The 72,089-nt window shown below is 45.6% G+C and overlaps 1 protein-coding gene across 3 annotated transcripts; it reads right to left on the bottom strand.

Moving 5' to 3' along the window:
- Positions 22,641-45,078, bottom strand: CSF2RB (colony stimulating factor 2 receptor beta common subunit). Of its 3 annotated transcripts, none has more exons than XM_005680669.3 (14): positions 44,978-45,078; positions 35,871-36,122; positions 34,812-34,935; positions 32,095-32,285; positions 31,305-31,456; positions 31,054-31,222; positions 30,382-30,517; positions 30,067-30,221; positions 28,321-28,460; positions 27,210-27,372; positions 25,843-25,933; positions 25,579-25,636; positions 24,650-24,756; positions 22,641-24,035 (listed from the first exon to the last, which is right to left on the bottom strand). In XM_005680669.3, exons 2-14 carry the CDS (start codon positions 35,944-35,946, stop codon positions 22,925-22,927), a joined length of 2,673 nt encoding a protein of 890 aa, XP_005680726.2. In that variant the 5' UTR covers positions 35,947-36,122; positions 44,978-45,078; the 3' UTR covers positions 22,641-22,924. The 3 variants fall into 3 exon arrangements, with proteins under 3 accessions (XP_005680726.2, XP_005680727.2, XP_005680728.2); XM_005680670.3 differs by lacking the exon at positions 44,978-45,078 and adding an exon at positions 43,270-43,401; XM_005680671.3 differs by lacking the exons at positions 32,095-32,285; positions 35,871-36,122; positions 44,978-45,078 and having other exon boundaries at positions 34,812-34,925.

The raw sequence follows: 72,089 nt of genomic DNA, 5'->3' as shown, positions 1-72,089 counted from the left end.
ACCTGGGAAGTGCATGCCACCCAGGGCCTGCTTTAGACAGTCCCCCTGCAGAGCAACCTGGAGCCTGAGCAGTGTAGACTGGGAAAGCACACATGCCATGAGTGGGGGCAAACCCAGTGTGGCCGAGACACTGCGAGCACTCCCCACACACACCAGTGATATTTGTTTGCAGTGTTCCTCCCTCCCCACAGCACCACTGAACAAGTGAGCCTAAATAAGTGACCACCTTCGCCCCCTTGTGTCAGGATAGAAATTAGACACTAAAGAGACTTGCAAACAGAAGAAGCCAAAATAGAAGGAACTGCTTTTGAAGTGACAGGTGCAACAGATTAAAACCATGTAGTTGGCACCAACTACATTGGAAGGGGCCTATAGGCCTTGAGAAGTATAAGCTGGAACAAGGAACTATCTGAAACTGAACTGACCACACACTGCCCGCAACAGCTCTAGAGAAATTCCTATGTATGTTTTTACTATTATCATTTAAAAAATTTTTTAAATTTTAAGTCCTTTATTACTCCTTTAATTTTCGTTTTTATAACCTGCTATTACCTTGCCAAAAAAGACCCTATTTTAAAAGCAAACTTCATATATTTTAAAATAATTTTTGTGATTCTGTTTTGTTTTTTTAATATTGTATTTTTGAGAATCTAACCTCTACTCTGGATTTTTAATCTTTGCTTTTTGGTATTTATTATAAATTTTGTACCTTTGAGAATCCAATCTTCAGTACCCATTTTTACTTAGAAGTGTGATTGCTGGCTTGATTGCCCTCTCACTCTTTTGACTCTCCTTTTTCTCCCCTAGGTCACCTCTCTCTCCTCCCTCCCTCCTCTCTTCTCTACCCAACTCTGTGAATCTCTTTGGGTATTCCAGGCTGTGGAGAACACTTAGGGAACTGATTACTGGCTAGATTGGTCTCTCTCCTTTTGATCCCCCTTCTTCTCTTCCTGGTCACCTCTATCTCCCTCCTCCCTCTTCTCTTCTCTATGTAACTCCATGAACCTCTCTGGGTGTTCCAGGCTGTGGAGAGCACATAGGGATTTGATTACTGGCTAGATTTCTCTCTCCTCTTTTGAGTCCCACTCTCCTCCTCCTGGTCACCTCTATCTCCCTCCTCCTTCTTCTCTTCTCCATGTAACTCTGTGAACCTCTCTGGGTTCCCTCGCTGTGAGAATATTTCCTCCATTAACCTAAATGTTTTATCACTGGTGCTGTATGGATGGAGAAGTCTTGAGTCTACTGTAAGAATAAGACTGAAAACCTGAGGCAGGAGGCTTAAATCCAAAACCTGAGAACACCAGAAAACTCCTGACCCCAGGGAACATTAATTGATAGGAGCTCATCCAAAAGCCTCCATACCTACACTGAAACCAAGCTCCACCCAAGAGCCAACAAGTTCCAGAGCTAGACATACCATGCAAATTCTCCAGCAACGCAGGAACATAGCCCTGAGCTTTAATATTCAGGTTTCCCAAAGTTACACCAAACCTATAGACACCTAAAAACTCACTACTGGACACTTCATTGCACTCCAGAGAGGAGAAATTCAGCTCCATCCACCAGAACACCGATGTAAGCTTCCCTAACCAGGAAACCCTGACAAGCCACTCATCCAACCTCACCCACAGGGAGGAACCTCCACAATAAAGAGGAAACACAAACTGCCAGAATATAGAAAGGCCACCCCAAACATAGCAATATGAACAAGATGAAAAGACAGAGAAATACTTAGCAAGCAAAGGAACATGATAAATGACCACCAAACCAAACAAAAGAGGAGGAGATAGGGAGTCTACTTGAAAAATAATTCAGAATAATGATAGTAAAAATGATCCAAAATCTTGAAAAAAAAAAAAAAACGGAATTACAGTGCTCGCTTCAGCAGCACATATACTAAAATTGGAACGATACAGAAAAGATTAGCATGGCCCCTGTGCAAGGATGATATGCAAATTCATGACGCATTCCATATTTTTAATAAATGCTGGAGAGGGTGTGGAGAAAACGGAACCCTCTTACACTGTTGGTGGGAATGCAAACTAGTACAGCCACTATGGAGAACAGTGTGGGGATTCCTTAAAAAACTGGAAATTGAACTGCCTTATGACCCAGCAATCCCACTGCTGGGCATACACACTGAGGAAACCAGAACTGAAAGAGACAAGTGTACCCCAATGTTCACTGCAGCACTGTTTATAATAGCCAGGACATGGAAGCAACCTAGATGTCCATCAGCAGACAAATGGATAAGAAAGCTGTGGTACATATACACAATGGAGTATTACTCAGCCATTAAAAAGAATACATTTGAATCCGTTCTAATGAGGTGGATGAAACTTGTAAACTCGGTTATTCAGAGTGAAGTAAGCCAGAAAGAAAAACACCAATACAGTATACTAACACATATATATGGAATTTAGAAAGATGGTAATTATAACCCTGTATGTGAGATAGCAAAAGACACACAGATGTATAGAACAGACTTTTGGACTCTGTGGGAGAGGGAGAGGGTGGGATGATTTGGGAGAATGGCATTGAAACATGTATACTATCATGTAAGAAACGAATCGCCAGTCTAGGTTCGATACAGGATACAGGATGCTTGGGGCTGGTGCACTGGGATGACCCAGAGAGATGATATGGGGAGAGTGGTGGGAGGGGCATTCAGGATTGGGAACTCATGTACACCCGTGGTGGATTCATGTCAATGTATGGCAAAACCAATACAGCATTGTAAAGTAAAATAAAAAAATAAATAAAATTAAAAAACAACAACAACAATGGAGTTACAGATAAATAGCCTGGAGATAAGGATTGAGAAGATGCAAGAAATGTTTAACAAGGACTTAGAAGAAATAAAAAAGAGTCAATCAATAATGAATAATGCAATAACTGAGATCAAAAACACTCTGGAGGGAACCAGAATAACTGAGGAAGAAGATAGGATAAGTGAGGTGGAAGAGAGAATGGTGGAAATAAATGAAGCAGAGAGGAAAAAAGAATTAAAAGAAATGAGGGTAACCTCAGAGACCTCTGGGACAATGTCAAACACCCCAACATTCAAATCATAGGAGTCCCAGAAGAAGAAGACAGAAAGCCATGAGAAAATACTTGAGATAATAGTTGAAAACTTCCCTAAAAATGGGGAAGACAACAGTCACCCAAGTCCAAGAAACCCAGAGAGTCCCAAACAGGATAAACCCAAGGTGAGACACCACAAGACACATATCAATCAAATTAACAAAGATCTAACACAAAGAACAAATATTAAAAACAGCAAGGGAAAAACAACAAATAACACACAAGGGGATTCCAGCTGATAACAGAGTTTCAATAGAAACTCTTCAGGCCAGAAGGGAATTGCAGGACATACTTAAAGTGATGAAAGAGAAAAACCTACAGATTACTGTACCCAGCAAGGATCTCATTCAAATATGAAGGAGAAATCAAAAGCTTTCCAGACACACAAAAGCTCAGAGAATTCAGCACCACCAAACCAGCTCTTCAACAAATGCTAAAGGATCTTCTCTAGACAGGAAACACAGAAAAAGTGTGTAAACTCGGACCCAGAACAACAAAGTACATGGCAATGGGATCATGCTTATCAATAATTACCTCAAATATAAATGGGTTGAATGCCCCAACCAAAAGACAAAGACTGGCTGAATGGATACAAAAACAAGACCCTTAAGTACAGACTGAAAGTGAAGGGATGGAAAAAGATATTTCATGCAGATGGAGACCAAAAGAAAGCAGTAGTAGCAATACTCATATCTGATAAAATAGACTTTGAAATAAAGGCTGTGTAAAGAGACAAAGAAAGACACTACATAATGATTAAAGGGTCAATACAAGAAGATATAACAACTATAAATAAATATGCACCCAACATCAGAGCACTGCAATATGTAAGGCAAATGCTAACAAGTATGAAAGGGGAAATTAACAGTAACACAATAATAGTGGGAGAATTTAATACCCCACTCATACCTATGGATAGACCAACTAAACAAAATTAGCAAGGAAACACAAACTTTAAATGATACAATAGGCCAGTTAGACCTAATTGATATCTATAGGACATTTCACCCCAAAACAGTGAATTTCAAATTTTTCTCAAGCACACACAGAACCTTCTCCAGGATAGATCACATCCTGGGCCATAAATCTAGCCTTGGTAAATTAAAAAACATTGAAATCATTCCAAATGTCTTTTCTGATCACAATGCAGTAAGATTAGATATCAACTACAGGAAAAAAAAACTATTAAAAATATCAACATATGGAGGCTAAACAACACGCTTCTGAATAACCAACAAACCACAGAAGAAATTTAAAAAAAATAAAAATATGCATAGAAATGAATGAAAATGAAAACAAAACAAGCCAAAACCTATAGGACTCAGTAAAAGCAGTGCTAAGAGGAAGGTTCATAGCAGTACAGGCTTACCTCAAGAAACAAGAGAAAAGTCAAATAAATAACCTAACTCTACACCTAAAGCAACTAGAAAGGGAAGAAATTAAGAACCCTGGGGTTAGCAGAAGGAAACAAATCATAAAAATTAGGGCAGAAATAAATGCAAAAGAAACAAAAGAGACCATAGCAAAAATCAACAAAGCCCAAAGCTGGTTCTTTGGGAAGATAAATAAAATAGACAAACCATTAGCCAGACTCATCAATAAACAAAGGGAGAAGAATTAAATCAACAAAATTAGAAATGAAAATGGAGAAATCACAACAGACAACACAAGAATACAAAGGATCAGAAGAGACTACTATCAGCAATTATATGCCAATAAAATGGACAACGTGGAAGAAATAGACAAATTCTTAGAAAAGTATAACTTTCCAAAACTGAACCAGGAAGAAATAGAAAATCTTAACAGACCCATCACAAGCATGGAAATCGAAACTGTAATCAGAAATCTTCCAGAAAACAAAAGCCCAGGACCAGATGGATTCACAGCTGAATTCTACCAAAAATTTAGAAAAGAGCTAACACCTATCCTACTTAAACTCTTCCAGAAAATTGCAGAGGAAGGTAAACTTCCAAACTCATTCTATGAGGCCACCATCACCCTAATACCAAAACCAGACAAAGATGTCACAAAAAAAAGAAAACTACAGGGCAATATCACTGATGAACATAGATGCAAAAATCCTTAACAAAATTCTAGCAAACACAATCTAATAACATATTAAAAAGATCATACATCATGACCAAGTGGGCTTTATCCCAGGGATGCAAGGATTCTTCAATATTCGCAAATCAATCAATGTGATACACCATGTTAACAAATTGAAAGATAAAAACCATATGATTATTATCTCAATAGATGCAGAGAAAGCCTTTGACAAAATTCAACATCCATTTATGATAAAAACCCTCCAGAAAGCAGGAATAGAAGGGACATACCTCAATATAATAAAAGCCATATATGACAAATCCACAGCAAACATTATCCTCAATGGTGAAAAATTGAAAGCGTTTCCCCTAAAGTCAGGAACAAGACAAGGGTGCCCGCTTTCACCACTACTATTTAACATAGTTTTGGAAGTTTTAGCCACAGCAATCAGAGAAGAAAAAGAAATAGAAGAAATCCAGATTGGAAAAGAAGTAAAACTCTCACTGTTTGCAGATGATATGATCCTCTACACAGAAGACCCTAAAGACTCCACCAGAAAATGACTAGACCTAATCAATGAATATGGAGAAGGCAATGGCAACCCACTCCAGTACTCTTGCCAGGACAATCCATGGGTGGAGGAGCCTGGTAGGCTGCAGTCCATGGGGTCACTGAGAGTTGGATGTGACTGAGTGACTTCACTTTCACTTTTCACGTTCATGCATTGGAGAAGGAAATGGCAACCCACTCCAGTGTTCTTGCCTGGAGAATCCCAGGGACGGGGGAGCCTGGTGGGCTGCCGTCTCTGGGGTCGCACAGAGTCGGCCGTAACTGAAGCAACCTAGCAGCAGCAGCAATCAATGAATATAATAAAGTTGCAGGATATAAAATTAACAGACAGAAATCCCTTGCATTCCTATACACTAACAATGAGAAAACAGAAAGAGAAGTTAAGGAAACAATTCCATTCACCATTGCAACAAAAAGAATAAAATACTTAGAAATAAATCTACCTAAAGGAACAAAAGACCTATATATAAAAACTATAAAACACTGATGAAAGAAATCAAAAAGGACACAAACAGATGGAGAAATATACCATGTTTATGGATCAGAAGAATCAATATAATGAAAATGAGTATGCTATCCAAAGCAATCTATAGATTCAATGCAATCCCTATCAAGTTACCAATGAATGACATTTTTCAGAGAACTAGAACAAATAATTTCACAATTTGTATGGAAATACAAAAATCCTTGGATAGCCAAAGCAATCTTGAGAAAGAAAAATGGAACTGGAGGAATCAACCTGCCTGACTTCAGGCTCTACTACAAAGCTACAGTCATTAAGACAGTACGGTACTGGCACAAAGACAGAAATATAGATCAATGGAACAAAATAGAATGCCCAGAGATAAATCCACGCACCTATGGACACCTTATCTTTGACAAAGAAGGAAAGAATATACAATGGAGAAAAGACAATCTCTTTAACAAGTGGTGCTGGGAAAACTGGTCAACCACGTGTAAAAGAATGAAACTAGAACACTTTCTAACACCATACACAAAAATAAACTCAAAATGGATTAAAGATCTAGATGTAAGGCCAGAAACGATAAAACTCCTAGAGGAAAATGTAGACAAAAGACTCTCTGACATAGATCACAGCAGGATCCTCTATGACCCACCTCCCAGAGTAATGGAAATAAAAGCAAAAATAAACAAATGGGACCTAATTAAGCTTAAAAGCTTTTTTGCAACAAAGGAAATTATAAGCAAGGTGAAAAGACAGCCTTCAGAATGGGAGAAAATAATAGCAAATGAAGCAACTGACAAAGAATTAATCTCAAAAATGTACAAGCAACCCCTGCAGCTCAATTCCAGAAAAATAAACGACCCAGTCAAATAATGGGCCAAAGAACTAAACAGACATTTCTCCAAAGAAGACATACAGATGGCTAACAAACACATGAAAAGATGCTCAACATGACTCATTGTCAGAGAAATGCAAATCAAAACCACAATGAGGTACCATCTCGCGACGGTCAGAATGGCTGCTATCAAAAAGTCTACAAACTATAAATGCTGGAGAAGGTGTGGAGAAAAGGGAACCCTCTTACACTGTTGGTGGGAATGCAAACTAGTACAGCCACTATGGAGAACAGTGTGGCGATTCCTTAAAAAACTGGAAATAGAACTACCATATAACCCAGCAATCCCACTGCTAGGCATACACACTGAGGAAACCAGAATTGAAAGAGACAAGTGTACCCCAATATTCATCGTAGCACTGTTTATAATAGCCAGGACATGGAAGCAACCTAGATGTCCATCAGCAGACGAGTGGATAAGAAAGCTGTGGTACATATACACAATGGAATATTACTCGGCCATTAAAAAGAATGCATTTGAATCAGTTCTAATGAGGTGGATGAAACTGGAGCCTATTATACAGAGTGAAGTAAGTCAGAAAGAAAAACACCAATACAGTATATTAATGCATATATATGGAATTTAGAAAGATGGTAATGATAACCCTGTATGTGAGACAGCAAAAGAGACACAGATGTAAAGAACAGCCTTTTGGACTCTGTGGGAGAATGCAAGGGTGGGATGATTTTAGAGAATAGCATTGAAAATGTATATTATCATATGTGAAACAGATCGCCAGTCCAGGTTCGATGCATGAAACAGGGTACTCAGGGCTGGTGCACTGGGATGACCCTGAGGGATGGGATGGGGAGGGAGGTGGGAGGGGGGTTCAGGATGGGGAACACATAGACACCCATGGCTGATTCATGTCAATGTATGGCAAAAACCACTACAATATTGTAAAGTAATTAGCCTCCAATTAAAAAAAAAAAAAGACTATTGCTAGGGGAGAGAGACTAGAACTCAATGTAAACTCAATTTTCCTGAAACAAAAAGGGCAGGAGGTTTTTTAAGAGTTTGCCAAAGAGGGAGCTCATTGGCCTCTCTGAGTTTGCTAATTGGCTTTACCCAAAGAAACAAGCTTTCTCCTATCAAAAGTCAGAAAGTAGTTTTACAATTTGGAGTAAGGTGCTCAGTGCAGTCAAGCACCTACCTCTGCACAGTAACTGGGAGAGAGAGACCCAACTTCTTTGAGGATGACACTTCAAAGGGATAGCAGCCACGTCCTTGAGTAAGGCAGTTCTGGGTTGTAAGACTGGAGAGAGCCTTTTAAAAAATGATGTCTACATATCTCAACAGGACAGAGAGAGTTAAGATTTCTAAGGAAAATGCTTCACGAAAAAGGAGGTCAGAGCCTAGGGTCAAGAAGCTGGTCTAAAGTTTAGTTAATAATTTTTTTAACTGATCTGATTTAAAAATAAAAATTTAGTACTGCTTCTCTTATTTTTTCTTTTTTTTAAGACTCACAAATATCAGTACAATGCAATACTTGGAAGCCATGTATGCAGAGAGAGATAGATAGGAAAGCAGAGAAGAGCACTGAGCAGTAATAGAGGAGGAAGTGTGTTATCACTCATTAATGAGGGGGGCCAGGAGGAAATCTTCAGTAGAAAGGGGTCCCCCTTCCAAGCATGGGACCAGAAGCATGTCCGGAGCTGGCCAGGGGCAGAACAGGACAGGTACAATTCTCTAGTCTTTTAGGACAGAGACTCCAGCATGAGAAAGAAGGCAGGAATTCAGGTGTCAGAGGCTAGCCTCCTAGCTCTCAGGAATAAGATTGGACCCAAGGATGAGATCAAATGGCCAACATCCACTGGATCATCAAAAAAACAAGAGAGTTCCAGACAAACATCTACTTTTGCTTTATTGACTATGCCAAAGCCTTTGACTGTGTGGATCACAACAAACTGTGGAAAATTCTTCAAGAGATGGGAATACCAGATCAATTGACTTGCCTTCTGAGAAATCTGTAAGCAGGTCAAGAAGCAACATTTAGAACTGGATATGGAAAACAGTTCAGTTCAGTTCAGTTGCTCAGTTGTGTCTGATTATTTGCGACCCCATGAACCACAGCATGCCAGGCCTACCCGTCCATCACCAACTCCCAGAGTTCACCCAATCCCATGTTCATTGAGTCGGTGATGCCATCCAACCATCTCATCTTCTGTTGTCCCTTTCTCCTCCTGCCCTCAATCTTTCCCAGCATCAGGGTATTTTGAAATGAGTCAGCTCTTTGCATCAGGTGGCCAAAGTATTGGAGTTTCGGCTTCAACATCAGGCCTTCCAATGAACAACTAGGACTGATCTCCTTTAGGGTAGACTGGTTGGTTCTCCTTGCAGTCCAAGGGACTCTCAAGAGTCTTCTCAAACAACACAGTTCAAAAGCATCAATTCTTCCATGCTCAGCTTTCTTTATAGTCCAACTCTCACATCCATACATGACTACTGGAAAAACCATAGCCTTGACTATAACCCACCTTTGTGGACAAAGTAATGTCTCTGCTTTTTAATATGCTGTCTAAGACTAGACGGACCTTTGTTGGCAAAGTAACGTCTCTGGTTTTGAATATGCTGTCTAGGCTGGTCATAAGTTTCCTTCCAAGGAGTAAGTGTCTTTTAATTTCATGGCTGTAGTCACCACCTGCAGTGATTTTGGACCCCCCCCCCCGGCAAAAAAAAAAAAAGTCTGACACTGTTTCCACTGTTTCCTCATCTATTTCCCATGAAGTGATGGGACCGGATGCCATGATCTTCGTTTTCTGAATGCTGAGCTTTAAGCCAACTTTTTCACTCTCCTCTTTCACTTTCATTAAGAGGCTTTTTAGTTCCTCTTCACTCTCTGCCATTAGGTGGTTTCATCTGCATATAGAAGATTATTGATATTTCTCCTGGCAATCTTGATTCCAGCTTGTTCTTCCAGCCCAGCGTTTCTCATTAGGTACTCCACATATAAGTTAAATAAGCAGGGTGACAATATACAGCCTTGACAGACTCCTTTTCCTATTTGGAACCAGTCTGTTGTTCCATGTTCAGTTCTAACTGTTGCTTTCTGACCTGCATGTATAGGTTCTGCATTCTGCATTCCAGAATGTCTGGCTGTAGGTGAGTGTGAGTGATCACACCATCATGATTATCTGGTCATTCATGATCTTCAGATCTATTTTGTACAGTTCTTCTGTGTATTCTTGCCACGTCTTCTTAATATCTTCTGCTTCTGTTAGGTCCATACCATTTCTGTCCTTTATTGAGCCCATCTTTGCATGAAATGTTCCCTTGGTATCTCTAATTTTCTTGAAGAGGTCTCTAATCTTTTCCATTCTATTGTTTTCCTCTATTTCTTTGCACTGACTGCTGAGGAAGCCTTTCTTATCTCTCCTTGCTATTCTTTGGAATTCTGGAACAACAGACTGGTTCCAAATAGGAAAAGGAGTATGTCAAGTCTGTATACTGTCACCCTGCTTATTTAACTTCTATGCAGAGTACATCATGCGAAATGCCATGCTGGATGAAGCACAAGCTGGAACCAAGATTGCCGGGAGAAATATAAATAACCTCAGATATGCAGATGACACCACCCTCATGGCAGAAAGTGAAGAAGAGCTAAAGAGCCTCTTGATGAGAGTGAAAGAGGAGAGTGAAAAAGTTGGTTTAAAACTCAACTTTCAGAAAATCAAGATTATGTCATCCAGTCCCATCACTTCATGGCAATAGATGGGGAAATAATGGAAAGAGTGACAGACTTTATTTTCTTGGGCTCCAAAATCACTGCAGATGGTGACTGCAGCCATGAAATTAAAAGACGCTTACTCCTTGGCAGAAAAGCTATAACCAACCTAAACAGCATATTAAAAAGCAGAGACATTACTTTACCAACAAAGATTTGCCTAGTCAAAGCTATGGGTTTTCCAGTAGTCATGTATGGATGTGAGAGCTGGATTATAAAGAAAGCTGAACGTGGAAGGATTGACGCTTTTGAATTGTGTTGTTGGAGGAGACTCTTGAGAGTCCCTTGGACTGCAAAGAGATCCAGTCAGTCAATCCTACAGAAAATTAGTCTTGAATATTCATTGAAGGGACTGATGTTGAAGCTGAAACTCCAATACTTTGGCCACCCAAAGCAAAGAACCAACTCTTTGGAAAAGACCCTGATGTGAGGAAAAATTTAAAGTGGGAGCAGAAGGGGACGACAGAGGATGAGATGATTGGATGGCATCACCGACATGATGGACATCAGTTTGAGCAAGCTCCGGGAGTTGGTGATGGACAGGGAAGCCTGTCCATGGGGTCGCAAAGAGTTGGACATTAGTGAGTGACTGAACTGAACTGAATAAGGAAAAGAACAGAGTTGCATGGGGTCAAAAACTGCTCTGGCCCTGTGCATCCCTGCTGCCTAGAGCCAAGGCTGGTCTTAGGATGGAGCATGGATCGCTGCCTCCAGCTATGCAGTGGGAGGAAGGAAGGAATGGGAGGGTGGGCACAAGCTGCTTAGTCAAGGAGAGAGGAGGACCCACCACTGGGCACAGAGAGACCTGGATGGACAAATCCTGCAAGTGTAGCCCAAGGCTCAGAGCTGCCGCTAATGCAGGGCCAGTGGGCAGAGGTGGTGCTGATGGAGGAAGCAGGAGGCAAAAGGCAGGAGAGGTGGGTGTGGAGGGCTGGGTTCAGAGTGGCCTGCCTGAGCTGGGGCCCTCCCCAGCCACGGGGAGCCTGTGACCCAAGCCCTGGTCTGGATAGCTGGCTTATCCTCTGTCCAGTCATCTATCACCATTGGCAAGGACCTGTCAAGGTTTCAGGGTGAGTCCAGGTTTGCATCCCAAGTTCCTAGCTTCATATGCACAGATCTTAGGGACCAGAATAAAAGCCAGCCTTCCTCTTAGTCCAGACCTTTCCATGGTTTCCTCTCCACCATAGAATTTGATTCTTTTGAAATAATAGCCTTGCATGAGTCCAAGGAAGTGTTCAGCATGTGCCTCGAGAAATTTGGATGGAGGTTGCTTAGACACAAGGCTAAGTCAACCAGAAAGGGCCCAGGGAGATAAAGAGTTTTGGGGGCTTGGGGGTGACATGGACCTCTAGGGCAGAGTCCATCACTTTAGAATTTCTCTCTCTCTTTTTTAACATGTATTTATTTTTAATTGGAGGATAATTGCTTTATAATATTGTGTTGGTTTCTGCCATACAGCAACATGAATCAGCCATAGGTATACATATGTCCCCTTGTTCTTGAACCTCCCTTCCTCCCCATCCCAGCCCCTTAGGATGTCACAGAGCACCAAGTTGTGCTCTCTTGTCATACAGAAACTCCCCACTGGTGATCCATTTTACATATGGTGATATGTGTGTTTCAATGCTACTCTTTCAATTTGTCCATCCCTCTGCTTCCCCTGCTATGTTCACAAGTCTGTTCTCTGTGTCTGCATCCCTACTACTGCCCTGCAAACACACACACACACACACACACACACACACACACACACACACACACACACATATATATATTTTAACTTTTTGGCCACACCATGCAGCATGCGGGATCTTAGTTCCCTGACCAGGGATTGAACCCACGCCCCCTGCATTGAAAGTGCAGAGTCTTAACCACTAGACCACTATGGAAGTCCTCTCTTTATTGTTTTATCATCCAAGATATGTCACCAAACATTTAATCATAGTTTTATCTTTTAAAATTTGTATCTACTCCATCTACTTCTCTTTTTTTTCTTGCAATATGTTTGCTTATACACTTTTCATGCTGAAATTGAATCAGTCACTTGAAGTATAAACATATATTTATTATTTCAAAAGTAAAAGGCTGCACTAATTAATAGTGGCGAAAGCTGTGAATTTTCTGAAGAAAAAAATAATAAGTGTTTTAAATCATTGACTAGGAGACTAGATTGATGGTTAATACAAGTATTAAGAGAGTGCATTTGCTTGATAATTTCTGGAAGAATATTATAGATGGTTTGAGCTTCTAAAATTGAAATAACAATAAAAGGCAGGAATGGAGATTTAATTATGTCTCATCACTGTAGAAATTTTAGAGTAGCAATATTCCTCACATGGAACAGAATCCTTTTAAGAATTCTAGCTCATTTTTTAGTGGTTTAATTCCACTTAGGTGATATATCCTTCAAGAAGAGCTCCAGTGTGAGAATTTTCACATCTTTTTCTTGGTATTTTTTAACTTTTTATTGAAGCATATATGGTTGATTTACAATGTTGTACCAGTCTCTACTGTACAGCAAAGTGACTCATACACATATATACATTCTTTTTTATATCTTTTCCATTATCACAGGAAAGTGACTATAGCTCCCAACTGTTCATATCTCGTGTGAATAAATTAGAAGCAAAACGTCAGCTCAGCCATGTCAAAATTTCACCAAGACAAATAAGTTCAAAACTGAGTTTCAGATTCATGATAAATTATCTTTGAGGCAGACACCCTGAAGATGATGGCGCAAAGAAGAAAAGCAGCCAGACCTACAGATCAACAAGGCACCCAACCACATTGTTTCCTCTTATTCAAATCTCAAAACAGCAGACGTCACAAGAATGACTTAGCAAGGCCATTCCTCATAGTATTGAGTCCTCAGAGGCTAAAGTCTAAACAAAATGCTTTAGAAATGACTGCTCTAGACTGCCAACCATTTTCTATAGCCAAAGATAAAGGTCTTAGGATCTTTCTGAACCATTAGTCCTGGGTACAGAATTCTTTCTAGAAATGCATTGCCCAAAACTTTTACTGACAGATCTTCAGCTGTGCCTCAAAAGATTAGGAATTTTTCCAACAGTTGGATATTATCTAAACAAGTGTTCATTAGGCATTACAAGAGTGTAGGAGAGGAAACCCAGGAATGATCTGGTGCTGAGTGCTGGGAAACTTATTACCCAGAAAAATGTCAGCATTTAAAGTGTGGAGACTCACATTTATAATAATTAATTTGTAGAACCTAAAGATGCCTGTGACCCATCATCAGAGCCTGACATGACTCTGACCACCTCGGACCTCCCCCATGGAGCAGCCCCCCAGCCCGACAGGGGATCTCCCTGACCCAGGGCTCGAATCCAGGTCTCCTGCATTGCAGGTAGATTCTTTACCAAGCTACGAGGGAAGCCTTCTCTAGACACATGGAGGATTCTGGGGAAGAAGTCCAGGATTTAATGCAGATGCAGAGCCTCAGCTGAGTCAAGAGAAGAGCCAGACCTTTCCAGGCCTGCCTGTCACTCCTCAGTCATGCTGGATCCTGCCTTGGCTTCACCCTTTGAAGATCTGAGCTATATGTTGTCCATCACGCTCAGCCTGGCAAAGGCATCTCAGCCAAGTTTATTTAGTCTAAGCCCTCACTTCCAGAAATTGTTCTCAATTAAGATTAATTATAAGCAGGCAATCGAGACTCTTCTTTGATCCCCTCTATTACTGATTTTTATTTTCATTGTGACAGAAAATGTAATCACAATATAGAAAATTCTCCTCTCTGAAATTTCTTTAAACTTTTCCTTGTGGCCAAGTTGATCTGTCTATCTATCTATTCCTTAGGAATAAAAGAAAAAGAAGCAAGAGAAGGTAATCTTTATTTGTATATATATACATATGTGTATTATACAGCTATGAATAAACTTATTCACCTATATAATCTCACTTGTTAATTATTGTCATATGTAAGTTATTTCCAGAGGCAGGAGAGGGTAGTAGCTCTGATTCTGTAGTTAAATTGCCTGAGTTCAACCCCCTGTTCAGCCATTTACTACCTTTAGGCAAATCCCCACCCTCTCTGTGCCTCTGCTTCCTCATCTGTAAAATGGGATGATAATCATGTCCATCTCACAAGGTCGCAAGGAAGATTAAGAGAGTGAAGTGCCTGGTATAAAATCTAATGCTCTTTGTCAGCTTTTAAATTGTTTCCCTCACTCATTCACCCATTTTTGTTGAGAATCCACTGTGTGCCCTGTACCAGGCTACTTTCTTGAATCCTTGTAAATATTTGCTAACTGAGAGTTTTATCCGATTCTCCTAAATTTATAAGAATTTGCTTTATGGATTGTCCTATGCCATTCAGGTTTTTTTTTCAGCTCTTTAATTTTTTATTTTGTATTGGGGTATGGCTGATTAACAAATAATATGATAGTTTCAGGTGAACAGTAAAGGGACTCAGCCATACATACACACGTATCCATTTTCCCCCAAACTCCCCTCCCATCCAGGTTGCCATATCACCTTGAGCAGACCATGTGCTATACAGTAGGTCCCTGTTGGTTATCCATTTTAAATATAACATGTCCATCCCAAACTCCACCCCTTCCCCTCACCCAGCAATCATAAGTTCATTCTCTAAGTCTGTGGGTCTCTTTCTGTTTTGTAAATTTATTTGTATAATTTCCTTTTAGATTCCTCAAATATGGGATGTCATATGGTATTTCTTCTTCTCTGTCTGACTGACTTCACTCAGTATGACAGTCTCTGGGTCCATCCATGTTGCTGCAAATGGCATTATGTCATTCTTTTTAATGGATGAGTAATAGTCCTTCATATATATGTACCACATTCTTCTTTATCCATTCCTCTGCAGATGGACATTTGGGTTGCTTCCATGTCTTCTGTGCTGTTCAGTTGTTTAAAGTTGATGATCACTGTGTCTTCAAAGTTGTTGTTTATTTTTGCTGTAAGTGTCCTTCTTTGTTCTATTTAATATACTTGGTCCTAAATATTGTTCAATCTGATATTAACACTGCCATCTGCGTTTGTTGTTGTTATTAGCATTTGCCTTTTCCATCCTTTTATTTTTAAATTTCAAACCCTTTGTGTGGTGTATATGTTTTGAAAACAGACCATAACTGCATTAAAACATATGTAATCTAATCTGAGAATCCTGGCCTTATGGTTCTGTTTGCTTTCATGGTAATAAATAAATATTTAACTTTTTTTTCTTTTCTTTTTCACTTGCCTTGCTTTTGACACAATTATAATGTTTTTTAAATATTGGTTTTATTTTACACAAGTAGCACATAAACATTAAAAGATCAGTTTAAAAGGCTGCAGAATAAAAATATTCTGATTCCCTGCCCTCACTAGAGGAAACCCCAGTCTTGGGTGGCTGTGTGCGCTCATTGTCTCCCCTTGCATTTATAGACTTAAGCCTAGATTGACTACTTCCCTCCAGACTCCCCACCTTAAAAATGTGATTCTACTCAACAGATTGTTCTAGACCTTGCTGTTTCTAATTAATGTATCTTGGAAATCTTTCCTTAATAGCCTTTCTTTTTATGGCCATATAGTATTCCCCAGGGTGGAGTACACATATCCACACCTCTCCCTACCCCAGACTTAGGGAACACACTGCTGCTTCCATGTGGTTTCTGTTTCTGAAAGATGAATAATGTTGCAATAAACATTTATATACCTATCTTTTTGGTCATGTTTCTCAAATATTTTTAGAAACAAAATGTCTAAAAAACTACTTTCCACCAAAATAGTGTAAGAGTACTTGCTCAAGAGAATGAAAAAACAAGCCACAGACTGGGAGAAATTATTTGAAAAAGACATATTTGATAGTGGATCATTATCCAAATTGTCCACATAACTCTTATAACAATAATAAGAAAGTGAATAACAATAAGAAGAAAATGAATAACCCAAGGACTGCAAGGAGGTACAGCCAGTCCATTCCAAAGAAGATCAGTCCTGAATATTCATTGAAAGGACTGATATGAAGCTGAAACTCCAATACTTTGGCTACCTGATGCATAGAACTGACTCATTGGAAAAGACCCTGATGCTGGGAAAGATTGAAGGCAGGAGGAGAAGGGGACAACAGAGGATGAGATAGTTGAATGGCATCACTGACTTGATGGACTTGAGTTTGGGCAAGCTCTGGGAGTTGGTAATGGACAAAGAAGCCTGGCATGCTGCAGTCCATGGGGTCACAGAGTCAGACATGACTGAGCGACTGACCTGAATTGAATTGAAAAATGAGTAAAAGAGGTGAACAGATTCCTCCCACCAGGAAGTGTACAGATGGCAAATAAATATACAAAAAGATGTTCCACATCAAATGTAATTAGGGAATTACAAATGAAAACAATGAGATTCCACTACACACTGATTAGAATGGCGAAAATCCGTAACACCAACATCGCCACATGCTGGCAAGGATGTGGAACAACAGGAATTCTTATTTATTGCTAGTGGGCAAGTAGCATGGGACAGTCATTCTGGAAGATAGGTTGACAGTTTCTTATAGAACTAAATGTACTCTTACCATATGATCCAGCAGTCATGCTCCTTGGTATCTGCCTAGAGAAACTGAAAACTTATGTTCACCAAAAACCTGCACATGGATGTTTATAACAGCTTTACTCCTAATTGCCAAAGCTTGGAAGCAACCAAGATGTTCTTCAGTAGGTGAACGGATGATAAACTGATACATCCAAATGTAACAGCCAAAGGAAATATTGTTTAGTGCTAAAAGAAACTGAGCTACTAAGCCATGAGATGACTTGGAGGAAACTTAAATGTATATTGCAAAGTGAAAGAAAGCCAATCTGAAGGGGATGACAGAGGATGAGATGGTTGGATGGCATCACCAACTCGATGGACACGAGTTTGAGCAAGCTCCAGGATTGGTGATGGACAGGGAAGCCTAACGTACTGCAGTCCATGGGGTCACAAAGAGTCAGACACGACTGAGCAACTGAACTGAATTCAACTGAAGTGAAGAGGCTACATACTGTGGTTCCAACTATATGACATGCTGGAGAAGGCGAAAATAAGAATGCAGTAAAAAGATCAGTTGCTGCTTAGAGTCAGGAGGTAGGGAGAGATGAATAGGCGGAGCACGGAGAGTTTTTTGAGCAGTGCAAGTACTCTGTATGATACCATAATGGGGACACATGTCATTCCACCTTTTTCCAAACCCATAGAATGTTCAACACCAAGGTGTGTGTTAGTTACTCAATCATGTCCAACTCTTTTCGACCCCATGGACTGTAGATGAACTTTGGATGGGTGCAATTGATTATATATATCAATTATAACAAACGTACTCTGGTGAACCAGAGATGTGGCTAGTGGGGACCACTGTGCATATGTGGGATAGGGGATATATCAGAAATCTCTGTACTTCCTGCTTGATTTTGCTGTGAACCTAACATTTCTTTAAAAAAATTGTTGTGGTTTAGTTGCTAAGTTGTGTCTGACTCTTTGCCACCTCATGGACTGTAGCTTGCCAGGCTCCTCTGTCCATGGGTTTTCCCAGGCAAGAATACTGGAGTGGGTTGCCATTTCCTTCTCCAGGGGATCTTTCTGACCCAGGGATCGAACCCATGTCTCCTGCATTGGCTGGCAGATTCCTTACCACTGGGCCACCAGGGATACCCTCTCTAAAAAGTAAAGTCTATTAAGAAAATATGAGCGAACACCACAAGGGCCCGAGGGTCTGGTCATTTCTGTCCATTGTGGGGCTCTTTCAGCAGGCCCTTTTTGCTCTGGAGCTCCCTGTAGGCTGGTGGATGTTTATCCAGGTCTGGCAACCCTAACGGCTCCTGTTCAGCTCTGCTTCTCCCTCCCCGCTGTGCTGTCACACCCCAGTAGGTCCTTTGCGTGTCTCCTTCCATCTCAGGGACAGCTTCCTGGAGATCTCGGTCATGAGAACTCCTCGGTGGTCCCTTGCTCATGTGTACAGCTCTGGGCTGGCTTCTCAGGGGCAGACAGGTAAGGAATACATGGTCCTACCTTCAAGGTATCTCACAACATCAGTGAGTGAGAACCCACACCCTTAATATTTAGCTCCCAAAGAGATAAAAGTGTTACTCTGATAGTTCAGTTGGTAAAGAATCTGCTTGCAATGCAGGAGACCCTGGGTTGATTCTTGGGTTGGTAAGATCCACTGGAGAAGGGATAGGTTACTCATTCTGATATTCTTGGGCTTCCTTTGTGGTTCTGCTGGTAAAGAATCTGCCTGCAATGCGGGAAGATCTGGGTTCGATCCCTGGGTTGGGAAGATCCCCTGGAGAAGGGAAAGGCTACCCACTCCAGTATTCTGGTATGGAGATTTCCATGGACTGTATATTCCATAGGGTCGCAAGAATCAGACACGACTGAGAGACTTTCACTTGCTTACACTTAAAGAAGTAAAAACATGTTTTTCTGCTTGGCTCTGGCTCAGTATCCCCTGCCCCTACCCCACCACAAAACCTGCTCATTTTGTAAATTTTTTCTGTCTTGCCAAGCAACATGGATCATTTTGCATTCACAGGTGGACATTCTGGTGAGAGACCTTGCTTTTGAGGGCAGATTCTAAATTCCAGGGCTTCCCTGGTGGCTCGGACAGTAAAGAACCCACTTTCAATGCAGGAGACCCAGGTTTAGTCCTTGGGTTGGGAAGATTCCCTGGAGAAGGAATTGGCAATATTCACTCCAATATTCTTGCCTGGAGAATTCCATGGACAGAGGAGCCTGGTAGGCTCATGGGATCTCTATGATGGGACCTCAGAAAGTCAGACACAACTGAATGACTGGCCTTTTTTTTCTAAGCTACAGGGCCAAGGTTTGAATCCTGCCTCTGCCACCCACTGGTTGGTTGACCTGGAGTGAGTTATATAACCTCTCTGTGCTTTTGTTTCCCCACACACAAAAAAGAATATGATAAAGGTAGTATTTGTCTGAAGGGGTTGCGATCCCCTAAATCAATGGAGCAGGGCCTGACAGGCATAAGCTCTGAATAGTGCTCATCTAGGGCTTCCCTCAGAGAAGGCAATGGCACCCCACTCCAGTACTCTTGCCTGGAAAATCCCATGGATGGAGGAGCCTGGTGGGCTGCCGTCTCTGGGGTCGCACAGAGTCGGACACGACTGAAGCGACTTAGCCGCAACAGGGCTTCCCTGGTGGCTCAGTGGTAAAGAATCTGCCTGCCAGCTCAGGAGACAAGGGTTCAGTCCTTGGTCTGGGAAGGTCTCACCTGCCTTGGGGCAACTTGGCCTGTGCTCTAGAACTTGGAGTTGCATCTACTGAGCCCATGGGCAGCAACTGAAACCCACACTCTCTAGAGCTAGTGCTCCGAAACAAGAGAGGCCACCGTAACGGGAAGCCCACGCACTGCAACTAGAGAGAAGGCCAAGCAGCAGTGAAGATTCAGCACAGCTGAAAATAAAAATAGATAAATAAAAAAATTTTAAAATCCACATCAACAGCAAAATAATTCTCATCTATTTTTATGAGGAATTCAGTCTCTTTCCTCTGTCTCCACTCTTATTAGAGACTAAACACAGGATGCCCAGTTAGATTTGAATTTTGGATTACAATGAATCCCTTTATTAGCTTGCGTATGTCCTTTATATTTCTTTCCCCCAGCCCATCTTTCCCTTCCCTCACTCTCTCCTGGCTTGTCCTGGGAGTGCCACTTGCTTCTCATTCTGTTACAACCAGCATCTTAGGTCTGATCAAAACTGCCCCTAACTCACTGTGGTAGACAGAAGGCCCTTCTGTTGAACAGAATCCATCCTCCTTAGGGTGTGCTTTCAAACGGCACCCCTGCCCATCCACCTAAACACTTATATACACGTTAATGTTTTGTAATAAAAATATTTTATCACAATTTTTTTCCAGACATTTTGGAATTCACATCTTGGACTTCTCTCTAATGCACATAGGTCCACTTCATTCATTTTGCACACTGGATTCCACCTTAGAATGCACTCAAATGTTGTGATTAGTTTCACTATGGGTGAAGATTTCAACTGTTTATCATTTTCTTCAGCTACAAACAATGCCATAATCAACAGGGATTTTTGTGGATGAAAGAAACAAGAACATTTGCTCTGCCATTTACTAAAACATATAATAAAGCTAGAACAGTCAGGGCAGTGGGGTCCATGGAGAAGACCATGTAATAAAAAGGGAAGTCTAGAAACTGACCAAGTGTATACACAGATTTTCTATATCAGATACATGGATGAAGAATGGGTGATTCCACCAAGGATTCCAGAACATATGGGCTACTTGTCTAAGCTGGCTCTCCATCTTAAATGCATACATTCCAAACGAATTCCATGCATACAATTTTCAAACACAAAAAGAACCAGAAAAAATATGACTTTGGACAAATGCAGCTTTCAATGGGGAAGGCCTTTGCCAAATCTGACACCAAAAGGGAAGCCATGAAGGAGTTCACCCATAGATTCATTCGACCACCCAGACGAGCCTGCATTGAATACACTCAAAAGCGTGATGAACAGAATTAAAAGGCAAACCACAAACTGGAAAAATAAATTTGCACCATCTGTGAAAGGCCAGCCAGAGCTAAATACTTCGTAAAGTTTACTTAGAAAAAAGTGGACATCTGACACAATGAGATCTTAATGAGTTTAGCTCGGGGCGGGGGGAAATTACAAATGTCCAAGAAATAGGAAAATATGTGCAAACATGACAGTTTCGAAATAATGCAAATTGAAACAATTTAATGCTATCTTTTGCATATTAGAAAGGCAAAGATTTAAAAGAACCATGATCCTCAATGTAGGCCAATCACAGACCAAAAGCCTCTCGTAGGTGGCTGGTGGGGTGGGAGTGGTAAGATCTTTCTGGAGGGAGGGCAGCAGGGAGGTCTGGGCTATAAGCTCAAGTGTCCATGCCCTTGGGTCGTTTTCCTTTTTCCCTTGTTGAGCAATTCTTTCTGAATTTTCTACCCGGTTTTTGAACTCTGCTCCCCTCTCAAACTTTCCCCGGCCCCACTAGCCTAAGTATAGGAAGGAGATCACTTCAGCCAGCAACCTGCACTGCCCACTGCTCAGATGCAGGGACTAGGGGGTCCCCCGAAGCTCCCCAGTCACCTCGAAGAGACTAGCAGTGTTTCCCATGAGTTCAGGACAGTGCCTCCCATGCCAAGTCCACGGGAAGTGACAATTCTTGGAGTGACAGTTGAGGCTGGTGCTTTGCTACCACCCCTGGGGTGACAGATGCTTGCTGTGTCCAGGGCTGCTCTTCCAAGTCTGAAACCCCCAAGCCTCCACACTGCCTCCAGCCTCCTGCCTCCAGGCTGGAATCTTGTGCACATTCATGCCTGCCAGGGACAGACAGAAATCCTCCACGAAACCAGACGTGTCAACATCAGAAAAGGCTCTGATGGAGACAGGATGAACTTCAGAATGGGCTTAGCCCAGACCTCAAACTAATTCTAGTGATAAATCAGTGGAAAGAGGAAGAAGACAATAGCAAAAGCAGGGAAACTTAGTAAAAAGGAAAAGGAGACATATGAAATGAGTGTGTGTATATATGCTGCTGCTGCTGCTGCTAAGTTGCTTCAGTCGTGTCTGATTCTGTGCGACCCCACAGACGGCAGCCCACCAGGCTCTTCCGTCCCTGGGATTCTCCAGGCAAGAATACTGGAGTGGGTTGCCATTCCCTTCTCCAATGCATGCGGGCACGCTAAGTCGCTTCAGTCGTGTCCGACTCTGTATGACCCTATGGACAGCAGTCCACCAGGCTCCTCTGTCCACAGGATTCTCTAGGCAAGAGTACTGGAGTGGGTTGCCATTTCCCTCTCTGGTGTGTATATATATAAAGTTCCAATAATTCAGAACTTAAAATAAATTAATTTCAAAGAACTGTGTGTGTGTGTGTGTGTGTGTGTGTGTGTGTGTGTGGCAGAGAGGAAGGGAGGGAGAGAAGCTTGACCTTCCTGAAGGTCAAGGAGGGAGGTAGATGGTTAACTTATTTTTCTGGTCTGCATCTATTACAACATGGAAGCTTCTCCATGGCTTTGCAGAAAGGACCAGGGAAGGGAGCAGGGGTGGCAGGAGCGCCAGGCAGGGCAGGAGGAAAGGCAGGCCCTTTCCTCTGTTCCCCTCCCTCCAGGTCTACAGAGACTCAGCACACCTGCCCAGGCCTGCTGATGTCCCAAGGGGGCAGTGACAAGTAGTCCTGCTGTTTCAGGGCTTTGAAGAGCTGAATGGCTGGCACCTGGGGAAAGGCCTGAGCTGGAGGCTTCTTAGCCTGGACCACCTGGTTGAGGTCCCTGATCTCAGGACACGGTCCTGGGGAAGTGGGCTTACTCTGGGGGGAGAGAGGGCCAGGAAGGAAGCAGTAGTCACCCACCTGCTGCAGGACAAGGAGACCCTCAGGGGTAGGGGAGGTGGGGGGCACATCTGCCCGGTGCAGGCCTGGGTTCAGGACAGGGCTGCTGACTCTAGGAGGGGCAGGGCTGGCTAGAGGGGACTGGGGAAACTGGCCTGTGGCTGGAGGGAGCTCCACATAGCCCTCGAACTCTGGTTTCCGGGGGGCTGAGGCTACAGGGGGCCCATTAGCCAGTCCAGGGTGGAAAGTGGGGTTCTGGTCTGAGGGGAGGTTCGGAGGGGCAGCCTGGGAGGGAGATGGGGCCCCAGTGGGTGGGGTGAATATCAGATCTGGAGTGGGGACATAACCAGAGGCTATGGTGCCATCCTCAGGCCAGCCAGTGGGCAGAACTGTGGGGGCCCTATCCTTCTGGTCTTGACCATCCTCCATCAGCCCAGGCTCTGGAGGGGCAAGGCCCACCCCTGACTCCAGGGAATGGCTCCTCTGGGCCCCTGGGCTGGACTTTGTATCCCCATCCCCAGCCTTGCCCTGCCCCTTCACCTGGGCCAGCGGGACCAGCTGCACCTGCCCCCCTGCGGGCAGACACAGGTACTCCAGGGACCCCGAGGACTGTGGATTCCTGCTCATGCCTGTCTGTGGGGGCACCTTCTGGCCCATGAGGTCAGACAGGGAGCGGCTGTGGGGCGGCCCCAGATAGGGACCGTTGAAGTCAAAGCCAGAAGCCTGGCTCTCAGGCCTGCTTGAGGGGGCAGCCAGCTCTGTCGAGGGGCTGGGGGGCTGCTCCGTGGGAAGGTCCGAGGCGGTCAGAGTCATGTCAGGCTCTGATGATGAGTCACAGGCATCTTTAGGGTCCTCTGTGGTGAGAGGTGACACCTCGCTGTGCCTGCAGTCTACAGGGAACACCCTGTGGGAAGAACAGGGGTGAGATGCTGGGACCTCCTTGGACAGACGTCTCAGCTCATGGCAGAGGGGGTAGTGGGACGAGAGGCCTGGCCACACCCACAGAAAACTCAGAGCAGGGCAGTGTTGGGGAGCAGGCCCAGAGCAGGAAATCAGATGCTCCTCAGCCTCCCCATGGGTCTGGCCCTCCAGCTTCCGTGCTCTCATTCAAGGTTAAGGACCCCTCCCACCCTCCGCTCCTTGCTATCACCCAGCTTCAGGCCCCAGGTCAGAGTCCAGCCTGGGTTCAGTCATCTCTCACGTGAGGGTTAGTGGCAAGCTGGTGGCTCTGATGCTGAGGCCATGAAGGTTCACAGACCCTCTGCCACCCAGTGGAGCCAAGGCAGTGTGGTCTCCCTGGGCAGCAGGGTGAAGGGGGGTCATCTGCTCTAGTCTCCTGCCTCCAGTCAAGTCTGAGGTCTGACCCTCGCTAACCTGGGATGCCTCCTGCTTTAGCGCCACCAGCCTCCATGGATGTCTTCAAACTGAGGCCCAGACCCAGGCCACCTCCTCCAAACCTCTGGTGTGCAAGAGGGGGCCACCCTCCCACCACCCAGGGATCCCCTGCCCGACACTCACCCCTCCAGGAGCTGAGGGCAGCTGCTGCCCCACGGCCCCTTCTGTGGGCAGCTTCCACCACCCAGGGTGGCCACGCTGTCTGGCAGCCGGAGTCCAGCACTCCCGTTCTGGGAAGAGAAAGGGCATTTGTATCTTTGGGAGTCAAGGTGCTCCAGAAGGTGCAGATGGAAGGAAGGCCTTGAGGATGGTAGAGATTCAGGAGCCCCCAGAAGAGGCAGATTCTCAGTACCAGCAGGACGGCCTCCTGACACTAGGGAGACGAGGCCAGAGAGGGGCTGGGACCTCGCCGGGGTCCTGGGTCTTCTGAGGACACTATCTGGACTGTCCCTGCTCCGTGCTCACCCCAGCCCCCTCTGCACTGCCGTGAGACCCTCCCAAGGCAGCTCTGGCCCCGTGTACTTGACCAAAGGGTTCCTGTTCCCCAGGGTCCTCTCAGCCTCCTGCGATGTGCCCCAGACTCACCGCCCTCCTCATTCAATTCCCTTCTCAAAGGAGCCTCATCTCCACTCACCACATGCCTTCTGCCTGCCGTGGCCTCTCCCACCTGCCACCACCCTGCACCCCTTAGCGCTCAGCTCTGCCGTTCTGTCCTCGGAAAACCACTCTGCCTCCCACCATCCACCTGCCCTCGATGTGACTACGCCTCTCCTGGAGCCTCCCAGGGACCAGCCCCCCATGCCAACCCTCCCTCCTATCCTGGGTGAGTCCCCACCGGCAGGGCACCCTGAGCGTCAGGGGAGACCAGGGGGTCTCAGCGCTGGGCTTGCGGGCTGGCCTGGCTCTTAGAGCTTCCCAGCCCCTTCTCTAGCCACCTGCACCCCCAGCCCCACTCAAAGCCCACAGGAAGGAGAGCAGGACGCAGGCATGGGGACATGGGCACAGGAGCACGTGAGCCCCACACCTCCGCTGCCCTCACGGCCAGCTCCTACCTGGAACAGGTGGCTCTTGCTGGGGTTGGGGATTTTCTCCTCCCATTTCCGGTTCAGCCTGGAAAGACAGCAAAGAGGTGACTGCTGCCCAAGACCTCAGGGCAGCTGCCTGTGCTCACATACGGAGGTGGAATTGAAGCCCAGGGAGAGCTCAGATTTGTCCAAGACCCCATTGGGAGCGGGTGACAAAGCAGTGACAGAGAGTGACCCTGGCATCCTCTGGGGCCCTGGATAACACTCTCCCTCCTCTTGGAGTACCCTTACCTGTACCCGTAGACGCCACAGAAGTGCAGAACTGGAAGCAGGATTAAGGTGCTGATGATAAGGATGAGGGCTAGGACCCACATGGGCAGCACTTCAGGAAGCCAGGAAGGAAAAAGGATCATTAGCATCCAGGGAGGGAAAGGGCTGGAGACTCAGAAGACGGGGTGTAGCTGCTTCCTTGGGGTGGAGAGAAGAGGAGGCCAGAAACTGACTAAGAAGAAGGGGGCCTTTGTCTGAGCCACCCACAATGTTGGCTTGGTGGGAGGACACAGAGGGTTAGATCCTGGCCAGTAGCAGGAGTTGCTATGGGAGGGCAGCAACTGTAGCCAAAGGCAATCACAAGGGACTTCCCGAAGGAGGTGGCATATGAGGTGGTCGTCAAGAACACGGACAACAGGAGGCAGAGATGGAGCAAGGGGTAATGGTGGAGGAACCAGAAGATGCAAAGGCCCATCAAAGACTCTCTCAGCTGTCCACTTGGGCTTAAGCCCCTTACTGGCTGGGCCCCTCCAGAACTCCGCTGATCTCTTTCCCTTAGGTCCTGTGGCCCAGTTCTCCTTTCTCCTTGGTTGAGGTCCTGTCTCTGGGGCTCTTTCCCTGACAGTTGGCTGGGACTGGGGACCTTGTTGCAAACACTTTGTCCTCTTTCTGCAGCCACCTCCTGGACCCTGTCCTATACTTGTCTCCTGGTGGCCACCATGGTGATAGATGAATGAAATTAACAAAAGTAGGAGATTGAGAAATCAGACCAAAGCTTTCCAATCTCAGGCCCCAGTCTGTAGTTCCTCAGGCTGGAGTGGTCCCTGGGTAGTAGCTTCCACAAAGGCTAATGAAAGCATGCCTCTGTGTGTGTGTGTGTGTGTGTGTGTGTGTGTGTGTGTGTGTGTGTGCTCTCAGTCATGTCTGACTCTGTGTGAACCCATTGACTATAGCCTGTCAGGCTCCTCTGTCCATGGAATTTCCTAGGCAAGAATACTGGAGCAAATTGTTATTTCCTATTCCAAGAGATCTTCCTGACCTAGGGATCAAACCCGTATCTCTTGTGCCTCCTGCATTGGCAGCAGAGGTGAATTCTTTACCCTTGCTCCACCTGGGAAGCCAGTAGAAGCCTGGGCCATATTAACAGAAGGCTAAGGTTCAGTCTCAGGGAGACCTGTTGGTGAAACATGCTCTCTCCTCTGTCCTCTGGAGACCTTGCCTGCAGTCTGCATTGCACACCAGGAGGTGTAATTTTCTAATCCCTAATGATGCCTGGGAGGGAAGGATGCTATTCTGGGGTGGGGTTACGTCTCTGTGTTCATATCCTCCCTGTCCTCTGCCCAGCGGGGCTGTGCCAGGAGGGGTGAGGCGGGGCGTGGCAGACCTACCCCAGTCGGTGTCCCAGGACCTTGCCTCACTCCACTCGCTCCAGATCCCATCGTAGTTCCCTGGGTCGGGTTTTACTCTCACTCTGGCCTGGTACCGGCTGGCGGGCTCCAGAGGTGGCAGCGACATGGTGTGGGCATTCTGGAAGTCCTCTGTCTTGGTGTCCTGCAGGGGCAGGTGTGTGAGCAGGAGTCTTGAGGTCTGGGGTGCGTGGGCACAGCTACGAAACCCTCCCGCCTCAGCACCCCAGCCTTCCTGCTACCCATCAGTTCCCAGCTTGCAGTCACATCCGCAGATCTGAGCAGCATCACTCTCACCACGGAGGACTGCACTCCAGAGGGACAGGACCAGGGAGCACCTCTTGTACTGAACTCCTGGCACACATGACAACATCGGGGTGCAGAAACCCTGAGGAGCCATCATGCCCCGCTCACCCTCCCAGCTCACCTTGGGGCAGCCTGGACCCCAGATATGGTCTCCCTTGGAGTGTGGTGCAGGGTGATCGAAACCTGGACCATCAAACAGATGTTCAGGAGCCCAAGGACCACTCCCAGCTCCACCACTAACCCACTTCCTCCTGGCTTCAGTTTCCCCATTTCTAGCCGAAAATTCTGGGGCTGGCTCTGAGGTTTCTGGTCTGCCCTCTGTGGTGTCCCAGGTTCTGTCCACAGGCCCCAGCGGCTGCCTGAGGGCCGGGGCAAGATACTGAGCCCTGGGCTGAGGCCCTGCCGGCCTCCCCAGGAGCTGCTCTGCTCTTAGCAACTGCACATTTGCATTCTGGATGAGATTCTTATGAAGAAGTGTCACCTTATTGTGACTTTTGAAAACCCATCCTCCAGCTGCCTCTCAGCTCTCCCCCTCCTGATGTCTATGCCCCCTTTGCAACTCAGGGTCATGTGTACATTTTGGCCAAGTTCACATCATCTCTGTGAGTCTCAGTTCCTTCACCAAAGGAAGAGACAATGAGACTCTTGGAGTGACCGCCAAGTCCCAGTGGCTCTCTGAGGCTGGTCATGTGCTGGGAGCCAGGTATCCGGCAGGTGACATTTTCCCAAGTGTTGTCTCACTGCCCTTTCCTCCCCTCCAGGCCCCTCCTGGGACACAGGCTCTCACCTCCCATGAGGCTCCTTCTTTCTTGTACTGGACCTGGAAGATGCAAGCTATGTGTGAGTAGCTCATTTTTTCTTCTTTCCAGTGCAGGATGTAGCCATCTCTGCCCTTGGTCACGTTGAGGGTTGGGGGAGCCATCTGGACTGGAGGGAGGAAAACTTTTAAGGCCTATTGTTTCTAATATTCCTCCAGTGGAACATTTCTTGTGTTCCGTGCTCATCACAGGTGCTCTCTCCATTAACCCAGGACCCCAGATCCCGCCCATCTTAGGGTCTTTGCACCCTGGTTTCACCATGTCATCTATTTTGACCTGAAATGCCCTTCTCTTGGGAGATGTTAATATACACTTGTTTTGTGGTGAGGTGACCAAAAGAATGGGTTACCCCTAGTATTTAAATAGAAATAAATGTACTGTTAATTTATTCTAACCTAGAGTATTGACACTGTTCTAAGCATTATTATACATGCTAAATTTATATGAATAATTTCACTCAGTTATAACAACTGGATGTAGTAAGTACTCTGAATCTGTCCACTTTTCAGACAATTGAGCCCCACAATGATTAGGTAACTTTCCAAGGACAGGCAGCTATCAAGTGGTAGAGACAAAGATTGCATGGAAGATCCCAAACAATAAGTAGTGGATTTAAACCCAGGTAACTAAGACAAATCAGCTGCTGTCCCTGACACACACTAGAGATTGGGAAGAAGAACTTGATTATTGAGAAGCAATGCAGGAGTTTCCTCTGCATGAGGTCCTCTCTGTGTAACAGGAACTGGGGAGCTTAGCCTGCAAGGAACCACAGTCCATTTGCATACTCCCTGGTATGGCAGCCCACTCCAGTACTCTTGCCTGGAAAATCCCAGGGACGGAGGAGCCTGGAAGGCTGCAGTCCATGGGGTCGCTGAGGGTTGGACATGACTGAGCGACTTCACTTTCACTTTTCACTTTCATGCATTGGAGAAGGAAATGGCAAGCCATTCCAGTGTTCTTGCCTAGAGAATCCTAGGGACGGGGGAGCCTGGCGGGCTGCCGTCTATGGGGTCGCACAGAGTTGGACATGACTGAAGTGACTTAGCAGCATCAGCACCCAACATAAGAAGTAAATCACAGATGAATTATTATTAACTCTGAAAATATCAATCTGGGGAGGACTTTGGAAACTTAAAAAAGAAAAATCCAATCTGGGAAAGAAAAGGAAAAATCGGTGGGAAGACCAGGAGGTCATGGGCAGAAGTAGGAACTTTTGAGCAACTGAGAAGTTGGAGGGGAAAATAAAGTGAAAGTGTTAGTAGCTCAGTCATGTCTGACTCTTTGTGACCCCATGGACTATAGCCCACCAGGCTTCTCTGTCCATGGAATTCTCCTGGCAAGAACACTGGAGTTAGTAGCCATTCCATTCTCCGGAGGATCTTCCCAACACAGGGACTGAACCGGGGTTTCCTGCTTTGCAGGCAGATTCTTAACCATCTGAGCCACCAGGGCAGATAGAGCTAAAAGACTGAGATCAAAGGTGTTTTAATACTGATATTCTTGAGGAATATCAGTTGCATCTTCCTTCATGTTATTTGTCATTGTTGCATTATTGCTTCTTGAGAACTTCCAGGATAGACTGGAATCATTTTTGTTCCATTTGGCTCCCTGGGGTATTTCATTGAAACTGACAAACACACATGAAGTCCGGACCATGAGGAACGGAACAGTGCTGTTGGGAGATGCTCCACACAGAAGGCTAGGGGCAAACTCACTGTTGTCTGAGCTCTTTATAAGTTTCTCTTCCATCTTTGGTCGAACAGAGACGAGGTACTGGCTGTAGTTCCTGGGGTCAGGCACAGGAATCTGGCATCGGTGCCGGATATAGGGACTGCCAGTCTCCTTCTGCACAGGAGAACATTCTTCCTCCCTGAGGATCACGGCAGAGGTCAGGGCAGGGGGAGGCAGGGCTATGTGAGGGGTGAGACCTCAGGGGGAGCTGTGGCTTCTGCTGGGCTCCAGGGGCAGGAGGAGGCCTGGAGAGGGTGAGGCTTAGAGGCGGGGAGGGGACAGAGGCAGGGAACACTCACCGTGCATCAGGGCCGGTCTTGTAGAAGAGGGTGAAGGAGACAGAGCGGGTTACCTCGGACCTCACTTCCCAGGTGCAAGTAAGCAGGGCGGCCCCGTCAAAGAAGCACTGCAGGTTCTGAGGCTGGGCCTTATCCCCTGGGAGGGAGAACAAACCCTCCTTCAGTCCTCATTCATTCATTCCTAGCCTTCAGTGGGCTTACCATGAGACTCGTCACAGAGAGATTGTGGGGCTAAAAACATCAGGGGTTAAACTCAGCCTGACATGCCAGCCGTGTGACCTCAGGTCAGAGGGTGAATTCTGTGAAACTTCACACCCCTTGTGCAAAATGGGGAGGACCTCTCAGCCTCGGGGTTTGGGGATTTATTAAATAACACCGTTGTGTTGGTGTGTCCACATGTCGTGCAGCCCTCATGAAAACACAGCTGCCCATATGCCATTGTGATTAAATTGTAATTATTCCTCCACAGAACGTGGACAGCAAACTGGGGCCTGGGGGTGAGTCAGATGCAGCCGCTGCCTCTGCAGAGTCACAGTAGGGATGGGGTGGGTCCAAGGAAGCCACGCTGAACACAGAGCACCCAAGGATCCTCTTGTGTGGACAGTGGACGCCTGTCCTGGAGCTGTAATGAGCTCCCCTCTCCACAAGGGAGCATTGTCCCAACTCTGTCACCTGGCTGGGAGTTCCAGGAAACCTCCTGGCTCCACTGGCTGGGTCGTCCTGAGAGCCCCGAGCCTGGGGCCAGCCTGGTGCACACTCGGGCCACGTAGGTGCTGCTGGGCAGGAGGTACTTTAGCTCCAAGATGGCCTGGGGGGACGTGGAGTGGATGGTGTGGGCATCCTGGAGGGGAGAGGGGCTGTTTGAGCAGGGCCGGCTGGGCCGGGTACCTGTGGGTTTGGGGCACAGTTGGTGGGCTCCCTACCTCCCAGGAGTCCTGAAGCCGCTTGTAGGCCACCTCAAACTCCAGGCTGGATAGCCAGTGGCTCTGGAAACCCTCATGGGCTATCCTCCAGGACAGCAGGAGACTCTCCCTGGTAGTCGTGACGCTGAGGTCCTTGGGTGTGGGGGGCTGCACTGGAGGGACAGGAAGGAAAGGGTCCCTAAGGGGCTGGATGACTGTGTGGGAGGTGAAGGTCCTCTGTGGCCCATGTGTGGATAGGCCTGGGTCCCAGGCCAGGCACTGCTCCCACTGGCTGAGTGACCTTGGACAGACCCCTCTTCTCCATGGACCTCAGACTGCCTTCCGCTAAATCGTGGGGATTCAGCGTGAACATGAATGAAGCTGTGCAGATTCCTAGGCCTCAGAACATAGACTCCATAAAAGGTGCTCAAATTAAACTCCAGAGGGAGCTAGCTTCCTTCTGTCCCCACGGTCCACGAGGTGGCCTGTGTGGCCACCAGCAGAGGGCACTGTGACTCCTGTAACTCCCTCTTCAGGCCACACTTAACTAGTTCCTCTGCCCAGGGTCATCCTGCACCTCTCAGTACCCAGCAGATGTGTATCCTTCTCTGGAAACTTCTTGGGTCCTCTCCCCAAGGCAGAATCCCTTGTTCCTTTTCCTGGCCCACCACATCCTTTGTATGGTCCTGACAACCCTGGAGGATTAGATGTTTCCACATCTGCCTCCCCAAGTAGGCCAGGCACTTGTGGGCACTCCAGGGTTCTCTGTCCTCACAGGGGACTACGCTTGGCCAGGGACCCCAGGCCTTACCATGCTGACTCAGATTAACGGTGAGCTCAGTGACCAGAGGCTGGTCCGGTTGGAATGAGAAGTAGTCATAGTCGGCAAGGACAAAGTTTCGGTAAGGAATAACACATTTTCTGGGTACACAGCCAGGACAAGGGCTGTTTAACCAGGGCTTGTCGTCACTAAGATTGCAGGACACTCGCTGTGGATGGTCCCTGCCAGGAGAGGATAAGGTTAGCCGAGAGAGAAGAATCACTCGCTCACAAATATTAACGGGTGGTTCCTACGTGTAAGGCTTTGTTTAGTACCAGGGAGCCTGGCAGGAAACAAAACACATGCAAATCCCTGTCTACAGTGCAGACATCCTAATAGAGGCAGACATACACAAAGCAATGAAGGAATGATGTCACATGTCAAATGGAGAGAAGCGTACATAGACAAGTCAGGAAGGAAAGAGGTGTGAGCAGGCCAGAAGGGCTGGCCTGGGGATACAATTTGAAGTAAAAGAGGTAGGGAAGACCTCTTGGAGAAGGTGACATCTGAGCAGAAACTTGAAGATCAGGGAGGGAACCATGCCAAATCTGGGGAAAGAGGATTTCAAGGAAAAGGAACAGCAAGTGCAAAGGTCCTGGGGTAGGCATAGGTTTGGGATGTTGTGTGACTAGGCAATTAACAGTGCATGCAGAGTAGAGATGTGAGGGTGGGAGGTCCAGGAGCCTAGCAGAGTGAGGTTACAGAAGGTCAGTGCTTAAAAGGAATGTAAGGAATTTTGAATTCACTGGAAGTGAGGAAAATTGAGAGTTATGAGCAAAGGAGTGCTGTTTTGACACACATTTTGAAAGGATTCCTGTGGCTGCTGAGCTGTGGATAGATTGACTTGGGTTGCAGGGGGTGGGGGGCGGCAATACTGGAAGCAGAGGGACAAGTTAGGAGGCTTCTGGACTATCTCAGTGATAAGAAGTGGTCTGAATCAGGTGTTAGCCAGATTCACTTTCTATTTGAAGATGAAGTAGATCACATTTGCTGATGGATTGAACGCTGCGGTGAAGAAGGAAAGGAGGGAAAGGAGACTGGAATGCAAAAAATAAAAGACTGCCCCCATTTGTCTGGCTTGAGCCCCTGGAAGCTCCACTTTGGTGAGCTGAGATGGGAATCTAGCAAAGGGGCTGTCTTTGGGAGGCAGAGCAGGAACTTGTTTAGGACACTTGAAGTTAAAGACTATAAGGGACAATGAGGACAGGCAAGTGCACCTGTGGTTCTGGAACTTCGGGAAAGGTCCAGGCTGGAGAGAGCATGTCTGGGTCAGAACCATAGTCTGGGGCTGGATCTCTGCCGCTGGATCCAGATGCAAGAAAATGGAGGTCCAAGAGCCCTGGGACCTCATCCCCTTCAGAGTAGGGAACAGACTAGGAGACAGAAAAGGGCAGGCCAGGGGGATGTGGGGAAGGGCCCGGGTGCTGGCCAGGGTCAGGGAGGGAGGTGCCATGGTGCCTCGTGCTTGGGCCCAGCCGGTCCTTGTCAGGTGCTGCCTGCGGGTGTGTGGGGAAAAGGCCAGGACTAACCACTGATTTTCACCAAGTGGGCATCATGACTCCAGCAGGAGCAGTTTAAATGGCCTGCTGGGGGCAGCAGAGTCCTGGGAGAGTGGGCTCTGGAGGAAGCACCTGAGAGGCACTGGAAACAGGGCTCCAGACCACTCTTTACAGGAGGTTCCCTCAGAGGGAAGCAGAGAGTGGACAGCCGGGCTAGGAGACTGGGCTCGCGAGGCCCTGAGCTGCAGTCTGGTTGGCATCTGTAAGTGGATCCGGGACAGTGTCCCTCCACAGCATGGGGACAGTGGAGACTGGGATGGCAGTGATGTCCTTGAGCAGCAAGACCAAGTGGGACCCCGGCTCTGGCCTCAGACAGGCCTGGGACAGGCCATCACTGCAGGGAATATCCAGGGAGGTGGAAGGCCATGGTGGGGGGAGGTGCTGGGAAGCTTCTCTTCTGGTGTCCCAGTGCAGGAGGAGGCAGGCCACAGCTGAGGATGGGGATGGGGGCAGTGGACAAGGAGGATGGAGGCTCTGGGGAGAGCAGGGAGAGAGTGTAGGGGCAATGATGCTGTGGAGCGAAAGCGCTTCTTCCAAGGGGAGGTCGTCAGGGGTCTCCCGAGACCCTGTGATGCCTGCTGTTTAATTACTTCCATTATGGTGAGTTAGACTATCACTGGATCCCAGAATGGTGGGAGTACCTTCCCAAATGGGCTATGCCCTGGAGACTAGGTGAGGCGAGAGAAGCCCCCACTCCAGAGGCAGCAGGGCCTGGGGGAGACATGGTGCTTAGCCTTGCAGGCTGGACACAGGACACTGGTCCTGCTAAGGCCTTGAACCCACTGTGTGGCCAGGGGGAGAGACCTCACCTCTGCAGCCTCAGTTTCTCCATCTGTGAATTGGGCATCATGTCCCTGTCCTGCCAACCTCATAAGGAGGACGAACCAAAATTGACTTCTGCCGATTGATTTTGTTCAATTGTGACAAAATAAGAGATTATCACCGTCATCAACAATATTAACATCGGAGGTTCTTCCCCCAAACTGGACATCAGACACAAGCCCCTGGGCCCAGCAGGCTGCCTGATGGGTTGGGAGCTCCTGGGCAGGAGTTTCCCATCCCTACCTTCTGTCCAGCCCCAAACCTCTGGCACTGCCCACACAGCAGCACCCCTCACTGCCCTCCAACCCTGGGCCCTGCCTCACTCACTCCTTGGGCCTGCGGTAGAGGGTCACGTTGACCAGTTGCTGGGCATCCTGGGTGTCTGCCCACCTGCAGATGATGCGGCTGGTGTAGTCATTGTGGCAGCGCAGGGTCTCCAGAGGGATAGTCCCTGCCAGGGAGGAAAGCAGAAAGAGGGTCACACCTTCTCCCTTGTCACCACCTCCTGGGTGCACAGCACTGCAGAAAAATCTCCCAGAATCCTGTAGAGGCTCCTAGAGCCCAGGCAAAGGTCCCCAGGGACCGTGGCAGGGGCAGAGGCAGCTGTCTCTGCAAGTGTGCAGATGTAAGGGAGCCAGCTGTGGACCCTCCTGTCGGGAAAAACACAATATTCTAGTTGATTCAGAGCATGTGTCCTGAGCCCCTGCCTTGCCCTGCTCCTGGAGGAACAGAGTCCCTCCCACTATAGGTGGGCACATGCATCAGACATAGGCCTTGCCCCTGGGGCCCCCGGGTGGGCGCAGCCTGGGAGCAGAGGCACAAACCCACCCCTAAGGGCCCTACTCTGGGACCTCCCCACCCTGCTCTTGGATCAGGCCCCACTAGGCCTGATGCTTGGAAAGTGGAGTGTGGTTCCCAGGGTTATCAGGGGAGCTGAGTTCTCTGGGAGCCCTTGGAGAGGGTGGTCAGTGGCTTGAGGAGCCCGGGGTGAGGGGGGCATCTCAGCAGGGCCTTGAGGCAAGAGGAGAGACACCCCCCCACACCCTGGCTGAGGGTCCCCAGGAGCAAAGGTACAGAGGTGGGAACTGGTCAAGACCTCCAGGTGCTGAGTGTCTGGGGGGAACGCAAGGTCAGACAAAGGACTGGAATGGCCAGCCAGGAGGTTAGAGGTCTGGAATGCCACACTGGGAAATGTGGACAGAGAAGCCTCACAACCAGAGAGGGTCTTTACAGGAGGCCAGAGAAGAAGGAGCGGGAGTGTAGGGGGAGGGAAGGGAGGCCTGCAGGGAAAATCAGGGGAGAGAAGAGATGGTGGGGAGGACGGAAGGCTGGGGCTCTGGGTTCTGTGGCCCGGCAGTGAGAAGGGGTGGGGGTGATCCGGCTCACCTTCAGCCCCTGTTGTGCTGAGTCCCCAGCAGAGCGCCAGCAGAGTCAGGGAGAGCAGCCCCCGGGTCAGTGTCATCTCGTGATTCAGCTCTGGAGAACAGGTGGCCCGCTCAGGTGGGTCCAGGTCTGGGCAAAGTGTGGGCTCCTCACTGTCCTGGAGTCTTGTGTTCCTCCCCTGCTGGAGGCTGGGCTAGACCCATGTCATCAGCTCTTGGGAATCCTCCTCTCTCCAGGATCCTGCCTCCTCCAGGCCTGCGGAAGGAATCATCAGCCCATGAGACTTGGCACACGTAGTAGGGCGGACCCAGGAGCGGCCTTGCTGCCTGGCTGCAGCCCCACTGCTGCCTCAGCCTGGCCCTTGGGACAGTCCCTGCTCCTCAACTCAGTGCCAGGGATGTGACCGTGAAGGAGATGCACTTAGTGGCCTCTGCAGATGTGGGTTCCCACTGGGCCACACTGCCCTGGTGATGAGAAAATTCAAGAGGGAAGCCTGGTATTTGATTTTTCCCCCCACCAGGTACTGACCTGGGGGAGTCACTGGGTTTTGGGGTGTGATCCTTCTGTGGGAGTGAGCATGGGCACACACCCTCACCACACACGCACACGCTCACGCGTGCATGCACACACACACACACACACACACAAGCCTGGTGCTCTCCCCACCTTGTTCCATTTACCTCATTCCTCCCACACTACCCCCTGAAATGCCGGTTCCCTTTTTTTTCTGCAGAAGGTTGGGGATTTCCTCATTTCATTTCATCCAGCCCCCGGGAAGTACCAGGAAAGTAGAACAGAGAGGACCATGACTCCTTTTCTGTCTGTAAAGTTGTCGAAAACTTCACTCAAGCTGCACAGACACATATACCAGAAGCTCTGCTGCTGGGAAAAGTGCGGCTCTAGGCTCAGCCAAACTGACTTTCAACACAGGCCCTGTCCCTCCTGTGCTGGCGGCCTGGGCTGACTTTTCAGTGCCCTCTGAACCTCGCTCTCTAAACCTGTAAAATGGGCCCAACCTGACGTATCTCACATGAGATCGTGAGAGAGAACCAAACTTGATGATCTTTGTGGGGTGGTTAGTCCAAGAAATGCCTGGGAAGGAAGAGTGGGTTTGTCTGGGGCTGGGGGAGAGTATTTTAGCTCCTGCAGGGGAGCAGCGCCTGGGCAGGCAAAGGAGAGTCTGCCTGAGCTGGTGCAGCTTGCTCTGCATACCTGGAACTCAGCTAAAAACTCAGAGTTTCTCTTTGGGTCTTACCACAAATGCAAATTCTTCACATGTAAAGAGGTTAATTCTTCTGAAAATCAGTTATAAGTTTAACACAGCTCTAATCAAAACTTAACAAGATTTTCTTTCTTTTTGGCAGGAATTCACAAGGGAAAAAATATGTGTGAGGACAGTTAATAAGACTTTAGAAGTCTCATAGAAAAATGGATCTTCCTCAGTGGCTCAGCAGTTAAAGAATCTGTCTGCAGTGCAGGAGACACAGGAGACACCGGTTTGATCCCTGGGTTGGGAAGATCCCCTGGAGGAGGAAACGAAAACCCACTCCAGTATTCTTGCCTGGAAAATTCCATGGACAGAGGCACCTGGCGGGAAGTCCAGAGGATTGCAAAGAGCCAGACATGACTGAGTGAGTAAGCACCAATAGAAAATAAACTTTTGGTTACCAAATGGAAAGCGGGGAGGGGTAAATTGGGAGTAGGGGGTTAATAGATGATCAGTCCCATCACTTCATGGGAAATAGATGGGGAAGCAGTAGAAACAGTGTCAGACTTTATTTTGGGGGGCTCCAAAATCACTGCAGATGGTGACTGCAGCCATGAAATTAAAGGACGTTTGCTCCTTGGAAGAAAAGTTATGACCAACCTAAATAGTATATTCAAAAGCAGAGACATTACTTTGCCGACTAAAGTCTGTCTGGTCAAGGCTATGGTTTTTCCTGTGGTCATGTATGGATGTGAGAGTTGGACTGTGAAGAAGGCTGAGCACCAAAGAATTGATGCTTTTGAACTATGGTGTTGGAGAAGACTCTTGAGGGTCCCTTGGACTGCAGGGAGATCCAACCAGTCCATTCTGAAGGAGATCAACCCTGGGATTTCTTTGGAAGGAATGATGCTAAAGCTGAGGCTCCAGTACTTTGGTCACCTCATGCGAAGAGTTGACTCATTGGAAAAGACTCTGATACTGGGAGGGATTGGGGGCAGGAGGAGAAGGGGACGACAGAGGATGAGATGGCTGGATGGCATCACGGACTCGATGGACGTGAGTCTGAGTGAACTCCAGGAGTTGGTGATGGACAGGGAGGCCTGGCGTGCTGCGATTCATGGGGTTGCAAAGAGTCAGACACAACTGAGTGACTGAACTGAACTGAACTGAACTGAGATGTATGCTACATATAAAATACATAAACACCATAAACTGTACAGTACAGGGAACTATATTCAGTAATAAACTATTATAAATAAATTATGTTTATAATAAACTATAATGGGAAAGAATCAAAAGTAAAACAAATACAGATATATATATGTATAACCAAATCACTTTGATTTACACTTGACACCTATTAAATATTATAAATCAACTATAGTCAATAAAATAATGAGTTTCCACTCAATAGCAAAATTTATTATAAAGATCTGATAAGTAAAGTAATAGATTTTCACACATGCACACACATGCATGTACACACACAACAAATCAGTGGACATACTGATTAGATGAACTGTATTTCACCAGAGAATGTACTATGTGATGAAAAGGAACCACAAATCAGTATTAAGTGATGGAATAATAAAAAGTGTTGAAACAATTGAATAACAACATAAAACATATCAGCCTAAATCCCTACCTTACACCATTTCCCATGTATCAAATCAATGAAAAATTTAAATATAGGCAGTTAAATCCTATGAAACTTGCAAACTGTACAAGTGGATATCGTTGAACTATTTCAGCTTCAAAGCACCAGAAGAAATCAAAGACAAAGGCTGACAAATAAAAGTGCCTAAAAGTGAACACTTCAGTGTTTTATTATTAAAAATAACTGAACCACAAAGCAAAGGACAAAGTGAAAAATAAATGTTTGTGCCAAAATATGGAGAACAAGTGACTACCTTTATGCTATAAATAGTTCAAAAAAATTGATGGCGTCCAAGGACACAAGCATAAAAGACCTACATGCAGAGAATTCGTATTAGTGGCTAACAATTACAAAACACTTACCATCATCTGGCCACTGTTCAAAAGGCTGTACAGATATTAACACATCAATGTGTAGGTTAAAATCTCTACTTTGTAGATGAGGGAACTGGTATAGGTCCATGGTGATACAGCAGAAAGGAAAAGGCTGAGACTGTAGCACAGGAGACTGGCTTTAGAATTTGTGTTCTTAACCAGTTGTAATAGTGAGTAGCATAGTGTTGTATTTCCCAATTATTGGAGTCCTACATCTCTATCCTGACATATACTGACCCAACAGACACTTCTGTAGATATGCACAGATGTCTGTGCAAAAACAAAACAGAACATTAAAACATCTTAAGTAGCATGCTCAGAGAGATTTGAGAAATCATGGCCACTTAAGAACAGATTGCTATGCAAAGGACAAATAAACAGAGTTCTTAGCATTTGAAGGTAATTGAAATTTTATTGAAGTTTTGTTGAAGAAATCCATAAAACAAAGAAACAAACACACACCGTAATTCAATAATGGGCCAAATCAGAATTAACACTATGAACTGTCATGTTACAAATGTAGATATTGAAGACAGCAAATAGGCTAGGAAAAGAAAAGTCTTAGAGAAAAATTGAAGCCTTGGAAAGAAATTCAAGAGTTCCAACATCTAGAAGCAGAAGACAGAGAACGGAGGGCAGGTACGGCAGACGGTGTCGGTTACCTAGCTGTCCCCTTTCCCCTTGGTAACAAAAGGTTAGGTTTTACGTAGGTTTCTTGCTGCCAGAATAAAAGATTTTATTTCTTACACTCTCCTATTGCTAGGTGTGGTCATGTGACTAAATGTTGTCCAAGAAGAGTCATTGGGTGTGTCTTTCAAAAAAAGTTGCTTAAAGGAAGTGGCTCAGGTAGGAGGAATCTATTTTCGCCCTTCTGCTTTTTTTCCTTTCTCCAGTTTGCAGCGCTGGCTGGATTTCCAGCAGTCATTTTGAATTAGAAGGTTCTTTTGAGTGTAGAAATCATACATCACAGAAAAAGAGGAACCTCGATACCTCTTCTCACAGTGGACCAACCATATAGTCTGAGTCTGCCTACCTCTGGACATCTTTCATGTGAGGGGAAAAATAAACTTATATAGTATTATGCTACTGTTATTTGGGGGTTTTCCATGTGCAACCAAAGAGATACAATTGCAAATAGAAGAAAAATTCACAGGGCTTTAAATCAGGCAATAATCTACTAAGTTAAAAGCAAAACTCATTTTTAATAGCACCATACTCAGTCACATACTAATAAACTTTTGGTCATCAAAGAGTAAAAGGTAATTCTAGAAGCTTCCAGAAGTAAACAAATAAGTTATTTTCAGTGAAAAAAGATTGGGTTTGCAAAGTCCTCTAACAAGTAACACAGGACGCTAAATAGATAGTAATGTCTTGAAAATACTGAGAACAAAATATGTTTGAACCTAGAAATATAAAAAGTCTAGCTTACTTTGAAGTTCAACGGGGAAAAAATCATAATATTTTGGAAATGTAAGGACAAAAAGGGCTTCCCTGGTGGCTCAGATGGTAAAGCGTCTGCTTGCAATGCAAGAGACCTGGGTTCAATTCCTGGGTTGGGAAGATCCCCTGGAGAAGGAAATGGCAATCCACTCCAGCACTCTTGCCTGGAAAATCCCATGGATGGAGGAGCCTGATAGGCTACAGTCCAAAAGCTTTCCAGATCTTTTTAAAGAGAGTTACTCAAGCATATATTTCACACACAAAATAAAAGTTCCAAAAAAGAGAGATAGCACCTGATACTAGAATCAATTTTGAAAAAAGAAACCAATAGGACTTACTGTTACGTAAAGAAATATTGTTACTGACTTCCCTGGTGGCTCAGACAGCAAAGCGGCTGTCTACAATGAGGGAGACCTGGGTTCAATCCCTGGGTCAGGAAGATCCTCTGGAGAGGAAATGGCAACCCACGCCAGTACTCTTGCCTGGAAAATCACATGGGTGGAGGACTGCGGTAGGCTACAGTCCATGGAGTAGCAAAGAGTCCCGCACGATGGAGCAACTCCACTTTTCAAAGTAAAAACAAATAAATACACAGTAACAACATTGAAGTACAACTGAGATCATTTTAACACAAGTGTTGGCTATGAGGTTAGAGGTAAAAAGCAGAGATGAACCCAAAGCTTGCTGAGGATCTTACCTTGTTTTGGAGGAGTATATGTATTCTGAGTAAGCACAAATGCTGATGGAAAATATAAGTTAAATATAAATATATGTGTTTAAAATGTAAGGGTTAAAGACCACTATGAGTGAGGATTAAGCATGGAAACCAGAAGATTATAGGAAGGAGGAAAGGAGAACGAGGAGAGGGAGGAAGAGGAGAGAAAAGCCAAATGCCTTCTCGCTCAAAATAAAATAAACATGCTCACCAAAATTCTCAAACTCATGCAGAAATTTAATGATAAAAATACAATTGGAAAAGGTAAAAAAGGCACAAATTCACTCCAGACAAAAACAATTTCATAAGACAACCTGATGAAGACTTTAGAAAGAAGAATGCATCAACTCTATTTGTGATTAATAGAAATAGATCAACAGACAGATTAAAAGGAGAAAAAGATAAGCTTATCTCGACAGATGCCCTTAAATATTTGATAATACAAAAGCCATTCGTGATCAGACAAAGAAATAAACCTTGGTAAATGAGGAATTGAAAAGAACGTTGGCATTTCTGGGTATGTACTAGAAAACTTCAGTAACATTAAAGTCAACAGAAATGTCAGTACCTTCTGCTTTAAAGGAGAAGGCTGCCTGCTGTTGTTATGACATGACCCCTATTTGGGGATCAGCCTTCCCCCAAGTAATCTGTAAATTCAAGACAATCCAAAGTAAGACTTCAGAAAGATTTTCAACTGGCTTAACAAATTGATTCTAGATTTTAACAAATCCAACATGAGGGACTTGCTCTATTGGTTAGAAAAACGATGAGTATAATAGTAGACAGATGGAACAGAAAATGTTAAGGAAAAGAATTACTTAGGAATTGGAAGTAATAATAGAATTTCAAATCACAGAGAACACATGGTTTGCACACTCAAAATTAATGATATTGAGACAACCAGCTAATCATTTTTTTAAAAAGTTAGATGATTACTTATTACCCACACCTCCAAATTCTAAATGGATTAAAGATTTAAATGTCAAAGCTAAAAATGATAAAAGCTCTAAAATATTTCTTTAATCTCAGGGATTGAATAAGACACCAAATCCAGAAAGCCCGAAATACGAAATAATGACAGATTTGACTTAAAAGCAATGAATACATTTTTATACAATGCAAGGTATCTTTAAACACACCAAAGAGAAAATAGACTAGTAATCCGAAAGACATATTTTCAACATATGTCAATAAATGGTTCATACACGTAATAAATGGAACGCTCCTAAAATGCTCCAAATGTATTAATACTCAATACATAAAAGACAACCAACCAATTGAGAAATGTAAAGGACATTTCCATGCACATTACAAACTGAATCCCAATGGCCTTTCAACATGCGGAAGATGCACAACTTGACCTATCACCAGGGAAAGGAAAAATCCAAGTGAGAACCAGATAATTTTCATCCATTACACTGGACACAATTAAAAGATGGACTGTTTTCTTAAGGAGAAACCAGACTTTTTATGCACTGCCATGGGATGTGTGTTAGTTCAGCTACTTTGAGGATGGTTTGACAATATCTATTATTATTTCAAATGTGCAGTCTCTTGCCCAGCAATTCTGCTTCTAGGAATCTGGGCTGTAGGAAGACTTTCTCAGGTGTGGAAAACTGGAAGCCACCCAAGTGTCTAGCAAGTGTCTAGGTGCACCACGATCGATTGGGTAAATCGTGGTGCACCTGTGAAATGGAGCAGGACCCCCTGGTCCTTGCCCACCCTCCACCCCACCACGTCCTCTGCCTGCCTTTTTCTGTGGAAAACTTTAGTCAAAGAATAAGTTTAATCAGAAAAGTGAGACATACAGAAGCAAGGGAAAATGGTCGAAAGAGACCAAATAATAATAATGTAATAATAATAATGCAATCATTAAGCAGAGTCAAGGATCTTTAGTGCTTTCTCAAGGGCTATAGATAGTATTCTGAGCCATATCCTGTGAGCTGTCTTGCAGATACTAAAACACCAAGATGGAGAAGTTAACTGCATGACCACCAGACTGTACTCACGACATCAGCTGCCACGATTCCGAGAACTGGCCTCAAAGAAATGGGAACAAATGGGCCCTGAAACTGAAGGTCAACTGTATCTAAAACAATAACGATAACACTGGTCAGATCACCGGTGACCAATTTGAAGATGACTGTCAGAGCTGATTGTGCTGTTTCTCTATGTAGCCCCATCCCCACCTTCTGTTTATAAAAGCTCTTGCCTCACTGGTTGCCAGTGTGGGGAGCTGGCCTTTGGACAGACATCCACAACGCCCTGCCACCACAGTTGCCAGCATCTGAAATAAAGCAAACTTTCCTTTCCACCAACCTGGCCTGCTTATTGGCTTTTGAACGGCAAGCAGCCAGACCCCATCACGCTGTTTCAGTAACACCTAAACTGGTAAATGTCGTGTCTCTCTTAGGGCTAATTAATGAGTCACATCTCTCCACCTTATTACAGAATGTTGTCCAGAATGTAATACTAAGTGGAAAACTGAGCCATAGGGCAACATGTATGCAATAATCACTTTAATGTACTCCCAATTTTAAATTTTTAGCAAAGCATAGATCCATGGATTCACTTGTTTAATATTAAATGCATTCGTTAAAGAACTCAAGAAGTATCCTGTGATGTTAGTGGATATAACACAACATAAATAAAACTAATGAATGAATAAAAGGGTGACCCAAAATTAGCAGGACAGATTTTACTTGTTATTAAACCGTTGGAAAGCAAGGAAGATGATAAGCAGAGAAAATTAGAATCCGTTTATACAAAAATGTAACAGCAAGGTGTCTAAAGGCTAAACGTTGCACATTTGCAACTTGTTGCTGTGGGCTGCCTGGCAAGCCCCCTCAGGCTCTTATCTCAGTGGAGACCCAGAGAAACACCTGCCTTCCCATCCAGAGGGCAAGTGCACACCTGGACGAAAACACCCCCAGATGCCCACCACCTAGCCAACTCACTTCAGTAGCAGGCATCCACAGCTGGGCCCAAACCCAACTAATCAACAGTGGTCAGGGCAGAGTACGACCATAAAGAAAACATTCTTGGAGGGCAGAAGACATGTCTCTAAGTAAGTAAGGAACCTGCTCCCTTCTTATCTTCTGACATGAGCTCCTCACCCCACACCAATCTAGGTCTGAGCACATCAAGGTTCCTGGCTTCATCATCTGCCTGCAGTATCTCTGCATCCCCGTGGACATTCACACATGTGTCTGCACGCACACAAATGTGTGTGCACGTGCGTGCATGCACAGACTTTTTCTAAACCAGGATGTCAGAGACTATCGGCACTCCCCTGTTCCAGACATGAGACAGAAGCCCAGGACAGGATATTATCACTGCCACCAACTTTAGTGACACCTTAGTGACAAAGTGAAGACAACAGTACACAGCTGTGTGACTCCCAGGCCTGAGCTCTCTACAGTCCCAGGCATCTTCCCCGCTGACAGGACAGGCGGATCCACCAGTGAGGACTGGACCCCCAAAGCCCTTCCCCCAACACCTAGGCTGGTTGGTCCCTGCTGTCTGTCTCCTCATCCACTGGCTGCCCAGGAGTCTGGGTTCAGATTTTTCCAAAAGGCCAAGCCCTAACCTCCCAAGTCCCTGGGGCACACTTGCCCACTCAACACCCCCAGGCTCTCACTGTCCTTCCCATCCCAGACAGCCACACGCCCCTGCTCCCGACCCCGCCCTTCAGCCTGCCCTGAAGCCCACACGTACCTCTTTGTGCTGGGACAGACGGCCCTTCTGTGGTGTCTCCCGGAGGCAGTCAGTGAGCCTCTCAGGCTTCCTATTTATGCTGACGTTGTTAGGAAACAGAGAAGCAGAAAGAGGAAGCGGCAGGCCCTGGCCTCTTTCTGTACAAGCGCCTCTTCACAAGATTGCCTGGCTTCCCAGAACTGTGGACACCAAGACGTGAAGCTTTATTCTGAGCCTTTCTGGCTTTGCCAGTGTTGCTCCTTCTTCTAGAAGTACTCCAATCTTTTCTATGCGGTCTCCCTAGAAACTTCCACATGTGCTCTCTCTGCTCAGTGCAAAGTTCCTTCATGCAGCCTTCCCAGACACCCCTTGGGGGATGCGGGGGGAGGGGCTGCAACACCCAAAGCAGGTGAGAACTCAGAGCCACAGGGACCTGGCCTCCCATCGCCACCTGCTCAGGGTGAGATCTTCTGCAGATTACCTGCATGTAACTTCACCAGGGCTCAGGACCCACCTCTTGACTTACAAGCATCTGTAAATATCAAAGGGCCATTGAAATGTCACAGGGCAAGACCTTAGCTCAAAGCCTGGTACAAGAGACCCCCAAGTGTTAGCTGGTACAATTTTGCTCCCCCTGGGGCCGCTTTGCCTTGTACCCCCCCTCCTCCACGGTTCCACAAGTCTTGGGGCTCACAGCTGTCTTTCCCCAGCACTGTCCTGTGAGCTCCTTTTCTCTCCTCAGTACCCAGCATGCCCCCCGGCACAGATGGGGCCCTTAACAGCTGTGTGTGGGACAGAAGAATGAATGAATGAACAAGTGAATGGAGAGCGGCCCCTGAGCACAGCAGGGCCAAGAGGAAGGCATCCTCTTGGGCTCAGAGTTTCAGGTGGCACCCAAATCCTCAGTAATCAATATGATAGTTTTATTTATCTTTAAAAATATATTTATATTATATATATAATTTTTTTAAGCATTTATTTTGTTTTTGGCTGCACTGAGTCTTCACTGCTGTGCAAGGGCTTTCTCTAGTTGGGGCGAGTGGGGCTACTCTTCCTTGCAGTGTGCAGGCTTCTCATCGTGGTGGCTTCTCTTGATGCGGAGCACGGGCTCTGGGGTGCACGGGCTTCAGGAGCTGTGGCGCTCAGGCTTAGTTGCTCTGTGGCACATGGAATCTTCCCCCACCAGGGACTGAACCCATGTCCCCTTCATTGGCAGGTGGATTCTTAACCACTGGACCACCAGGGAAGTCCTCAAGATGATATTTTAATACAATATTATAAAAACGTTTTTAAAATACATGATAAACAAATACAACATTTTAAATAAAGACATGTGCTGATGGTCCACCCTGAGCCATACTGGAGTCCGGCAAGAGACAGTACCTTTTCTCCTGAGCAGAGACAGAGTGACGGGAAAGGGGAGAAATTAGGGGAAATGGTGCAGGGCAGGGGCTGGGGCAGAAGGGCGAGGAAGGCTGGAACCTGTGGCCACTGGATTCCTGGCCTGATGTCTCTTTGCTTCTCTCCTACCAGGAGAGGCCCTGCCCAAATGCCTGGAATGTCCTGTGGGACAGAGAAGGCATGCACTGTGCTCCTCTGCTGTGGTCTAGGGGGTGGGGACCCCACCCCAAAGGGCCCACCCCAGGCCTGATCACTAGGCGGAGGAAACAGGCCCTTCCAGAAAGTCAAGGTGTGGTAGTCTCACTGGACTGAGCTCTGCGGACTGAGAGCAACAGGCGCTGAGCTCTCCAGCTCTCCAGGGAGCCTGAGTAACTCCATCTTGTCTCCTCGGGGAAGGTCTGACCCTCTATCCCCTCGTTTCCCACCTAGAGAGGGCAAGAGACACACTGCTGAGGAGTCCGGCTCCTGGTTAAAAATCCGTGTGTGCTTCTCAGCCTTGACCCCAGATTAGCTGTCCTTGTCTGCCCCCCACCCCTACTCCAGATTGTGCACGCACGGTGCAGGGCCAGCTCCGGCAGAGTAGAGGTCAAGGACTCAGGCTCTCCCCGGTTGGTCATGCTCTTTCGCATCCTTGCATTCCTAGGCCTCTTAGCTGAGGCCTTGGGTGGAGGTCTCCTTATGGGAGGAAGGGAGCCACCTGGAGGACACTTCCCTACTCAGAACCCTGTGCTTCTCAACTCCAAGCCCTCCACCTGGCTCTCACCCAACTCAAAGTTTCATAAAAAGGCTGGAGCCTTGTGTTCTGGTTTCCTCAACAATGAGAGGATTCATCTGGCCCTATGGAGGTAGGACAAGGGTCTGTGTTTCTCCTGTTTTACCATCTTGCTTCTACCATCTTATAGCATCTTACACCATCGCAGTAAGTGATAAAAGTTTAACCCTTTCAGTTGTCAGCTAGCTGTTGTCATCAGCTCTCTGGTACCTGGCAGCCCAGCTCCCTCTCCCAGCTCAGCAGAGTTCCCAACAAGAGTTACACCCCTCTTTCTCAGTGGGCAAAGATGACCCTCAGGCTCGAGGCTCCACGTGGGGGACTCAGTGACAGGATGTGTTTCCAGCAGTGAGGTGACCTGAACATGGAGCATCAGAGATTAACAGTCTTTGACGTCTGAAAATAAAGCCCCCAATAATGTAAAAACAAGCAACAACAACAAGAAGTTTCGCAAAAAATAAACGGAGAGAAACTGAAATTGTGTTCTTGAGGCGTGACTATGACGTGGGTGTGAACTTCCACCGGGCGGGATGGGGTACGTGGTTACTCAACACGGTTCTGGCTGGAGGGTGGAGGAGCGCCACCTGGTTCATGGCAGGCTGCCTTTTCCCAGCTCTGTGATTCTTTTCTCGATTGCTGTGAATGTCGTGGAGCCCAACTCCTCTCTGCCTGGGACCAAACAAGTTTTGCTTGTGGAAGTAAAAAAAATTCTCCATAAAATTCTCCATGGTACTTGTATTTAGAACATTTTAAAGGTGCATACTCAAGACAGGAAAAAAGACACAGATGTGTATAACGGACTTTTGGACTCAGAGGGAGAGGGAGAGGGTGGGATGATTTGGAAGAATGGCATTCTAACATGTATACTATCATGTAAGAATTGAATCGCCAGTCTATGTCTGACGCAGGGTGCAGCATGCTTGGGGCTGGTGCATGGGGATGACCCAGAGAGATGCTGTGGGGAGGGAGGTGGGAGGGGGGTTCATGTTTGGGAACGCATGTAAGAATTAAAGATTTTAAAATTTAAAAAAAATAAAAAATAAAAAAAAATAAAGGTGCATACTCTAAATTACACAAATCCCAGAGTCTGACACGACTGAAATGACTTAGCTGCAGCAGCAAATATATAGTGTAGGGACTATTAAGAAATCTATATGCTCTTATAATCACCTCTAGATGAAATATAGAAGATTCCCAAACCCCAGAAGTCTATTCTGTGCCTCCATCCATCACTCTCTCTCAAAGATGACCATTACCTTGATTTCCCTGACTGTAAATTTGTGTGTTTTTTAATTGGAATGAAATAAACAAATTTTCTGTTTTTACCCTGTTGTACAGTTCAGTGGCATTCAGTTCAGTACACTCACATGGCTGGGCAACCATCACCACCATCCATTTCCAGAGATTCTTCATCATCCAACACTGAAAGTCTGTCCCCATTAACCAATAATTCCCTGTACTCACCTCCTCCTACTCCCTGGCAACCACCATTCCACTTTCAATCTCTTTGAAATTGACCATTTTCAGTATCTCATGTAAGCGGGATTATACAGGATATAGCTTTTTGTGACTGGCTTATTGCACTTGCCATAATGTCTTCATCCTTACTGTAGCACATGTCAGAATCCCTTGTTTTTAAGGCTGAATGTCTTCCATTGTGTAAACAGACTGCTTTTGTTTTTCCAGTCAACTATAATGGACATCTGGGTTGTTTCTACCTTTTGTATATTGTGAATAATGTTGTTATGAACACAGATACACATAATATCTGTTCGAACCCCTGCTTTCACTCCTTTTGAGAATATTCCCAGAAGTGGAATTGATGAGTCTATGGTACTTCTGTCTAAGTGACTGAGAGGCTGCCATTCTGAATTGTGCCTGCTTTTGAACTTTACTTGTATGAAATCACATTATGCTTAGTAGCATTTTATGTGCTTCAGTTAAACAAAGTGATAGGCTGCCGCGGCCAGCACAAGCAAGAGTCGCACCTGCACAGGGAGAGAACGGAGCGTCCCCGCTAAGAAAAATAAGAGAGAGACAAAAGATGGGGTTGAGAGGATCAGACCAAAATGGCTGATGCCTTCCTTTATTGTGCTGCAGTATATATAGGATAAAGTACGTGACTTCTGACATTCACAAAATTGTTCTTAATCTCCAGATACAATCACAAGACCCTTACCATTGTGTACAGATCACAAATAGATAATCTATCTTCTAACAATAAGCTAATCTATCTTCTATGAAATGTTGCAAGAACTAGACGTCCCGGAGCCTTAAGGGTAGTAAATTCTTCAGGGGGGCGGGACAGGGAGCTTAGGGACGTGCCTAAGGCTCTGCATAACGCCAAGCAGCTCCCAAGACTTAACCCTTCACGGGCAGTCCCCCGCAATAGGCAGACTTTCTGACATCAGAATTGTCCATAACCTTCTCTGCTTATTCATGCTAACTTGGTGGCCATGGGTGACCCTTGACTTTCAAATTCTGGTCTAAAGACCATCTGTGACTTCTAAGGTGCTGTGAAAAACATAGATTTCAGACTTCCGGATTAAATGAGAGTGAAGCAAAAATCTCAGATTGTATTTCCCAGATACTAACCAAAATGAACAAAAATTCCTGAAGAAAATTGAAAAGAAATGTACCAAAGCAACCAATCAAGGACATAGAAGTGACTTTCTGCTCTTGATTTTATGACACAGAAGCAAAGAAATCATTGAAGAGGTGGGCAGCCCAGCACAGGCAGCTCCTCTGGCCTTCAGTCAGAAGCCAAACTGAGAAAGAGAGTGAGTCAGCAAATCCAGACAGAAAGGCCCTTCAAAGTGGAGAGGAGCTGGTCAAGGAGCCAAGTAGACACCCTACAAAAATCTGACAAAAGACCCTCAAGACTCCTGCATACCACCTGCATGGGATGAAAATAATAATAATAATCAGGCCGTCATCTGCTGCTCCACTGCGGCATTCCACTCAGCGTGACCATGAGTCAACCCCCAAAGACAGCAGAAGATCTCCTAGGTCAGTTGGTGTGATGATCTAAATACACCAAGGGTCTCTTTCACTCTGAAATCCCTAGATTGTGCATCCACTTGTCTTTTAAATGCATTGCTCAGCTTCCCAGGGGAGAAGGAATTCTTTAAGGCACTCCCTTTTTTCAAACAAGAATTAAAAACAAACAGCAAAAATAAGCAAAAATAGTGAGCTGAAACCTCGAGTATTAAGCAAGCAGGAAATGTGGTGTCAAATTTGAGATCAGTGCAAATGCTGATTAACTGCTCTGACCATCTGGACTTTGGGCTCCCAAAGACAGGGACAGTAAATTCAAGGTTTTCACCTCGAACTTAGAGCCCTGAAGGAGACCGCAATCAAGTCTAGGGGAGGATAGTCCCTGACTCCCTGTGGAAACACATGCGTATCTCTCTGGAGAAAAGCATTATCTGTTCCTCACTTATAAGCTCACAAACGACAGTCACCACACTTACAAGGAAAGAAGCTGCAGAAAGTAACCAAAAACAACAAACAATAGATATAGACCCCTGAGAGATAAAGATATAGAGCAATCAGATATTGGACATAAGATATAGGCATAAAAAAGACAGATAAAATCTGTCATCACTCTCCTAGTCTCCCTCTCTCTCCCTTTTCTTTTCTCTTTTTCCTTCATTGTCCTATAATAACAAGTCTAAATATACACAGAATGGTAGGTGGTGGTAGCCAGGAAGAACATTTCGGAGATTAACAGCGGAACATTCACTGCATCACTGATGCCCTTGATGGCACACAGATGCTGTTGGATAGAAAAGCAAAGACGCGAGGACGCTGAATTAAATGATCTGGGAGCACCAGCCTGCAAATACAAAAAAATCTTTGGCACACCTCAACCAATGCATTTTTTTTTGCTTGTAAGTTTCTTCTCATGTGATCCTTTTGCTGTTGTTCAGTCACTAAGTCATGTCTGACTCTTTGTGACACCATGGATTGTAGCACACCAGGCTTCTCTGTCCTTCACTATCTCCCTGAGTTTGCGCAGACTCATGTCCCCTTGAGTCAGTGATGCCATCCAACCATCTCATCCTCTGTCACCCCCTTCTCCTTTTGCTTTCCCAGTATCAGGGTCTTTTCCAATGAGTCAGTTCTTCACATCAGATGGCCAAAGTACGAGAGCTTCAGTTTCAACATCAGTCCTTCCAATGAATATTCAGGACTGATTTCCTTTAGGATTGACTGATTTGATTGCTTTACAGTCCAAGGGACTCTCAGGCGTCTTCTCCAGCACCACAGTTCAAAAGTGTCATTTCTTCAGTGCTCGGCCTTCTTAAAGGTCCAACTCTCACATCCATACATGACTACTGGAAAATATCATAGCTTTGACTAGATGGACCTTTATTGGCAAAGTGATGTCTCTGCTTTTTAATATACTGTCTAGGTTTGTCATAGCTATTCTTCCAAGGGGCAAGTGTCTTTTAGTTTTGTGGCTGCAGTCACCATCCACATTGATTTTGGAGACATAATTAATATAGAGACATAGAATTTTAAAGCCTACATTAAAAGAAATCTAAAAGAGCTCTCTCAAGAAATATTAAAGATTCTAAGTGAAAAGAATCATTCTGTCAGCTTAATTAGGTATGTTCTTATTTTTCCAGTAGCATATAGAATGATAATGTGCCTTACATTATTGTTGATGACGTCTCAGATTCTAAGAAATACTGCAAATTATGGACAAGAACATAGTACTGAAAAGAGCCGTGGCGTGAGCATTTACATCATGGCCAGACACTGGACCTGCTGCTTCGCTCACATGATCTCTATCCTTCATAATACCCTTTAGGTAGTTGTTGCCTTATCCTTCCTGACGAAACTAAGGCATAAAAAGTGAAACAACTTGTCAAATAGGTAGTCTCTGATTACATTGTATTTTTCTTCTCTTTGCTTTTATTCTGAGACGATTTCAAATTACAGAAAATACTAAGGGCAGTGCACTTTTTATGTGACCTTCCTTGAAAACCAGATCTCTATAGAAGTAATTAAGTGACAATGAGGTCATTAGTGTGAACTCTCATCCAGTATAACTTGCATGCATATAAAAGGGACATGTGGACGCAGCCGCATGCACAGAAAGAAGATGTGCAGACACACAGAGCGTAGTGAATCATCTCCAAGCAAGAAAAATCAAGGATTGTCAGCCTACACTGGAAACGTGAACAAGGCAAAGAGAGATTTTCCCCTAAAGCTGTCAGAGAGAGCTCAGCCTTGTTGACACCTTGACTTTGGACTTCAAGTCTCCAGAACTATAAGACAATAAATGTTGTCTTGAGCTACCCAGTTCTGGTACTCCATTACTGCCACACTCCTTGCATGAGTCCTGGTTGCCTTCCTACCCTCATCAGGCTGCCTAGGAACTCTGACTGTAAAAGGAAGGGAGAAACAGAGTTTGGAAACAGAATTTGCATATAGCTATTCTGTCTCCAGAGGCCCTGCTTTTAATTATTCCAGTGTTTTTGTGCTCCAGTGGACAAGCTGAGAAATTGAAACAGAAATCATGTGGTCTGCAAAGCTATATTTACTATCTGGTCCTTTAAGAAAAAACAACAACAACAAAAAACTTTGCCAGCCAGCTCCTGTTTTGTTCAGTTCAGTTCAGTCACTCAGTCGTGTCCGACTCTTTGTGACCCCATGGACTGCAGTCTGCCAGGCTTCCCTGTTCATCATCAGCTCCCAGAACTTGCTCAAACTCATGTCCATTGAGTCAGTGATGCCACTCAACTATCTCATCCTCTGTCATTCCCTTCTCCTCCTGCCTTCAGTCTTTCCCAGCATCAGGGTCTTTTCCAGTCAGTCAGTTCTTCACATCAGGTGGCCAAAGTATTGGAGGTTCAGCTGCAGCATCAGTCCTTCCAATGAATATTCAGGACTGATTTCCTTTAGGATGGACTGGTTGGATCTCCTTGCAGTCCAAGGGACTCTCAACAGTCTTCTCCAGCAACACAGTTCAAAAGCATCATTTCTTTGGTGCTCAGCTTTCTTTATAGTCCAACTCTCATACCCATATATGACTAATGGAAAAACCATAGCTTCAAACAGACAGACCTTTGTCAGTAAAGTAATGTCTCTGCTTTTTAATATACTGTCTAGGTTTGTATAGCTTTTCTTCCAAAGAGCAAGTGTCTTTTCATTTCAAGCCTGCAGTCACCATCTGCAGTGATTCTGGAGCCCAGGAAAATAAAGTCTGTCACTGTTCCATTGTTTCCCCATCTATTTGCCATGAAGTGATGGGACTGGATGCCATGATCTCAGTTTTTTGAATGCTGAGTTTTAAGCCAGCTTTTTCACTCTCCTCTTTCACTTTCATCAAGAGGCTGTTTAGTTTTTCGCTTTCTGCCATAAGGATGGTGTCATCTGTGTATCTGAGGTTATTGATACTTTTGCCAGCAATTTTGATTCAAGCTTATGCTTCATCCAGCCTGGCATTTAACCTGATGGGGAAGGCCCGAGTGCGCCTCCAGAACGGCAGAGCTCCAGCTCTGCTCAGAGGCCCGATCTGGCAGAGCCCCGGGCAAGAGGGTGTCATAGCTCAGCTGGTAAAGAATCCACCTGCAATGCAGGAGACTCTGCTTTGATTCCTGGGTTGGGGAGATCAGCTGGAGAAAGGATAGGTTACCCACTCTAGTGCTCTTAGGCTTCCCTTTTGGTTCAGCTGGTAAAGAATCCACTTGCAATGCGAGAGACCTGGGTTTGATCCCTGGGTTGGGAAGACCCCCTGGAGAAGGGAAAGTTTACCCACTCCAGTATTCTGGCTTAGAGAATTCCATGGGCTATTTTGTCCATGGGGTCGTGAAGAGTTAGAATGAGTGACTTTCACTGATTACTGATCACTGATGACAATTTACAGTCTTGACATACTCTTTTCCCAATTTGGAACAAGTCCATGTCCGATTCTAACTGTTGCTTCTTGACTTGCATAGATTTCTCAGGAGGCAGGCAAGGTGGTCTGGTATTCCCATCTCTTTAAGGATTTTCCAGTTTGTTGTGATCCACACAGTCAAAGGCTTTGGCATAGTCAATACAGCAGAAGTAGACTTTTTTCTGGAGCTCTCCTGCTTTTTTCTATGATCCAATGGATGTTGGCAATTTGATCTATGGTTCCTCTGCCTTTTCTAAATCCAGCTTGAACATCTGGAAGTTCACGGTTCATGTACTGTTGAATTTTGAGCGTTACTCTGCTAGCATGTGAGAGGAGTGCAATTGTGTGTTAGTTTGAACATTCTTTGGCATTGACTTTCTTTGGGATTGGAATGAAAACTGACCATTTCCAGTCCTGTGGCCACCGCTGAGTTTTCCAAATTTTCTGGCGTATTGTAGTAGATAGTAAAAGAACATTCGATGAGAGTATGAGGAAAGATGACTTCTGCCCAAGGAGGCAAGGGAAGCTTCCAAGGACCTTGATGGTAGCTCTGTGGAGTGAAGGAGGATGTAAAATGTTGACATTCATTCACGTATTCATCTGTTTAACCAGCGCTGAGTACCTGCCATGTGCTAGGTAATCAAGTTTAGTAAAAGCCGGTGACTGGCCACAAGGAATGCACAATCCGGGGAGGGGGGCGTCAGGTGCAAACCTCTCACTCCTATGCACTGTGAGGACCTCCCACTCACAGTAGGAGCACGTGGAAGTTGGAGACACATCTCCTAGGAGATCAGAGGAGGCTCTACAGAGGAGATATCCACGGAGCTACATCTTAGAGTTTATGGAGGCTTTGCCAGGCAAAGGAAAATGTTATCTGGGCAGGCTTCTTGGAGGTGAGGGCTTTTGCTCATTATCCCTAGGGTCTACTCATTGACCTGGCTTGCTCATGAGGGCACCAGGCAGTCAAAAGGGCTTCCACATAAGACTGAGTCCACATCCCCACTCACAGGCTCCCCAGCAGTGAATGGCACCTCAAGGTCACAGCCAGTTAGAGGTTGAATGGAGGCCAATGATACCTCTAATGACTTTGAGGAGAGTCAGGGATCCTAGGAGCAAACGTGAAATCCTGAGCTTTCTTTACTCTTTCCTCCACTGTACACTCCAGCTCCTGGGACTTTGGGCAGAAAGATGACTGAGGAAAAGTCTCCATAGGAAACTCAGAGAGAAGGAACCTTCTCCTCCCTCTGCCCTCCCCAATCTCCATAGACGCTTCATTTAGCATTAGGGCTTCCCTCATAGCTCAGTTGGTAAAGAATCTGCCTGCAATGCAGGAGACCTGGGTTCAGTCCCTGGGATGGGAAGATCCCCTGGAGAAGGAAATGGCAGCCTACTCCAGTATTCTTACCTGGAGAATCCCATGGACAGAGGAGCCTGCTAAGCTACAATCTATGGGGTCACAAGAATCAGACTCGACTTAGCAACTAAACCACCACCATAGTTTACTCTAGTTGTTTGTGTTTCTGTCTTCTTTGGAAGTCTGACAACCAGTCAAGAGCAGGGACTATGCCATTTATTTCTCACCATTTATTTCGCATTTCTGATGCCAATGATTTCTAGATACCCATTTAAAATCTATTAAATAGACTAGAATGTAGTTAAATCTTACAGAGGGGACAAGATGACATTGAATCAAGAATAATAGGACAGTGAAATATGATCTCAGTATGACATAGGTGGCCTCCCTACATCAATCTCAAAGGTCACAACTTCTAGCTGTCCTTTTCTGGGTAAGTGCTAAATTCCCTTCATAGGTCTTGTTTGGGAACTTATCTACAATCATGCTTTTAACAAAACATTTTATGGTATCTAAGTGACTTCCTTCTTTCTTGAGCAAGTGCAACTACCAAAACCCCAGTTCATTATCTCCTCAGTCCAGCCAGCCCAGGTTTCGAAGGGCTTTCCATAAACAATTTACATTTAATATTCGGATCCTCTTACCTTCCCAACCACTAGTTGTTATTGTTGTTCAGTCACTCAGTCATGTCTGACTTTTTGCGACCCCATGGACTGCAGCACACCAGGCTTTCCTGTCCTTCACCATCTCCCGGAGCTTGCTCAATCTCATGTCCACTGAGTCAGTAATGCCATCCAACCCTTTCATCCTCTGTCATTCCCTTCTCTTTCTGTCTTCAACCTTTCCCAGCCTCAGGGTCTTTTCTAATGAGTCAGCTGTCTGCATCAGGTGCCCAAAGTAGTGGAGCTTTAGCCCACCCTCTAGTACTGTGGCCAAAAGTTTCATTCAGATTTTTCCATAGCATCTTATTGAAAAACCTGAATGAAACCTCTGGTCAAGCCAATAGATCTGAATTTGGCTGCTGCCATAAATGCCCCCACCCCCATGGCAAGTCACTGCTGACTCACATCTCCCCAGGAGACCCTCCAACACTGGCAGAAGAAGGACTATACTATTTCTCCACTTAAGGAGAATAAAAGTCTATTGCTCACTACTAGAGGTTGGCCCACCCTTCTGGCATCTGTGCCTTGCTTTCCATGGGGAACACAGGAGAAGGGAACTCCAACCAATGAAACAGATCCAGTTCGACATCCTCCCGATGCAGGGGACCTTTGTTCAGTATGGAAGTCAGTATGGGGCCACGAGAGGAACATGCAATAAAGTCAGAACCAAAGGAGATAAGCCTGCATTAATGCTACCCCTGGACACATTTCTCAAACCATGTTCTTTATAAAAGTAGTAGAAATATGAATAAAAGCATCCCTGTGTATATCTTGAGTACAGATACCAGGACAAATTCTGGAATCAGTTGCATGTGAATGATATTAAAGCTTGCAACAAGCTGGGGAAAAAAATCAGCCTTTGGAACTTTCTACACCCTAGTCAGGCCTCATTACATCTCCAAGAGTTTCCCATCATACAATTCTGCCTTGCACCCTTCTCAGCAGCAGCCCCTCCACACAGGGCTGCCATCTTACACAGCTCCAGAAGGCAGCATTCACCTTGTGCTGTACAGGATTTTGAATGGTCTGTCTTGAGACACTGCAACACTGTGACCCTGAGTGGTCACCGAAGTGATCTGTCTCTTTCTTGTTCAAAAAGAGCCTCAACCCCAGGTTTTCCATTTCCCAGGTCATTAATTCTGAGCCCACTGGAGTTATTTAAGACACTCCATGGACCTACCCTCCCCTTTACATGTCACCACATGCAACTTCCCCAAACCAGACTGTTTTTTTTAAGCATGCTCTGAAACTCACCATTTCTTAGACCTTGAGTCATTATTTCCCACTTCTCTCTTCTGTGCTTTCAAACTGGAGAGGTCTTCCAAGCCATAAACATAGTCAAACTGCCACCATCTTTAGAACCAAAGCCTGCTTTGCCCCAGCATCTCTCTTAATCCCTGTCCTTCTCCTCTTCATTCATTTTTGAAAACCCACTGGATGCTAACCTTTTGTTCTAGGCTCTAGGCACTTAGGATATATCAGTGAATGCCACTGACAAGGATCTCCATTTTCAAAACTGTTTTGGTCTCACAGGGGAGAGACACAATCAACAAAGAAAACCATAAGTTAGTAAAGGATGTGCTGTGTGTGCTGAGCTCAGTCACTTCAGTCGTGTCCAACTCTTGGCGACTCTTTGGACTGTAAACCACCAGGTTCCTCTGTCTGTGGGGATTCTCCAGGCAAGAACACTGTAGTGGCAACTGGGTTGCCATTTCCTACTCCAGGGAATCTTCCCCACCCAGGGATCAAACCCATCTCTCTTATGTCTCCTGCATTGGTAGGTGAGTTCTTTACCACTAATCCCAAGTTCTTTACCACCTGGGAAGCCCCAAGCAAAGGATAGAGTCATGCAATATTGTGGAAGGGGATTAACGCCATCATAGGGAAAATAAGGGAAGCAAGGTAAGAAGATTGGATGAGCGAGGGGAGAGCAACTTGCAGCATTAAATGGGATGGTCAGGTCCATCTCCTTGGGCAGAAGAGACTTGTCACTTCTAGAGTCTTGCTTACAACCACCACCATCACTTCTTGCCTCCCACTAACTCCTCACCCCAGGGAAATTGGCTCCATAAACACGGCTTCTGACAAAGCCAGCAGAGCTCTGTCTCCACACTGCCAAATCCACAGCCACACAAAGCACTATGGACACACGACTTCGATGCTGTTGAACACTCAGTGCCTGATGTGTGTTTGTGCCTTGGCCTCCGAACAGCATGCTTTTCTATTTCCTTCTGTTTCTCCTTCATGTTCTCTTATTTCTCTGCTCAACCTTTAAGCAATGGCATTTCCGAGGCCCATCCAGGCCCTCAGCTCAGTTCAAGCTGATTTCCCAGGGGAGTTTTAGCCACATAACACACTGTGAAGACCAAATCTGTTTTATTTCTGAACTCTGAAGAAATCTATAGGTACTTTTATGTTCATGAAAGATGAAGCCCCTGTCCTCCTGCCAGACTTGCACAGCATAACTAAGTTGCAGAAATCTGAAGGCTCCCCAGGCAGCTCAGTGGAGGATTTAGGGTAGAGCCCAAGGCCTAGGGTAAGAGGAAGAACAGCAGAAGGCTTGTGGTGGGCTGCAGAGACCCTGCAAATATGGTTACTAGTGAAATCCAAGGAGAGAGCCAACCAGTGAGAACTCCTTTGAGGTGTGAATGGCCATTTTTGATGATGACAACCTATTTTTTTCCAACCTTGGAATTGTGGTACAGGTTGCCTGGATTGCTGTGATCACCAGTACTGGATGCTAGAAGAGAAAGCACCCTCCTTTTGCCCTGGGCTTGTGCTTTCTGTGGTTTCCCTCCAGGCAGCCGTGCTGAAATGGGGAGCAGGTGTGACAGCGTGGACAAGGGACCACGTGACTTATGACAAACCCCAACTTGACCAGGAGGAGCCGTGGGTCAACTGAATCCCAAACGCCTCTCAGGAACCAAGCTCTAGTTGTCTGTTTGTAGAAGACATCATGTTTTTGTTTTTTTTACTTTTGGCCAAACTTTTCACCTAGCCACCTAACTCCTTAATTAACAGTCACCATATTCACAAGGAAACAAGCCACCAGGGGTGAGAGTAAGCAGAAACAATTAACAATAGGTAAGAGTCGGACACGAGTGAGTGACTGTACTGAACTGAATGACCTCCAAGAACCAAAGATATTAGAATAATCAGATCTTGGATATAAGATCCATTCCTGTCCCCAGACCCAAGGAGGCAGAACTTAATTAGTCTGAGCCACTCAGGGTAATTCTTCTGCCAGAGATCAGCTTAGGGAAGAGGCAGGTGCACTCAATATGGCCAATGACTCACAAAGGGACACCTTGCCTTTCGAGGAAGGACATCGTTCCTACCTCTTGACATTGTCCTCTGCCTGTGAATCTGGAGCCACCCCAGCCATCATCACCCACATTCCACGCTGTCAGGGCAAAAGGAGGGAAAGCACACAGGTTCATGACAAGGTCGAGACCTTGCACTGACTCATACGGTACTGTCCCACCTCCAGGCACCATGTCTTGCTGCTTGGCTACTTTCAGTGGTTTTCTGGTTGCTTGCAGCTGAGAAGGCCCTCATTACTGTGCCCTTTTACATACAATATGCTCTTTTCCCCCTTCATGACATCCTTTTTTGCTCCACAAACCCTTCCAGATCTTCCCCCAAAGTGATGCCAGCCAGTTCCTTGTGACTCAGAATGTGATCCCTGAACCACCACCAGCAACATCACCTGCCTAGAGCTCTGCTCCAGGGACCCTCACTCCTAAGGGTAGAAGCTGATTCTCAGCGATTGCTTCTTTTCTGGCCTATTTTGTCTTTTATTTCCCACTCAAGATCTGACTACAGAACAATGGCATGACTTAAGCTCCTTAACCTAAACCTGCTTGACTTACACTGCTGAATTTACCTATTTAACTCAATGCTTTACCCTCCTTTTCATCGTACGTGGCTCCCTTTGATCAGTACCTCACACCTCCCCCCAACATTTTGGTATTTCACATTTTGTTGTCTGGTGCTTAGGCACAAGCCCCTCTGTGGGCCTCAGACCTCCAGCAACTCAGTGTCCCATACAGCACTGTGCAAAGAGCCATAGAGAATGACTGCAGGCCACTATCGACCCAGGCGACACCTTTTTTTTTTTTAACTCCCACTTTTTGAAATTTTGTCCCTGAAATTCTGTGTATTACTCTGATCATCCTGAAGAGATTCTGGTATCCCTGGTGGCTCAGAGGGTAAAGTGTCTGCCTGCAATTCAGGAGAACTGGGTTTGATCCCAGGTCGAAGATCCCCCTGAAGAAGGACATGACAACCCACTTCTGTATTCTTGCCTGGAAAATGCCATGGACAGAGGAGCCTGGTAGGCTACCGTCAGTGGGATCACAAAAAGTCGTACATAACTGAGCCACTTTACTTCACTCTGATCATCCTGAAGAGATTCTGGTTTTCCTGCATTCAGCTCTTTCACATGATTTCTGAGCTGATGAGTCAGAAGTATTGCAATGAAATGGCAGCTGTGGTCAGAATTTCCTTAAAATCTAAAGACAATGGAAGGGACATCCCTGGTGGTCCAGCGGTTAAAAATCTGCCTTCCAATCGAGATCCCACATGCTGCAGGGCAATGAGATACACATGCCACAAGTAGAGAAAGCCTGTGCACTGCAGTGAAGACCCAGTGCAGCCAACACATACAGAAAAATTGAAAAAATAAAAATGGGGGGGAATTTCCTTACAGAAACATTTAAAACATGGATTTTTAAAAATTGAATTATAGCTGATTTACAATATTGTGTTAATTTCTGTTGTACAGCAAAGTGATTCAGTTATATATGTATATGTATATATATATTCTTTTTCATTTTTCGGCCATGACACATGGCACTCTGCATGTGGGATCTTAGTTCCCTGACCTGGAGTCGAGCCTGTGCCCCCTGCAGAGTTGAGTGGAACATGAAGTCCTAACCTCTGGACTGCCAGCAAAGTCCTACACATTCTTTTTTTTTTCCTTTTTTTAAAAATTTTATTGGAGGTTAATTACTTTACAATATTGTATTGGTTTTGCCATACATCAACATGAATCCACCACAGGTATGCATGTGTTCTTTTAAAAATTCTTTTCCATTATGGTTTATTAGATGATATTAAATATACTTCCCTGTGCTAAACAGTAGGACCTTGCTGTTTAGTCACTCTGTATATAATGGATTACATCTGTTACCCCTGAAGTCCCAATCCATTCCTTCCTCGCGGCAACGACAAGTCTGTTCTCTAAGGACATGGATTCTTTAAATAAGGTGTTGTCAGGCTCTTGGTATCTGCCCTCCATGATGCTCTAACCTAGAAGCCTCAGATTTTGCAAAGTGATACACTGATAACATTTCCCACCCCAGTTTTCCCCAAAGTATTACAGCAACCACCATACAGTTGCCAGCGTTTGGGTGAAGGAGCAGTTAAGGACATTTTTAAAAGCAACCACAGATCAGTCGGTTTCCTTATTGTTCAAGGCTGCTCTTGTAACTTGCCATCAATTCCAGATTCTTACACTGGGGATGTTCCACTTACTTCTAGTTCCCTTCCTGGAATATCAGGTAAATAAAAGGAACTATGGGATGAAAAATTCAAAACTAGACGTCGCATTGTCTATCATTGTTAATTTCACTAGAGAAAGATGCTTTTTTTGTTTTGGCCTTTTTTTTTTAAAGGATACAATCCCAGAATAAACAGTCATAAATTGAAGACAGCTGTTTTTAAAATCATTTATTTAGGGGTTTTGGTTGCACTGGGTCTTCATTGCTGTGCTTGGGCTTTCTCTAGTGGAGGCAAGTGGGACCAGCACTGCTTTGCGGTGCACAGGCTTCTCTTTGCAGCAGCTCTTGTTGCAGAGCACAGGCTTGGGGTGTATCGCTTCAGTGGTTGCAGCTCGCAGGCTCAGTAGTCTTGGCTCATGGATTTCTTTGCTCCACAGCATGTAGAATCTTCCTGCACCAGGGATTGAACTTGTGTCTCCCGCATTAGCGGGCATATTCTTTCACACTGTATCACCATGGGAGTCCTGAATACAATTGCTTTAACTTTCTCCATTACATTTCAGACTGGTGAAAGCTTGATCTTGGCCACAAATTTGGGAACAGTTAGTTTATTGTTCTTCCTCAGAGGTAGGTACCTCTGCAGGTAAGTTTTGTTCTTCCCCTGGATTCTAAGTTTCTCAAAGCTGCCTCATTTGGTAGAAACAGAGCTTAGGAGAGGCACACATCACTTCCTCTTATTTCCACAGATGGGGCTTTGTCTCATGGCCACACTCAGCTGCACGGGAAACTGGGAAACTCAGTCTTTATTCATGGCGACTGTTTATGTCAGCTTGTGGTGACAAATGAGCACAAACTTGGTGGCTCACAATCACAGAAATCTCTTCTCTTGCAGTTTCAGAAAACAAAAGTGCAAAATTGTTGTGTCTTAAAGCTGCATTCTCTCTGGAGGCTCTAGGGAGGATCCATTCTTGCATCTTCCAGATCCTCATAGCTCCAGGCGTTCCATGACTTGTGGCTGAAGAACTTCAATCTCTGCCTCTGTCTTCATATGGTCCTCCCTCCTCTCTGTGTCTATCTTATGCTTTCTTCTTCTAAAGACACCTGTCACCAGATTTAGGGGCCACTTGGATATCCCAGGATGGTCTCATCTCGAGATCCTTAACTTAATTTCATTTGCAAAGACTCCTTTTTCAAATAAGGTCATATTTACATGTTTTGGGGGTTGATGTACCGACATGTTTTGGAGAACCCACCGCACTCTGTATCCACCACAGATCCTTTTATTAGGAAAAGGGAAGTGCAGACACTGAGGACAATGGGCCGTCTCTGCCCCATGCAGGATAATGGACATCCCCGGGCACCCACAGAGCCAAGCTTTGCAGAACTGGGAAAGTAATTGGGAACTTGCAGGTGGCTAAGATTTGAGACAGCGATAGGGACTGGTTACACTGTCAACCACTCAGCAGCAGCACCTGCCACCACAGTGACCACTCCCCTCTATTTCCACCCCCTGCCTCCAGCCCCTCCCTGCTGTCAGCATCCTCAGCCGGAATCCCCACATTGATCATGGCTCCCATGGGCTCTCCCATTGCAGGCTCCCTGCCATCTGCTTTTTCTCCCTATGTCCCAGGCTGGGCGCCCTGTTAGGCAGGCTCTGAGATGATGTTTAGTGTGTGGCAGGAGTTTTATTAAGATGTGTCCTGGGATCAAAACCTGTAAGAGAAGAGGAGAAGAAGCAGGACTAGCAGCAGAAGCTGAGTTGTGATGCAGGCCCCACCACAGCCAGCACTTAAGTCTCTATTTATTCCAACCCTGGGCCACTTCTCCTTCTATACATATAGCCAAATGCTCTACTCAGAATGGCCCACTGAGGGATTTTTCATTGATTTTTCAAGACCACTCACTACTCGGGCTGCCACACAACTGCCATACCCTTTCTGTGGGTACCCACATACTAGCTGACCCATAAATGGACCAAGCTTTTTCTCTATCATCTTGTCCTAAGCAACCCTCCCATCCTATATAGCCTAAGCATGAGCTAAGGGAGAGGCACTGGGGGATGCGGTTTGTTGATTTCATTCCCCGCCCCTCAGTCCTATTCACGCTTAATCCCAGGTGGACCACTTCCATCTGATGACATAATGCTCTGAGCCTTCCCCACATTAAGGCTTGGGTGGTTCACGAAGTGAAGTCCTGATGCCCAGTTGTGGCCACGTAGTCCCGGGGTATCCCATAGGCAAGCATTGTGTCTCTACTAGGGCCCTGCAAAGCGATAGCACAGGATTATTTTCCTAAAGGTGCACAGTTCTCCGCTGCAGAAGATGTGGCCTTGCCTCTGTCCCTCAGGGGTCTCTGTTACGGTTCTCCCACCAGGGCTTATCACAGGGCATCTCTTCCCGCTGCTGATACCTCCACTATCATAGGTTCTGCTGAGCCTTAGGACCCACGTGGTAGGGCTGCTTGCTCTGTATCTCAACCCTGCTGCACAGTCCTTCTCTTCTCTGGGTCCGTCTCTAATCTGGAAGCCTTGGACCTCCCTGGTGGTACAGTGGTTAAGAATCCGCCTGCCAATGCAGGGGACTCAGGTTCGATCCTTGGTCCAGGAAGATTCCACATACCGCAGGGCAACTAAGCCTGTGCGCTCCAACGACTAAACCTACGTGGTACAACAACTAAAGCCCATGTGACTAGAGTGTGTGCTCCGCAGTAAGAGAAGCCACCGCAGTGAGAAGCCTGTGTACCCCAGTGCAGAGTAGCCCCCGCTTGCTGCAACTACAGAAAACCTGAGCACAGCAATGAAGACCCAGTGCACCCCAGTAAATAAATAAATGATATTTTAAAAAATAAACTTGGAAAAATCTGGCAGCTTTAACGTGGTCCAGTATGTGAGTCAGAGAAGTATTTCCAGGTTGAAAAAAAGCTTTGCAGAAGCCCAGCAAGTACTGGACTTTCTCCTTTGTGATGAAATATGCAAAGGCACAGTGTTTTGTCCTCGACTTTGGATGGACTGTCCCAGTACTCTCTTGACTACTAGACCCTTGAAATTTGTACTGAAATGGAAAGCCCTAAATTTTCATGAGTTTTGTTTCTTACCCACTGGCATATGTGTGAACTATCCAGGCCTTGAGTGTGTTGGGCATTTTTTGCTTATCTGGTTTAATGAGTATGGTATCATTGACTCAGTGGGTCAACCTGATATTCTTCAGGGTGTCCAGATGGTCCAGATGCCTTTCTATTTGTCTTCTATTGTGACCTGGGGTAGGAGATTTAACAGAGCTCTGCAGAAAACCTCTAACTGTAGACTACATCCATCTCATGCCAGGGCAAATGGTTTCTGATCCTCCTTTCTGACTGGGTGGAAAATAACACGTTCACCAAATCCATGGCTACATACCGTGGACATAAGGCCATGTTTATCCACTCTTTCAAGGGCCACATCTGCCATGTTAGCTACAACTGGAGCTGCTGCTACTTGGTTGAGTTTGTCTGCCATTTTGACACCTCTGCCATTCTCTGTGATCTCAGTGTTTCTTTCAGTGGACGCTAACTGATGAACACAGTGGGGTCATGATGGAGATCACCACCTCTACATCCTTCAGTTATTGATTTATTTTTCTCTGCATCCGTTGGATCTTTAAGAGTGACACTAACATGTGCCTCTGTCATTTGCCACTGGTACAAATGTTAACACTTGAGCTGCCACTTTGTGCTGGGGGCTGTTGATGCTCAACCTGCCACCAGTAATGGGGTCCCACTCCTGGCTGGGCAGATACAAAACCTTATCTTTGTGCCAGCTTTCTTGAACCATTCCAGCTACTGATTGTTGCAGGTTAAGTTTCTCAGGAATTAGACTTGGAGACAGTTCAGCGTGCAGGGTGTTTACTAAGGAACACCCTTAGAAACAAAGACCACGGAGGGGAAGGGATGGAAACAGGACTAAGTAGAGGGAGAAGCTGAGCTGTGATTCTGACCCACAAGTGTCCTGGCCAATCCCATAGGAGCTAAAATGTTCCTTCAGAGTTGTGTCAGGCCAAGATGTCCAGGCCCTTGTGTTAATTGTTATGTATCTTCTCCTTTGTCCCTCGGGAAAGCTTCTCAGTGGGGGTCTCAGTGTGTATTTGTGTCAACCACAGTGTGGCTTGCAGCTTCTGCTCCCGTGACCATATCCTCACTCTTTCACCAAGTCTTCTTCATTCAAGTTCACAGAAGAGAATCAGATTCAACTAATCCAAGTATCATGGATTGACAGCCAGCTGTGGGTTGGGATGACTTTCGAAGGAGTCACATGCAAAGGAAGCAGGCTGAGCTTTGGCCTCCTAGTGCTCTTATCTGTATGATGGAGACGTCACCACCTATTTGTCACAACACTGCTGGAGAAAGTCAATGCAGTTACCTACGCTGCATGGCTAGTGTACAGTAGGCATGAAACTAATGTAAGCTTTCTTATACCATTCCTCTCTTCACTCTGAAATTGAGAACACTTCATTTCAACTCATTTCCTTCATTTCAATCAGTTCAACTCAACAAAGGTACACCATGGTAGCCAAAGTCTGCTGTCTACTCTAAAGGCATGCCTTAACTGTCTCCCAGGTCACCCCAACAAGTCCTATCTCCAGATTCACATTGATGTAGTCCAACCCCACACTGGGCCACGTTGGTCAGTGTGACCAGTAGAATAGAGCAGAAGATAGCATGTTATTTTTGATATTAGGTTATAAAAAACACTGCAGCTTCCATCTTGCCCCCTCCTCCTCTATTTCTTTCCTCCCTCCTTCCTTCCCAACCCTCTTGCCCAGCTCACTCACTCTGGAGAGGCCAGCTGCCACATCATGAACAGCCTTATGGAGAAACCCACATGACAAGGAACTGAAGTCTTTTGCCAACAAACACAGAAGTGATCTTGAAAGCAGATCCTCTGGACCCAGTCCAGCCTTCAACTGACTACAGCCCAACCAACAGCTGGACTAAAACCTCATGAGAGGTCCTGTGCCAAAGCCACCTTGCTAAACTGCTCTCAGATTTCTGACCCTCATATGAGACTATATGAGACAATGTTTATTATTTTAAATTGTTGATTTTGGAGTAACTCAATATCCAGCAACAATTTATGTTGCAACTGCTCCCCACTTATTCTAACAGAACCATGATTTTCTAGGTGGCTGGGGAGATCCTTATGTTCAGGGAAGATGGTTCTTTATTGCAATCCATAATCAGAATCGTTACTTTTTTTTTTTAAACAAAGAGTCATAATTTAATAAAGCAGTTTTGGAAGCTTCCTTCTGCTTGAGCAGTGACTGGCCTACACTATGAGTATCTGACCTGTTTTGACCAAAACAAGGAGGGTAGGAGACAGCTCCACTTCACAAATTAAAAAATATAGGTTTGTGAAGAGATGGCCTTTGCCCTCTTGTCTTCACCCTCCTCTATCCCTGAACAGGAACTTAAAGCCTTGAGCACAACTCTCTTTGATCCATGGAACAACAGGGATGAGGGAGAAGTCAAGAGAATCATTCACACACTGGCTCTGACATCATCGGGGCAATGGACCAACACTGGGATCTCTCACTTCCAGATTTATTCTGTGAAAAGAAATTAAACAATTGCAAATGAATACAATCCTAATTGAATGATCTAAGCTCCTGCTATTTTTGGAGCACAGTGTAGGACATTGGGAACAGAGCAGGGAACCAAATAGCCACAGTCCTGCCTTTGTGAAGTTTAAACCTTTGCTCAGGACAGAGTTCAGTTCAGTTCAGCCTCTCAGTCCTGTCTGACTCTGCGACCCCATGAATTCCAGCACACCAGGCCTCCCTGTCCATCACCAACTCCCGGAATTCAGTCAAACTCACGTCCATCGAGTCTGTGATGCCACTGAGTCATCTCATCCTCCATCGTCCCCTTCTCCTCCTGTCCCCAATCCCTCCCAGCATCAGTCTTTTCCAATGAGTCAACTCTTCGCATGAGGTGGCCAAAGTATTGGAGTTTCACCTTTAGCATCATTCCTTCCAAAGAACACCCAGGACTGATCTCCTTTAAAATGGACTTGTTGGATCTCCTTGCAGTCCAAGGGACTCTCAAGAGTCTTCTCCAACACCACAGTTCAAAAGCATCAATTCTTCACCGCTCAGCTTTCTTCACAGTCCAACTCTCACATCCATATGTGACCACTGGAAAAACCATAGCCTTGACTAGACAGACCTTTGTTGGCAAAGTAATGTCTCTGCTTTTGAATATGCAATCTAGGTTGGTCATAAGTTTCCTTCCAAGGAGTAAGCGTCTTTTAATTTCATGGCTGCAGTCACCATCTGCAGTGATTTTGGAGCCCAAAAACATTAAGTCTGACACTGTTTCTACTGTTTCCCCATCTATTTCCCATGAAGTGATGGGACCAGATGCCATGATCTTTGTTTTCTGAATGTTGAGCGTTAAGCCAACTTTTTCACTCTCCTCTTTCACTTTCATCAAGAGGCTTTTTAGTTCCTCTTCACTTTCTGCCATAAGGGTGGTGTCATCTGCATATCTGAGGTTATTGATATTTCTCCCGGCAATCTTGATTCCCGCTTGTGCTTCTTCCAGCCCAGCATTTCTCATGATGTACTCTGCATAGAAGTTAAATAAGCAGGGTGACAATATACAGCCTTGATGTACTCCTTTTCCTATCTGGAACAAGTCTGTTGTTCCATGTCCAGTTCTAACTGTTGCTTCCTGACCTGCATATAGGTTTCTCAAGAGGCAGGTTAGGTGGTCTGGTATTCCCATCTCTTTCAGAATTTTCCACAGTTTATCGTGATCCACACAGTCAAAGGCTTTGGCATAGTCAATAAAGCAGAAATAGGTGTTTTTCTGGAACTCTCTTGCTTTCTCCATGATCCAGCTGATGTTGGCAATTTGATCTCTGGTTCCTCTGCCTTTTCTAAAACCAGCTTGAACATCAGGAAGTTCACGGTTCACATATTGCTGAAGCCTGGCTTGGAGAATTTTGAGCATTACTTTACTAGCGTGTGAGATGAGTGCAATTGTGTGGTAGTTTCAGCATTCTTTGGCATTGCCTTTTCTTTGGGATTGGAATGAAAACTGACCATTTCCAGTCCTGTGGCCACTGCTGAGTTTTCCAAATTTGCTGGCATATTGAGTGCAGCACTTTCACAGCACCATCTTTCAGGATTTGAAATAGCTCAGCTAGAATTCCATCACCTCCACCAGCTTTGTTCATAGTGATGCTTTCTAAGGCCCACTTGACTTCAAATTCCAGGATGTCTGGCTCTAGGTGAGTGATCACACCATCATGATTATCTTGGTCGTGAAGATCTTTTTTGTACAGTTCTTTTGTGCATTCTTGCCATCTCTTCTTAATATCTTCTGCTTCTTTTAGGTCCATACCATTTCTGTCCTTTTTCGAGCCCATCTTTGCATGAAATGTTCCCTTGGTATCTCTAATTTTCTTGAAGAGACCTCTAGTCTTCCCCATTCTGTTGTTTTCCTCTATTTCTTTGCATTGATCGCTGAGGAAGGCTTTCTTATCTCTTCTTACTATTCATTGAAACTCTGCATTCAGATGCTTATATCTTTCCTTTTCTCCTTTGCTTTTCACTTCTCTTCTTTTCACAGCCATTTGTAAGGCCTCCCCAGACAGCCATTTTGCCCTATTGCATTTCTTTTCCATGGGGATGGTCTTGATCCCTGTCTCCTGTATGATGTCACAAACCTCCATCCATAGTTCATCAGACACTCTGTCTATCAGATCTAGTCCCTTAAATCTATTTCTCACTTCCACTGTATAATCATAAGGGATTTGATTTAGGTCATACCTAAATGGTCTAGTGGTTTTTCCCACTTTCTTCAATTTAAGTCTGAGTTTGGCAATAAGGAGTTCATCATCTGAGCCACAGTCAGCTCCCAGTCTTGTTTTTGCTGACTGTATAGAGCTTCTCCATCTTTGGCTGCAGAGAATATAATCAATCTGATTTCAGTGTTGACCATCTGGTGATGTCGATGTGTAGAGTCTTCTCTTGTGTTGTTGGAAGAGGGTGTTTGCTATGGCTGGTGCATTCTCTTGGCAAAACTCTATTAGCCTTTGCCCTGCTTCATTTTGTATTCTAAGGCCAAATTTGCCTGTTACTCCAGGTATTTCTTGACTTCCTACTTTTACATTCAAGTCCCCTATAATGAAAAGCACATCTTCTTGGGGTGTTAGTTCTAAAAGGTTTTGTAGTTCTTCATAGAACCATTCAACTTCAACTTCTTCAGTTCATTCTTGCCATCTCCTGTTTGACCACCTCCAATTTGCCTTGATTCATGGACTAACATTCCAGGTTCCTATGCAATATTGCTCTTTACAGCATCAAACCTTGCTTCTATCACCACTCACATCCACAGCTGGGTATTGTTTTTGCTTTGGCTCCATCCCTTCATTCTTTCTGGAGTCATTTCTCCACTCATCTCCTGTAGCATATTGGGCACCTACTGACCTGGAGAGTTCCTCTTTCAGTATCCAATCATTTTGCCTTTTCATACTGTTCATGGGGTTCTCAAGGCAAGAATACTGAAGTGACTTGCCATTCCCTTCTCTTCAGGACAGAGATAACAATCAAAAATCTGATGGACCTTTCAAAATGTTATAAAAGGAAAAGTAAAGTTGCTATGGGAGGCAAACCACAGGGTTACCTGATCAAGCAGATCCCACCACAAGCGTCTTTTAAGGGGAGACCAGAAGGGTGGGTGGGAGTTGGCTGGGGAGGGAAGACTGTCCAATAAGCGTCCCAGAGATAAGAGAATATGAGCTATTTGGGGAAACAGGAAGAGTGGGGGACATGAGGAGATGGATATTTGGTGACAGCTCACGTTCTAGGGGGACTCTTGGGCCACTGTAAGAATTTAGGACTTTAGCCTAAGAGCACTAAGAAGTTATAGGAATTTCCAACAGAGCAGGGATAGAATAAGGTTTGCTTTTTCGTTTGTTTATAATTTTTCTTTTAAAAAATTTTTTGGCTGTTCTGAGTCTTCGTTGCTGCACGAAGGCTTTCTCTAGGTGGGGCAAGTAGGGGCTACACTCTAGTTGGTGTGTGGGCTTCTCATTGCCTTGGCGTCTCTTGCTGGGGAGCATAGACTCTAGGGCACATGGGCTTCAGTAGTTGTGGCGCACAGGCTTAGTTGGCCCTCCCAGACCAGGGATTGAATCCGTGACCTTATACCAGTCTGCACTGGCAGGTGGACTGTTGACCACTGAACCACCAAGGAGGCCCAAGATTTGCTTTTTGACCAGACGGCTCAGGCTGCCACACTAAGAAGGCTGGAGACAGGGTTATCACAAAGTAGGAAGTCATTTGGATGAAGATGATACTGGAGGGGACTATGGTGGTAACAATGGGGTGAGAAAAGTGAGTGCATTCCAGACATGTTTAAAGGATACAATCACAGAGCCTACCGTCTTACTTGAGTTTCTCTTACCCTGGAAGTGAGGTATCTCTTCACGGCTGCCCCAGCAAAGTGCAGCTGCCGCCCCGGATCTTGGACGTGGGGTAGCTCCTCTCCACTGCTCCTGTGCGGTTGTGCAGCTGCCGGCTCCTGCAGCTAACCCAAGTAGGATGTTAAGCGCTGAGAGAGGGCATCAGAGGGCAGACAGACTGAAACCACAATTGCAGACAACTAGCCAATCTGATCACATGGACCACAGCTTGTCTAATTTAAGGAAACTAAGCCACCCAAGATGGACGGGTCATGGTGGAGAGGTCCTACAGAATGTGGTCCACTGAAGAAGGAAATGGCAAACTACTTCAGTATTCCTGCCTTGAGAACCCCATGAACAGTATGAAAAGGCAAAAAGATAGGACACTGAAAGATGAATTCAGCAGATCGGTAGGTGCCCAATATGCTACTGGAGATCAGTGAAGAAATAACTCCAGAAAGAATGCAGAGACAGAGCCAAAGCAAAAACAACACACTATTGTGGATGTGAGTGGTGATAGAAGCAAGGTCCGATGTTGTAAAGAGCAATATTGCATAGGAACCTGGAATGTTAGGTCCATGAATCAAGGCAAATTGGAAGTGGTCAAACAGGAGATGGCAAGAGTGAACGTCAACATTCTAGGAATCAGTGAACCAAGATGGACTAAAATGGGTGAATTTAACTCAGATGACCATTATATCTACTACTATGGGCAAGAATCCCTTAGAAGAAATGGAGTAGACATCACGTGCAACAAAAGAGTCCAAAATGCAGTACTTGGATGCAATCTCAAAAACATCAGGATGATCTCTGTTCGTTTCCAAGGCAAATCATTCACTATCACAGTAATATAAGTCTATGCCCCAACCAATAGTACTGAAGAAGCTGAAGTCAGCAAAAACAAGACTAGGAGCTGACTATGGCTCAGATCATGAATTCCTTATTGACAAACTCAGACTTAAATTGAAGAAAGTAGGGAAAACCACTAGACCATTCAGGTATGACCTAAATCAAATCCCTTGTGATTATACAGTGGAAGTGAGAAATAGATTTAAGGGACTAGATCTGATAGACAGAGTGTCTGATGAACTATGGATGGAGGTTCG

The sequence above is a fragment of the Capra hircus genome, chromosome 5 (genome assembly GCF_001704415.2).
Source record: "Capra hircus breed San Clemente chromosome 5, ASM170441v1, whole genome shotgun sequence".
Lineage (NCBI taxonomy): Eukaryota > Metazoa > Chordata > Mammalia > Artiodactyla > Bovidae > Capra > Capra hircus.
The sequence above is the reverse complement of the archived record's forward strand: the minus strand, read 5'-3'. Positions and strand labels throughout refer to the sequence as shown.

Bases quoted from the DNA above. Each gene is read 5' to 3' on its own strand.
- CSF2RB (XM_005680669.3), bottom strand. From the start codon at position 35,946: ATGACACTGACCCGGGGGCTGCTCTCCCTGACTCTGCTGGCGCTCTGC. The intron at 32,286-34,811 runs GTGAGTGAGGCA...CTCTCCTGGCAG, and splicing joins CTCTACCGCAGGCCCAAGGA to GGACCATCCACAGCGAGTGT. The intron at 31,457-32,094 runs GTAAGGCCTGGG...CTGTCCCTCCAG, and splicing joins CGTTAATCTGAGTCAGCATG to TGCAGCCCCCCACACCCAAG.